Source organism: Canis aureus, chromosome 4 (genome assembly GCF_053574225.1).
Source record: "Canis aureus isolate CA01 chromosome 4, VMU_Caureus_v.1.0, whole genome shotgun sequence".
NCBI classification, from domain to species: Eukaryota; Metazoa; Chordata; class Mammalia; order Carnivora; family Canidae; genus Canis; species Canis aureus.
The window spans coordinates 9,353,976-9,426,064 of record NC_135614.1 but is presented as its reverse complement, the minus strand read 5'-3'; the positions used below and the strand labels follow the sequence as shown (position 1 = coordinate 9,426,064).

The 72,089-nt window shown below is 37.3% G+C and overlaps 1 protein-coding gene and 1 long non-coding RNA gene across 2 annotated transcripts; one reads left to right on the top strand and one right to left on the bottom strand.

Annotated features, from left to right (window-relative positions):
- Positions 1-35,722: 35,722 nt before the first annotated feature.
- Positions 35,723-41,275, bottom strand: LOC144312148 (uncharacterized). Its single transcript, XR_013377590.1, has 2 exons — positions 40,778-41,275; positions 35,723-38,916 (listed from the first exon to the last, which is right to left on the bottom strand). It is a non-coding gene; the product is annotated as an uncharacterized LOC144312148 (long non-coding RNA).
- A 23-nt stretch (positions 41,276-41,298) lies between these two features.
- Positions 41,299-71,039, top strand: TSNAX (translin associated factor X). Its single transcript, XM_077894509.1, has 6 exons — positions 41,299-41,484; positions 41,974-42,078; positions 45,077-45,191; positions 47,622-47,752; positions 65,272-65,399; positions 69,186-71,039. The coding sequence occupies exons 1-6, from the start codon at positions 41,469-41,471 to the stop codon at positions 69,561-69,563; spliced, it is 873 nt and encodes a 290-aa protein (XP_077750635.1). The 5' UTR covers positions 41,299-41,468; the 3' UTR covers positions 69,564-71,039.
- The last annotated feature ends 1,050 nt before the right edge of the window (positions 71,040-72,089 follow it).

Here is a 72,089-nt window from a genome sequence, read left to right as displayed (position 1 = left end):
CCCACATCAGGCTCCCTGCATGGAGCCTGTTTCTCTCTCTGCCTGTGTCTCTGCCTCTCTCTGTGTGTCTCTCATGAATAAGTAAATAAAATCTTTAAAAAAAAAAAAAAAGACCAAATGTGAGACCTGAAACCATAAAAATCCTAAAAGAGAGCAGAGGTAGTGATTTTTCTGACATTGGCTATTGCAACATTTTTCTAGATATGTCTCCTAAGTGAAGGGAAACAAAAGCAAATATAAATGATTGGGACTACATAATAGAAAACTTCTGCACAGCAAAAGAAACAATCAAGAAAACAGACAACCTATTGAATGAGAGAAGATATTTCCAAATTATATATCTAATAAAGACTTAGTACCCAAACTATATAAAGAACTCATACAACTCAACACTAAAAAACACAAATAATCTAATTAAAAATGGGTAGAAGACATGAACACACATTTCTCCAGAGAAGACAAACAGATGGCCAATAGACACATGTAAAGATGTTCAACATCATTAATCACAGGGAAATGCGAATCAAAACCACAATAAGATATCACCTCACAACTGTCAAAATGAGTTAAATAAAAACACAGGAAACAACAAGTGTTGGCAAAGATGTGCAGAAAAAAAAAAAAGGTATCTTTGTGTACTGTTGGTGGGAATGCAAACTGGTTCAGCTACTGTGGAAAACAATATGGAAATTCTTCAAAAAATTAAAAATAGAATTACCATATGATCCAGTAATTCCACTACTAGGTATTTATCCAAGGAATATGAAAACAGTAATTCAAAAAGCTATGTGCACCCCAATGTTTATTGCAGGATTATTTACAATAGTCAAATTATGGAAACAGTCCAAGTATCCATTGATACATGAATGGATGAAGAAGTAGTATAGACATATATACAATGGAATATTAGCCATAAAGAACAAAATCTTGCTCTTTGCAAACAACATGGATTGATCTAGAGAGTATAATGCTAAGTGTTATACTACTTTCAGGTATATAGTTGTCAGTCAGAGAAAGACAAATACCATATGATTTCAGTCATATGTGGAATTTAAGAAGCAAAACAAACAATTAAAAAAAAAAAGACAAAAAACCTCCTCAGACTCTTAACAATAGAGGACAAATTGGTGGTCACCAGAGGCAAAGTGGGTGGGGAGATGGGTAAAATAGGTGGAAGGGATTAAGAGTACATTTATTGTGATGAGCACTGAGTAACGTATAGAATTGCTGAATTGTTGAATCATTAAACTATATACCTGAAAGTAGTATAACACTATGTTAACGATACCGGAATTAAGAAAATAAAAAAATAAATAATTCTTAGAGTAGTCCAACACAGGAATAATTTTATAGATTAATAATATAAATTAATGTAATATAAAATAATAATATAGATCAATAAATTTAATAATTTAGGGCGAATTTTCTAATCCTGTCAAATTTTATCACACTGGAGATGGCTGGGTTGCTCAGTGGTTAAGTGTCTGCCTTCGCTCAGGGCGTGATCCTGGAGCCCCGGGATTGAGTCCCACGTTGGGCTCCCTACAGGGAGTCTTCTTCTCTCTCTGCCTATGTCTCTGCGTCTCTCATGAATAAATAAATTTTTAAAATCTTTAAAAAATTTTATCACACTAGTAAAACCAAGAAACTAGACACTCTGATATTCCTTCTACTTATAAAACTAGTGAGAAGTGTCACAGCAGAAATCAAACTCTATAAATTCCATGTAGCTATTATGCTACATTGGTAACTCTATGGACAAAGCTATGGGAGCTGCCATCTCTGTTACAGGGTCAGAGAAGTTTCCAGAACACGCACTCTATAAATAAAGTGGAAATGGATCTTTTCCAGTGGAAAAATTGCACTAGGATTATGACTTACACACATTGTGCTAGCTCTTTCCAAAACTATGATTTGATTCCTTATCAAGGTGGCTAGTTTAAAATGGTTAAATATTTGTATCAAATAGTTAGATTCAGTTACTCCAGCAATTGAGCTGTTCAAACAAGAGCAAGCAGTAAGTGTTCTTGATTTTTTTTTTAACCACATTCCAAAATTAGTATCTACATTCTGTAACTGCTCATAGTCTGATATAGCTAAATGTGGTGGAGGTGGAAAAGAGACAGGCTAGAAACTGGACTTAACTTCATGCCCTGAGCTATGCATTTGCTACAGTTCAACAAGCTCCCAGCCTGGCGAAGCAACAGAGTCGGGGACAACGTGTTTGGGAGGCCATATAACAGGGTAGGAAGACTATAATAAACCCTGAAACATCCAAGTTCAAATCCTGACTTGATCAATTGCTTGGAATATGAACTTGGGCAAGTTACTGAGCCTTTCTAAACATAGTTTCTCATAAGTAAAATGAGGATTCGTTGTTTCCTTAGCCAACACAACAGAGGTTTACTGTGAACAGGAAGATCTTGGGTAAATTCACTTTTCCTCAGACAAATTTGTGTCTAGAGTCCCACTCCCAGGATGGATACCTGGCCAATCTGTATTTTAAATATTCCAAGGACAGTACATTTAAGTTAAATATGAAACCTGGTGCTATATAATCTTTCTGTTTAAGTGATTCATGGACATTTTTTCCAAACCTTTTACTGTGGGTTTTTAATGTTGAAAAGAGTGTAGAATATTAGCTTCTCTAATGGACTTTTGAGTCCATCTGACACAGCTTCAAGTACCAATACCAGTGTATTAAATAAAGTGAGTTGCCTTCACCTGATTTGAGATCAATTTTAATTTCTAGTGCCTTAATGCAATAAAAGCACCAGCATCTTTGCTGGGCCCTGGGTACATGTAATACCAAGATACATATGGCCCCTAGTCTCCTGTGGAATAATAATAACACTTACCACACAGGCCTCACTACAAAAATGAAAATAATGGTAATAATTGTTACCAGTATTGAGTGCTCCCTGATTTTGTTTTATTTTTGTATATTTTTTATTGGAGTTTGATTTGCCAACATATAGCATAACACCCAGTGCTCATTCTGTCAAGTGTCCCCCTCAGTGCCCATCACCCAGTCACCCCAACCCCTCGCCCACCTCCCCTTCCACCACCCCTTGTTCGTTTCTCAGAGTTAGGAGTCTCTCATGTTCTGTCACCCTCACTGATATTTTCCACTCATTTTCTCTCCTTTCCCCTTTATTCCCTTTCACTATTTTTTATATTCCCCAAATGAATGAGTCCATATAATGTTTGTCCTTCTCCGATTGACTTACTTCACTCACCATAATACCCTCCAGTTCTGTCCACGTTGAAGCAAATGGTGGGTATTTGTTGTTTCTAATGGCTGAGTAATATTCCATTGTATGCATAGACCACATCTTCTTTATCCATTCATCTTTCGATGGACACCGAGGCTCCTTCCACAGTTTGGCTATTGTGGACATTGCCACTATAAACATTGGGGTGCAGGTGTCCTGCCGTTTTCAATGTGCTGATTTTAATAATTTTATGAAAATAATTCATTTAACCTCACAATAACCTTATGAATTGGATATTCTAATTACCTTCCTTTAGCAGATGGGGAAACTGAGGCAGCGTGTGGTTAAGTCACTTGTATAAGATCATGTTTCTAAAAAGCAGGAGAGCTAGGATTTGAACCCGAGAAATCTAACTTCAGAGTCTGTTCTTTTGATTACCTTTAGAGCCCCCTCCAGAGGCCTGGAATCTTTTCAGCTACCCCAGTGCCACACTTAGAAGCATCATCACTTAGTTACGTGTGCTGCTGTTGCCGTCTTAAAAAAAAAAGGTTTTTTTAAGAATTTACTTATATATTCATGAGAGACACAGATTGAGGCAGAGACATAGGCAGAGGGAGAAGCAGGCTTCCTATGGGGAGCCCGATGCGGTACTCGATCCCAGAACCATGGGATCTCACGCCCTGAGTCAAAGGCACAGCTCAACCACTGAGCCACTCAGGTGCCCCGCCATCTTAACATTTTTAATAATTTTTGAACAAGGGACCCTGCCTGCATTTCCATTTTGCACCAGGCTTTACAAATCACTTAGCTGGTTCCTTACTACATTATATTATCACAGTCAGAGAAGCTAGGCATTTAAACAAGTTAGATCACACCAGTCATCAACTCCGAAAACACTCTGTAAATTGATATTTTTATTTAGTCAAATGTTTTCTAATCTGCCCTGTGCCGTGAATAATGATGGGCATGGCAACCAAATGAGATTTACCTACCCTTGTGTAGGCCCCAGGTCAACGTGGTGTGCTTTATGACTTCTCAGAATCTCTCATTTCATCTTCCATACAACATTAAAGAGAACTCATTTAGTATCCTTTTACAGATGACAAATTTGCAGCTTAAATGATTTTCCCAAGGTTACCTCACTGTTGAAGCAAAAGCAGGATTAGGTTGCAGGTTTGACTCCTGGATGATGCCTTTCCCAGAACTTTGTATGGCTTCCAATTCTTGGAATGTCAGAGTTAATGCAAATTTCTGAACAAGAGAACTATGGGGAAAATGGATTTGCTGGAAATTATATGTTATACTAATTCTCGTTATCAAGATCCAGGTTTTACTTTTAACTCAGTAACTAGGTCAAAGCCAGAAAGGTTTTTAATGTTGTAAGATATCTACACAAGGAAAATCTCTTATAGTTTATTGAGTAAAATGCATTGAACAGGCTTATTTTCTTAATGAAACAGTCCCTGTTATAGCATCTGAAAGAGCAGATTTGTAGAGAATGGTTCCTAAGTGTGTCTCAAGAAATATCATTATCCTGGAATTGGTAAACAATTATTACCTGGGTGGTTGCTTGTAGGGGTTGGGTGAAAAGGGAGCAGGAGCTTGAGTGTCTCAGAGCACCTTCTCCATGGATTCTTGTCCAGAATGTCTGAAGATGGTGTGAAACGGGAGTCTTGGAGTTAAATTGGAGCCTGTGTCCAAGGACCAAATGTAAGCAGCAGGGTCTTGGGTGAAGTCACTGTTCAGGCAAACTAAGGGACCTATAGTTCCCACTCCAGGATATAGAAAATGGTGGGCAATACATACATGTGCAGAGTACAGGTAACAGCATATAGGTAAATGCAGAACCTGTTGCTCCATAATCTTATCACCTAAGTGAATCAGATAAGGTTTTTTTTTTTTTTTCTCACAAACTTTTCTTGGGGTTTTTATTGTGGGAAACAGCACAATAGCTCGAGGTATGGACCTTGGCATCAGTCTGACACAGCCTCAAGGACCAGTAGCAGGATTTAATTAAGGTGATGTTAGTGGTCATTGCAGATAAATCTCAATTTCTGATTCTCAACTTACAATAATAAAACTCGTTGGTTACTCATTCCCTGGTCTGACCTTCCTGGTTAGGCAGGTTTCCACGTATGCGGTCATCAGGCCTCATACTCCTGCGTCCCGGTCTCACCCTCCTCTCTAGAGGAGGAGGAAGTCTCTCCACTCAGCCAGCAGATTACAAAAGACAGAGTACGTGGAGGATCATGAGGGAGTTTTTTATGGGTTAGTTCTGGCAGAAGTGTGCATCACTATTCCATAACGTTAGGCAGAACTTTGTTACAAGGCTCCACTGACACACAGAGGAACCTGGCTGAGGCAGTTTCCAGAGAGGCAGCCACTTCCCAGCAGCAGCTCCACACTGTGGACAGGAAGCATGGGTCTTTGGTGAACAGCTTGGCATCTTGGCCACAATTATCTTGGCTACTTAACAGCTATGCAGCCTAAGCTAAGTTTATCATTTTCCCTAAGCCTGTTTTCGATCTATGAAATGGGAATAAAAATCCAACCTTTTCTGCTACATGTCTGTTTCTGTAAGGAAAATTAGCCCATATGTAATTGGTAAACCAGGTAATGTTACCCCTGAGAGCAGAAGTACCATTGGTAACATTGTGTGCCACCACATGATAGCAACTGAATGCAAAATCCACAAGTGCAGTTTGTGGTCAGCCACATATCTTCAGCCCACATTCTTTCTCCAGGCTCATCCCAACACATGCACTGTCTTGGAATTACTTACTGCAGAATTTTCCCTGATTTCTGTGCATTTTTACCTTGTCTCCATAAATCAGCAAACTCAACTTTTCTTTACATCCCCTTCCATAAAGCTGCCTTCATTCTTTCAAATTCTTATTTTGAAATAATTTCAGACTGACAGAGAAGTTTCAATAATAATACAGAAGTTCCTATATATCCTTTACCCAAATTCCCTAAATGTTAACATTCACCACCTTTGTTTCATCCATCCATCCATCCATCCATCCATCCATCCATCCATCCTGTTTTTTTTTTTTCTGAGTTGTACACATACTACTCCAGGAATCTCTAAATCCTAACTGTGTATTTCCTAAAAACAAGGACATTCTCTTACACAACTAACTCAATGATCAAAATCAGGAACTGTACATTCGAGACAATCATTTTTTTCCCTAAGTTTTTATTTAAATTCCAGTTAGTTAACATACAGTGTAAGTTTAGTTTCAGGTGTAGAATTTAGTGATTCAACACATACAACATTTGGTTCATCACAAGTGTCCTCATTAATCCCCATCACTTATTTAATCCATCCCCTACCCACCTCCCCTCTGGTGACCATCAGTGTGTTCTCTATAGTTGAGTCTATTTCTTAGTTTCCCTCTTTATTTCCCCCCTTTATGTTGTTTGTTTTGTTTCTTAAATGCCACATATGAGTGAAATCATATGATATTTGTCTTTCTCAGACTGACTTATTTTGCTCAACATAATATTCCCTAGTTCCAACCACATCAGTGTGGCAAGATTTCGTTCTTCTTTGTGGCTGGGTAATATTTTTTTACATTATATGTACATGTATATATTATATACATTATATATAATATATATTATATATGTATATACACAAACACCACATTTTTTTCAGACAGAGAGACAGCATGTGAGGAGGGACTTGCTCATTCTTTCTGGCTGAGTAATATTACATTACATATATATGTTATATACACATTATATATATTATATACTACATATATATTTTTATACTATATGTATACTATATATATATATATATATATATATATACACGCATGCACACACATACCATATTTTTTTCAGACAGAGAGAGTATGTGAGGAGGCGCAGAGGGAGAGGAGGGGAGAGAAAATCCTAAGCAGGCTCCATGCTCAGTGCAGAGCCTGATGCAGTGCTTGAACTCAAATCCCCAAGATCATGATCTGAGCCAAATCAAGAGTTAGATGCTCAACTGACTGAGCCACCCAGGCACCCCACTATACCACATCTTCTTTATCCAATCAACAGTCGATGGACATTTTGATTCTTTCCGTAAGTTGGCTATTGCTGATAATGCTGCTATAGACATAAGGGTGCATGTATCCCTTTGAGTCAGTTTTCTGTATCTTTTGGGTAAATAGCTAGTAGTAAAATTTCTGGATCATAGGGTAGTTCTAATTTAACTTTTTGAGGAACCTCCATACTGTTTTCCACAGTGGCTGCACCAGTTTGCATTCCCACCAACAGTATAAGAGGGTTCTCCTTTCTCTGCATCTTTGCCTACATTTGCTGTTTCCTGTGCTATTAATTTTAGGCATTCTGACTGGTGTGAGGTGATATCTCATTGTAGTTTTGATTCACATTTCCCTGAGGATGAGTAATGTTGAACATATTTTCACGTATCTGTTGTCTATCTGAATGTTGTCTTTGGAAAATATTTATGTCTTCTGCCCATTTTTAAACTGGATTATTTGTTTTCTGGATGTTGAGTTTTATGAGTTCTTTATATATTTTGGATACTAACCCTTTATCAGATGTGTCGTTTGCAAATATCTTCTCCCTTTCTGTAGGCTGCCTTTCAGTTTTGTTGATTTTTTTCTTCACTGTGCAGAAGATTTTTATTTTGATGAAGTCCTAAAAGTTTATTTTTGCTTTTGTTTCCCTTGCCTCAGGAGACATATCTAGTTAAGAAGTTACTATGACCAGTGTCAAGACATTACTGCCTGTGTTGTCCTCTAGGATTTTGATGGTTTCCTGTCTCACATTTAGGTCTTTTATCCATTTGGAATTTATTTTTGTGCACGGTATAAGAAAGTCGTCCAGTTTCATTCTCTTGCATGTTGCTGTCCACTTTTCCCAACACTATTTATTGAAGAGACTGTCTTTTTTCCATTGGATATTCTTTCCTGCTTTGTCAAAGATTAATTGTTCATATAGTTGTGGGTTCATTTCTGGGTTTTTCTATCCTGTTCCACTGAATGATGTGTCTATTTTTGTGCCAGTACCATATTGTCTTGATCACTACAGCTTTGTAATATAATGTGAAGTTCAGAATTGGGATGCCTCTGGCTTTGGTTTTCATTTTTGACATTTCTTTGGCTATTTGGGGTCTTTTGTGGTTCCACTCAAATTTTACGATTGTTTGTTCTAGCTCTGTGAAAGATGCTGTTGGTATTTTGACAGGGATTACATTCAACGTGTAGATTGCTTTGGGTAATATAGACTTCTTCCAGTCCATCAGCATGGAATGTTTTTCTATTTTTTTGTGTCATCTTCAATTTCTTTCATAAGTGTTTTATCATTTTCAGCGTATAGATCTTTCATTTCTTTGGTTAGGTTTATTCTTAGATATCTTATGGGCTTTGGTGCTATTATAAGAGGGATTGATTCCTTTCTTTCTCTTTCTGCTACTTCGTTATTGGCATTTAGGAATGTAACAGATTTCTGTTGGTTAATTTTGTATCCCGTGACTTTATTGAATTCATGTATCAGTTCTAGCAATTTTTGGTGGAATCTTTTGGGTTTTCTATATAGAGTATCATGTGATCTGCAAACAGTGAAAGTTTGACTTCTTCCTTGCTGATTTGGATGCCTTTTATTTCTTTTTGTTGTCTAATTGCTGTGGCTAGGACTTCCAGTACTGTGCTAAATAACAGTGGGGAGAGTGTACATCCCTGTGTTATTCCTGACTGTACAGGAAAAGCTCTCAATTTTTCCTCAGTGAACATGATATTAGCTGTTGGTTTTTTATACATGGCCTTTATTATGTTGAGATATGTTCCCTCTAACCCTACTCTCTTGAAGGTTTTTTATCATGAATGAATTCTGCACTTTGTCAAATGCTTTTTCTTCATCTATTGAAAGGATTACATGTTTTTTTTTATCCTTTCTTTTATTAATGTGGTATATTACATTGATTCACTTGCAAATATTGAACCACCCCTGCAGCCCAGAAATAAATTCCACTTGATCATGATGAATGACTCTTTTAATATACTATCGGTTTCAATTTGCTAGTATTTTATTGATAATTATTCATCAAATTATTTCTGCTACTTCATTATTGGTATTTAGGAATGTAATAGATTTATATTGGTTAATTTTTGTATCCTCTGACTTTATTGAATTAATGTATCATGAATATAGTATGATCTCGATTAAATTAAAATTTTCTCTTTTCAGTGGAATCTTTGTCTGGATTTGGTATCAGGGTAATGTTGGCCTTGTTGAATGAATTTGGAAATTTTCCTTCTTTTTCTACTTTTTGGAATAGTTTGAGAAGAATAGGTATTAATTCTTCTTTAAATATTTGGTAGGATTCACCGGTGAAGCCATCTGGCCCTGGACTTTTGTTTTTTTGGGAGATTTTTAAATTTTATTTTATTTTTTTTTAAAGATTTATTTATTTATTCATTCAGAGAGAGCACGCGAGAGAGGCAGAGACACAGGCAGAGGGAGAAGCAGGCTCCACACAAAGAGCCCGACATGGGACTCGATACAGGGTCTCCAGGATCACGCCCTGGGCTGCAGGCGGCGCTAAACCGCTGCGCCACCGGGGCTGCCCTAAATTTTATTTTAAAGATTTTATTTATTTATTCATGAAAGACACAGAGAAGAGGCAGAGATATAGGCAGAGGGAGAAACAGGCTCCCTGCGGGGAGCCCAATGTGGGACTTGATTCCAGGACCCTGGGATCACGCCCTGAGCCGAAGGCAGACGCTCAATCGCTGAAGTGCACTGTTGGGAGATTTTTGATTACCGATTCAATTTCTTTGCTGGTTATTGGTCTGTTCAAGTTTTCTAATTTTTCCTGTTTCAGTTTTGGTAGTTTATATATTTCTAGGAATTTACTCATTTCTTCCAGGTTGTCCAATTTGTTGGCATATAATTTTTCATAATATTCTCTTATCATTGTTTTTATTTCTCTGGTATTGGTTGTTATTTCTCCTCTCTCATTTGTGATTTGATTAATTTGGGTCCTTTCTCGTCTCTTTTTAATAAGTCCGGCTAGGGGTTTATCAATTTTATTAAGTTTTTCAAAGCAGCAGCTCCTGGTTTCATTGATCTATTCTAATTTTTTTTAAGTTGTTATATCATTTATTTTTGCTTGCTCTAATCTTTATCATTTCCCTTCTTCTGCTGGCTTTAGGTTTCATTTGTTGTTGTTGTTGTTGTTGTTGTTGTTGTTGTTGTTTTTTAAGTAATCTCTACACCCAGTGTGGGACTTGAACCCACAAACCTGACATCAAGACTTGCATGCTCCATCAAATGATCCAGCCAGGTGCCCATATTTTTCTTTTTCTAGCTGCTTTAGGTATACGTTTAGATTGTTTTTTGAGATTTTTCTTGCTTCTTGAGGTAGGCCTGTGTTGCTATGTACTTCCCTCTTCTGACCCTTTTTGCTGCATCCCAAAGGTTTTGGACCATTGTGTTTTCATATTCATTTGTTTCCATGTATTTTTTAATCTCTTCTTTGATTTCCTGGTTGAACCATTCATTGTTTAGTAGCATATTGTTTAACTTCCATGTATTTGTAGTCTTCCCCAATTTTTTCTTGTGGTTGACTTCAAGTTTCATAATGTTGTGGTCAGAAAACATGCATGGTATGATCTCAATCTCTTTGTACTTGTCGAGAGCTGATGTGTGACCTAGTTTAGTACGTGATCTGTTCCGGAGAATGTCCCATGTGCACATGAAAAGAATGTATATTCTGCTGCTTTAGGATGTATGCACCCTCCCAAGGGTGTTGGGTAGCTCTGTTACATCCATCTGGTCCAGGTGTCATTCAAAGCCATTGTTTCCTTGTGATTTTCTGCCTAAATGATCTGGCCATTGCTGTGAGTGGAGTGTTAAAAATCCCCTAGTATTATTCTATTATTTCCTATTAGTTTCTTTGTGTTTGTTATTAATTGTTTTATATATTTGGGGGCTCCTATGTTGAGGGCATAAATATTTACAATGGTGAGATCTTGTTGGATAGTCTCCTTCATTGTGTTATAGTGCTCTTCTCCATCCTTGTTACAGTCTTTGGTTCAAAATCTAGTTTATCTGGGGTGCCTGGGTGGCTCAGTCGGTTAAGTATCTGCCTTTGGATCAGGACATGATCCCAGGATCCTGGGAGCAGGGAGCCCTCTTCTCCCTTTCTCTCTGCCCCTCCCCTTGCTTATGCTCTCTTGCTGTCTCTCAAATATGTAAATAAAAAACCTTTAAAAAATAAATAAAATCTAGTTTGTCTGATATAAGTATTGCTACTCCAGCTTTCTTTTGACAACAATTTGCATGATAAATGTTTCTCCATTCCCTCACTTTCAATCTGCAGGTGTCTTTATGTCTAAAATGAGTCTCTTGGAGGCAGCATTTAGATGGGTCTTGTTTTTCTATCCATTCTGACACTCTATGTTTTTTGATTGGAGCATTTAGTCCATTTACATTCAGAAAAATTTTTCAAACATATCTATTTAGTGACATTTTATTACTTGTTTTGTTGTTATTTCTGGAGATTTTCTCTGTTCTTGTCTTTGTCACTTTTGGTCTTCCCTTTTCACTCAAAGAATCCCCTTCAATATTTCTTGCAGGGCAAGTTTAGTGGTTATGAACTCCTTTAGTTTTTATTTGTCTGGAAAACTCTTTATCTCTCCTATTCTGAATGACAGCCTCAGTGAATAGAGCATTCTTGGTTGCAGATTTTTCTCATTCAGCATGTTGAATGTATCATGCCACTCTCTGCTGACTTGCCAAGTTTCTTTGGAGAGATCTGCAGCTAGCCTTATGGGTCTTCCCTTGTATGTTAGGGACTTGTCTTTCTGCTTTTAGTATTTTTTTCATCACTGCTATATTGTGCAAACTTAATTACAACATATCTTGGTATTGGCTTGCTTTTTTTTACTTTGATGGGAGTTCTCTGTGCCTTCTGGACCTGGATGTCTCTTTCTTCTCCAGATTAGGGAAGTTTTCAGCTATAATTTCCTCAAATAAAATTTTCTGCCTCCTTTTCTCTTCTTCTGGGACTTGTACAATATAAATGTTACTATGTTTGGTGGATTTACTGAATTCCTTAAGTCTATTCTCATATTTCATAATTGTTCTTTATCTTTTTTGTACAGCTTCATTATTTTCCATTATTTTATCTTCTTTTTTTAAAAAAAAGATTTTATTTATTTATTTAGAGAGAAAGCAAGCATGTGCACATTCATGTGTGCAGGGTGAAGGGCAGAGAGAGAGAGGGAGAAAGAGAATCTCAAGCAGACTCTGCACTGAGTGTGGAGCCCAACACAGGGCTTGATTTCAGGATGCTGAGATCATGACCTGAGCTGAAATCAAGAATTAGATGCTTAACTTACTGAGCCACCCAGGAGCCCTCCATTATTTCATCTTTTTTTTTTTAAGATTTTTATTTATTTGTGAGAGACAGAGACAGAGACAGAGAAAGAAGCAGAGACATAGGCAGACAGAGAAACAGGCTCCATGCGGGGAGCCTGATGCAGGACCCCAGGATCACACCCTGGGCTGAAGACAGATGCTCAACCTCTGAGCCATCAAGGTGTCCCTATTTTATCTTATATAGCACTTATTCATTCCTCTGCTTCCTCTCTACTTGTGTTCATTGCATCTAGTCTGTTTCAAATCTCAATTATTAATTTTTCATTTCTGATTATTTTTTAAACCCATTTATCTGTACAGTAAGGGCCTCCCTGAAGTCTTCCATTCTGTTTTCAAGCCCAGTGAATTTCCTTATATTGTTGCTTTAAATTCTCCATCAGGCAAGGGTGTTGGGTAGCTCAGTCAGTTGAACATCCCATTCGTGATTTGGTCATGATCTCAGGGGTTGTGGGATTGAGCCCCACTTTGGGCTCCCTGCTTAGTGAAAGTCTGCTTGAGATTCTCTCTCTCCCTCTGTCCCTCCTCCTGCTCTCTCTCTCTCAAATAAATAAACAAATCTTTAAAAAAATTCTCCATCAGGCATATTGCTTACATGTTTCAATTATGATACTTAATCTAAAGTTTTTATTCAAATTTAACAAATTATCTCAGTAATTTCTTCTATAGCAAAGGGAGAAAAATGTTTTTCCTGGTTCAGGATCATGTGTTCCATTTAGCTGCCATGTCCATTTAAAAAAATTATTATTGATAGACTTTATTTTTAGCATAGTTTCAGGTTTAATGGGAGTTCCCATATACCTTGTCTTTCCTCCTCTTGTTCAGTTTCCCCCTTTATTAGCATCTTACATTGGTGTGGTACATTTGCTACAATTGATGAGCCAATACTGACATGTTACCCTTAATCAACATCCATAGTTTACATTAAGGTTTATGTTTTGTGTTATACATTCTACAGGTTTTGACAAATATACAATGACAGGTATCTGCCACTATAGTATCATACAGAAGAGTTCCACTCCCTAAAAATCCATTATGTTCCATTTATTCATCCCTTTATCCCACATAGCATGTAACCTTTCCAGACTTAGCAAAGGTTTGTACTTTATTGTTAAAATTTACACTTAGCAATATGTGTTAAAGGTTCACCCACATCTTTTGTGATTTCTTTTGTCATGTCTTTTTTGTCTCCCCTAATCTGGATCAGTTCCTCAGCCTTCCTTTGTCTTTCATTAACCAAATATTTTTCAAGACTAGATGCCAGCAATTTCATAAAATATCCTCCTCTCCCTATCTTCACTTTTCTTTGTTTAAGGTAGTGTCCTATGTTTATTGAATTATTTACTTTAAGGAATTCAAAATGTCTTTTAAATTGTGGTAATATTTTTATTATAATTATTTATTATAATTACCAGTTCTAATTGATAAGGTTGCATTGGTTTTAAGTGATTTTACTTAATCCAATTTTCCCTGTAAATCTATTACTTTTAGTGTGCAATTATACAGAAGGCAAATTTTTCTGTAAAAAGGATCAAAGACAAAATAGAGAACTGGAACTGGAAGACATGCAGAAAAGTTTTAATATTTGTATTATCAGAGTCCCCGAGGAAGAAACAAAATGATGGAAAGAGCTAGTATTTAAATCCATAATCCAAGAAAATTTTGTGGAAATACAAACACAACGGACTCTACACTGAAAGTGCTCACTGGATTCCTAAGAAAATGAACCCAGAATGATTAACTCTGAGACATATCCTAATAAAGTAATTAGATTCAAAGATAAAGTAAAATTTTTAATTTTAATTTTTAGTTTTACTACTTTTTCACTTTGCTATGCACTGATAACTGATATTAGAGTGTTTTTAATGTTTTTTTTTTAATTTTTTTATTTATTTATGATAGTTACAGAGAGAGAGAGAGAGAGGGAGGCAGAGACACAGGCAGAGGGAGAAGCAGGCTCCATGCACCGGAAGCCCGATGTGGGATTCGATCCCGGGTCTCCGGGATCACGCCCTGGGCCAAAGGCAGGCGCCAAACCGCTGCGCCACCCAGGGATCCCTGTTTTTAATGTTTTGACAAAAAATTTTGATGGTCATGGAACAACTGTAACTTTTCCTATACATTATTAAGAATGTTTTGCCTGAGGGTGCCTATGTGGCTCAGTTGGTTAAGCAACTGCCTCTTGATTTTGGCTCAAGTCATGATCTCAGGGTCGTGAGATTGAGCCCTGCATTGGGTTCCACACTCAGCATGAAGTCTGCTTGTTTCTCTCCCTCTGCTCCTCCCTCTGCTTGCACATGCATGGGATCTCTCTCTCTCAAATAAATAAGTAAATAAAATGTTTACCCCCCACCAAAAAAAGCAGTAGGGGGTACCTGGGTGGCTCAGTTGGTTAAGCAGCTGCCTTTGGCTTGGATCATAATCCCATTTCTCTGACTTCGGCTGTAGCAACATTTTTCTAGATATGTCTCCTGAGGCAAGGGAAACAAAAGCAAAAATAAGCTATTGGGACTACAGCAAAAATAAAAAGCTTCTGCATAGCAACGGAAACAACCAACAAAACAGGGTCTGAAGGACTGAATAATGTACAGAATTGTTAGATCACTATATTTACCCCTGAAACTAATACAACACTGTAAATTAATTATACTGGATTGTTTTTTAATTCTGAAAGTTAAAAAAGAAAGAAGGGTTCAGTTCTGTGGAGATATTGAGAGATAAAAGTATAAACCCAAATACCAGTATATTAACTTATGAAAACTATAATTGGCAAAGTGACCAGATCTCATGCCCTATAGACAGTGAATTTTTAAATTTTGATTTCCGGTCAGAAGGTTGCTCAAGGAGTACAAGCAACATAATCTGCTAGCTGTGCACCTGGCATCCATTCTCCATCCAGCTCCCAAGATATCCTTCCTAACAGAGTGCCAATTTTGTTCATATGCAGCTTGTGTGATTACAGGGAATCTGATTCCATCCTCAGATTGGGAGAAAGGCTCTGTCTGGTCCACGCCCATAACATTAATTCTATATCCTCTTGTCAAATAAGTGACTGAGGGATGAAGTAAGCCAATCAATGAATGGCATGTCCATGTTAATAAGAACCAATGCAGTAGTGAGCATATGACCTTTATTAGCTTAATCAGACTGATGGGTCTGGTTCTCTCTCCACTCCTCTTCTCTTCTCTCTTTCCTTCCCCTCCTTTCCCCTCCTCTAGTAATAATAGTAGGAGATATCCAGAGGACAAAACTCATTCCCAAAGGTCAGAGCAGGGCAGCCCCGGTGGTGCAGCGGTTTAGCACTGCCTGCAGCCTGGGGTGTGATCCTGGAGACCCGGGATTGAGTCCCGAGTTGGGCTCCCTGCATGGAGCCTGCTTCTCCCTCTGCCTGTGTTTCTACCTCTCTCTCTCTCTAAATAAATAAATCTTAAAAAATAAAATAAAAACAAAAGTCAGAATAATAAAATTAAACACAGCCAGAGCCTTTGTTATGCTGTATCTGGAGCCTATCTTACACTTAGACTTACTGTTTGGTGAAAGAATACCTTTCCTTTTTTTTTTTAATAAAAGATTTTATTTATTTATTCATGAGAGACACACAGAGAAAGGCAGAGACATAGCCAGAGGGAGAAACAGGGAGCCTGATGTGGGACTCGATTCCAGGACCCCAGGATCATGACCTGAGCTAAAGGCAGATGCTCAACCACTAAGCCACCCAGGTGCCCTACAGTACCTTTCCTTCGACAGTTTGAGTTCTATTACTTGCAGCCAAGAGCATCTTCCAAATACAACATACAATCAGTGCAAAAGATGTTTGTTTATGGCCCTTTAATTACTCTAGACAGTGTTGGATGCGCCCCCTCTCATGCCAATGTTCCTCCATTCAGGTATATTAATATCATTTTTTCTTTTTTTTTAACATCATTTTTTCCAGAGCAGTTTTTGTTTTATTAACTCAGCAATAATTAACTTTCTCTTTCTGCCTGAAGCCTAGAAGATGTTCTATAATTAAGATGACTTCATAGGGACGCCTGGGTGGCTCAGTGGTTGGGCGTCTGCCTTCAGCTCAGGGTGTGATCCCAGGGTCCTGGGATCGAGTCCTGCATTGGGCTCCCTGCAGGGAGCCTGCTTCTCCCTCTGCCTGTGTCTGCTTCTATCTCTCTGTGTCTCTCATGAGTAGATAAATAAAATCTTTAAAAAAAAGATGACTTCATATAATTAATACAATATATGTGTCTATAATTTAGGTCTCACTCACCCCATAATAGGACATACTCACATATCAGTTGATATGGACACATTCCAGGGTAAACATCATTTCATGTTCAACTATTTGGCTCAAATTAAGGTCTTCATACAGTCCATTCAAATATCCACTCTTTATATCTGAATCCGGCCCTGGTATGTCAGGTTCTCTTATTTCAAAGCAAGATACAACTACATTTTGAATAAATAAAACTTCACTGTAGTTGATTTTGACCTGGAGTTTTTCCAAGTCCAAAAAAATTGTAAGTGACTTTTTCTCAGATAATCTCCCAAACACAAATGTAATGTCACCCACGGGACTGTTATGAATAGATGCTACTAGAGTTCCAAGTACAGATTCCAATACCAGCAAATTTTAACATTCCTTGGGATTAGCTGTCCCTTCTGTCAACTTGGCTCCTACAAAGCAGTTGAACCACCATGAAATGCAGAATATTTTTGCATATGGCTGCCCTGACCTAAAGTTATCGTCAGACAACAGAGGCCTGGAACATTACCTGAATTTTTTTTTCAAAGATTTAATTTATTTATTCATAAGAGGCACAGAGAGAAAAGCAGAGTCATTGCCAGAGGGAGAAGCAGGCTCCCTGTGGGGAGTCCGATGCGGGACTCAATTCCAGGACCCAGGGATCATGACTTGAGCCGAAGGCAGATGGTCAACCACTGAGCCACCCAGGCGTCCCAGTACCTGAGTGTTGACTAAAGATATGAGGTGAGTACTTTATGGCAAGAATTGAAACAAAAACAACAAATGGCAGGCACATGGATGTCTACAACAAGAAAGGCATAATAGATGAAGCACTGAATTCCAATGCCTTCATTTTATCCAGAACCCTATTAAATTAAGCAGAAGAAAAGCATTTTAAATGAATCAACAGCCAAGATTGTGAGGTAATAATAAAATAATGGTATTTATTGTGTACATACTGTGTATTAGGTGACATCATAGAAAGCTTAGATGTGTTATCTCATTCTATCCTCACCACAATTTTGTGAAATAGATATTGTTTTTCCTACTTTCCAAGTCTTAATGAAAATGTCCTAACCAAGTCCCACAGCAAGTAAATGCTAGAAATGAGAGCTGCTCCAAGGTCTGTCTGGCTCCAAGCTCTGTGGTGTCTTCACATTTCCAAGCAGCATTTATAGGCACTGCTTTTCATGGCAGGCAGAACCCCGTATGTAAGGACTTACATGGAGTTATGAATAGAAATTTTAAAAACCCTGAAGTATATAGATTTATAGTAACCTGCAACCCCAGCTTTTTAATTCTCTACAACAAATCCCAAGGCCTAGATGTTGTCTAGATTAATTTCATTACAAAAACATGATTGGGTGCCTGGATGGCTCAGTCAGTTAAGAGTCTGCCTTCAGGTCAGGTCATGATCCCAGGGTCCTGGGATCAAGTCCCACATTTGGCTACTTGCTGACAGCAAGTCTGCTTCTCCCTCTCCCTGCCACTACCCCCCTACTTGTGCTCTCTCTCTCTCTGTCAAATAAATAAAATCTAAAACAAAACACACACACATAATTGACAAATTTGAATTTAAGTGTTCTCTTTTAGAGGATTTTATAAATTATTAACATCAATTAATTTCTATAAAACTGAGAACACATTTTATTTTATTTAAATTCAATTAATTTGAGAACACATTTTAAAATTTGACATACCATAACAATTTGTCTCAAAAAAAGATGTGCCATTTATACTTCCACCAATAACACTGTACGAATATTTGCTTCCTCCTTACCCTTAGCTATGCTTTATCATACTTGAAAATTTTTGACAATCTGATAAGTATAAATAGTATTTTGTTTTAATTTGCATTTCTATAATTAAGGGTGAAGCTGAGTACACTGTCATTGACTTATTGTCCATTCATATCTGTTTTGCAGAGATCTGGTTATGTCTTTTGCTCATTATTCTTCAATATCAATCATTTTATTGTTAGTTATAAGCATTCTTTTTATAGAAAGGTAATGAACCTTTTGTAATGTTTCCCCCTTGTTATGTTTTTAAAATAACTGTTCCAAAACAATTTTTTTCTGACTTGTCATTTGTCTTATGTCCTATGTTTTCATTTTGTTAAAGAGAAATGTTTTAGGATTGTCAAATATATTAATTGTAATGAATAATCCCATCTTTTCCTCAACAATTTGAAATGTCATATGCAATATTTCATTAATTATTAAATGCAGGTCTTTTTGACATTTAAAAACCTCTAAAATCAGAATATGTCTTAAAATTGGTAACCTCTTATTACTGCCGTGATCAGGTGAAGGTATTGTCATTGCTTGTGTATGCACAAATTATTCATGGTTGTTAATATTGCCATCATCTCAACTGACTTGCTTTATAATTAAGGGAAGAGAATTCAGTGGAACTTGGGTAGGCCTAGCCATGTCGACACATTACAAAGCCACCACCAGACCATACACTTTTTATATACATTAATAGAGTGAGCTGCGTTTATAGAATTCTTTTTTTTAAAAAAAATATTTTATTTATTTATTCATGAGAGAGAGAGAGAGAGGCAGAGACACAGGCAGAGGGAGAAGCAGGCTCCATGCAGGGAGCCCGACGTGGGACTCTATCCCGGGACTCTATCCCGCTGAGCCACCTGGGCTGCCCCTAGAATTCTTAATATTGCACTGTTCTCACGTTTCTCTAATGAATTCTACCTGATATTTACTGAGTTCCACTGAACATGATTTTATCTACAATTTTTGCAGTGACATTTATTGGTGAGATTGGGCTGTGTTTTTTTTTTTCTTTTTGGTGCTATCTTTATAAAATTTTGATGTAACAATATTGTGCTAATTTTATTAAAATACTGAAAGTACTCTTTCTTATGCAAAAACTTAAAAACAAGTGTAAAGGAATTTATTTCATTTATCTCTAAAATTTGTAATAAGAAGTGCTGAAACTAAGATCATGAATAAAAGTAATGAAATAAGATGTTATAACATTTACTGTGTTCCCAAACATGTGAATATAATAAATGATTATACTTCAATTTATATTCAGTTGGTATTGTGGTCATTTCAAAGATCTGGGACAATTTAAAGTCTGATGAAAAGAAGTGGCAATTTTCTTTGACCCTCCAATTTTAGTTTTTATTTTTCAATTTTTTAAAAAAGATTTTATTTACTTATTTGAGAGACCCAGGGTGAGAGAGAGAGAGCGAATGAGCAGGGTGAGGGACGGAGGGAGAAGCAGACTCCCACTGAGCAGAGAGCCCAATGAGGGATTTGATCCTGGAACTCCGGATCATGACCTGAGCCAAAGGCAGACGCTTAATCAAGTGAGCCACCCAGGCACTTGACTCTCCAATTTTTAATTTTCAGAGTTATATGGGAAGTATGCAATATTTTCTTATATGTATGAATCTAGTATACATATATGTAACATAAATTTCAAAATATTGAGAAATCCATGTTTGAAAACCAGAATATTTGTGTTTTACCCTTTCCTGGAAGTTGGCACACAATATTAATAAATAAGTGAATGTTATAATTGTAATGGCTCTTAAATGCTGGAGCATCTCTTATGTATCACTTTGTATACATCATCTCACTTATTTACCATCGTATACAGATGAGGAGACTGAGACCCAGAGATATGAAGTGACATGCCTAAAAGCATGAAGCTTTAGCTCAGAGTTGGGAGAGCCAAGCTCAAACCAATGTTCATCTAATCCTCAAAACTATGTTATTTGGCTCCACTCTGCTACTTGTCAATATGAATCCTACTGCAATCCAAGAACATACTTTGGCTGCCAGTTCTTATCTCAAATATCTATAAATGAGTAGGGAATGTCTGAGGCTGAATGTGAACTGTGAAGAGCCACGCATTTTCTTGTTATATAGGTACCTACTCATCACTGAGAAGCAAGACAATTCATTATGAAATACTAAGTGTGAGAAACTATATTTTTACTAGACTTGAAAGCAACATGTGTATGGCAGAAACTCCTACTTTTATGGACTCATTTATGCCTTTCAAAGAGTGCTGTTGAAAATTAAATGTACACAGTTCATTTATCTCTCACGTGCCAGATAAGAGAGCATTTCTGTTTTCTCAGAGTTCTTAACAGTCTCACCAAAACCAGAGGCAGATTTGAGATTAAGACTGGATATTCTCCAGGTAGCATTAATCTGTCCATCACCTAGTTCTCAGTCAAAGCAACAGCATGACACACACTTGTAAAGTTGTGTAAACTTCAATGTGCTCTGAGGCAGGTACGACTCGGCTCCCTGCAATAGTGGGCGAAACCCTTAGACACCAAACATGTGTCATATTCATAGGGAAGTTGCAGAGGAAGTTTCTGCTTGGCTCATGTCATAATAGATTTGCTTATGTTGCCCAAACAGGCTGATTTATTCAGGGATTTACTAATTTACCCTTGCTAAACATGTTGATCAAACTTGATCTGAGCCAAGGAGAAGTAGGCCAAGTGGTTTACCACTAATATAGATAAAAATAAAATTTGTTTGAAGTCAGCTTGACTAATCACATAAGGAATTTGTTTTACACTTGTACACACCCTTCAACAGAATTTTCAGTTACTCAGACTTAAAATTAAGAAAGGCAGATACTTTCTATTGTAGATGGTTTAATGCATTTGAAAACATTGCATGACAAGAGTTAGATATAGATCCAAATCAAGTCAACATAGATTTATCACGTGGCCATTATATGCAAGGTACTGTGCTTGAAGAAGAAGAAGAGAAGGGGGAGGAGGGGATAAGTGAAAGAGAAGGAGAAGAAGCAAAAAGTAAAGAAAGAAAAAAATTATCTCCTTTGGGGTGGGGAGTGCCAAGTGTTTGATCTTTCTTAAACCTCTATTTCAAAGAGCCCAAGTCAGTGGTGCCCTTGTAAGAGTGAGTGAAGTTGGCCTGAGCTTCCAAATGACTGCATCTTTTAAAGTACCTTTCATCCAAGAAACTCACAATGTTTGACAGTCAAGTATATGTTTGAAACTGAGGGAAATGAGACAATTTCTTCGAAGAGGAGACTCTTGGCTCCTGATATGGAGTATTGATTGCTGACTCTATCTCCTCAAAGCAGAAGTGACAGTGAAGCAAAGCTCTGATGATCCCACCTAAAAATTGTAAGAAACTCCAGTAGAGGTAGGTGTATTCATAAACTGGTGTTGAGTGTGGAGATGGCGAGCAGGGGCTGCAGCCTGGGGAGAACAGCCTCGGCCCAGAAAGCCAGACCAGAACTTTTCTTTTCTTTTCTTTTTTTAAAGATTTATTTATTTATTTATTTATTTATTTATGATAGACAGAGAGAGGCAGAGATACAGGAGGAGGGAGAAGCAGGCTCCATGCCAGGAGCCCGACGTGGGACTTGATCCCAGGACTCCAGGATCGCGCCCTGGGCCAAAGGCAGGCGCTAAACTGCTGAGCCACCCAGGGATCCCCCAGACCAGAACTTTTCGATTCTATGCTTGCTTCTCCTCCAGTCTGCCTTGGGAAGATCACAGGGAAGTGACAGTTAGGCCCTCTGGTGTCTCAGAATACCATCAGGGCAGCCTAAAAGTTTGCTGGGGTGAGATGAGGTGCTGCAGAAGACAGGTCCTGTCTGACCAGACTTCCCTAAATGCTCACACCTGCACCCATTCCCACTCGAAACACTGGGATTGGTATGTCAAATTCCAAGAAGATTGTTTCTTCCCAGCACAGGAGTGTATCGCTGTGACTTAAGAGCAAATGCCTGACTAACCAGGAGTTTCCAGTGTGGTGGCAGAAGACAGGGTTGCAAACTGTTGCTTCTTGGTACCTGGGCTTCTCTGCCCTGAGGCTCATTTCCTCTATTATCTTAAAGTCACCCAGAGGAAGATAGACTGGGCCTGGGCATTGGCTCTTCTTTAATATATAGTCACCTAGAAAAAAAACAAAACTGGATAGCACATACCACATGAATTCGGAAAGCAGAATTATTGGTACAGATAGATCATGAATTTCAAATAAAGAACAAATATTCTCACAGAAGATATTAGTAATATGAAGCTGGTACAAGAAGTAAAAAAAGAAAGAACAAGTAGAAATAACAGTGATGAAAATATAACAGGGCACACAATAATGATAATAATAATAGTAACAGATAGACTGTAGGTATTTTTTTACTTTGTACCAGGCAATACTCTATGCTCACATATTAAGTTCTCACAACAACTCTATGAGGTAGGTACTACTGTTATTTCTACTTTACAGATGAAGAAACAGGCACCAAGAGGTTAAGAAAATTGCTCAGGTTGGGGCTAGGATTTAAATACAGATACTCTGTGGGTGCTTGGCTGGCTCAATCGATAGTGCATTCAACTTTTGATTTCAGGATTGTATGTTTGAGTCCCATGCTGGGTGTAGAGATTGCTTAAAAATAAAATCTTAAAAAAAATAAACACAGATATTCTGCCTCCAATAAAACAAATATCAGATGGATATAGCCCAAGCAAGAATTTATGAACAAGATCAATGGATGTGGTAGAGATGAAGTTTCATTCTTGCGTGGACAAGATTTAAGAATGGAGAATGGAAGTGATTCATAGCAAGTGGTAGACTGCTGAGCCGGGTGGTACTCAACCTCTGCTGTTTCCCTCTGCACAGACATTGCTACATGGAGGAACGCACTCCACCAGCCACTGCTAAGATCCTAAATGAAAGTTCAATGAGATGTGTGAAACAACAGGAAATACAATTAAAGCTGAAGTTAATCAAATGCTAGTGGAAATTTGAGAACCTAAGAAAGAACAGAATGTTAAGATATAGCTATTCAAGACAAAGTTGGGACAATTTGTGAACTAAGATAACTGGAAGAGATTGAAACACGCAAAGTATATTTAGATCTACAGACTCATAATTATACTCTTCCCTCCCCCCCCAATTAAGCTCCTCATAGGTCACTGTTAGAGGACATAGTAAGGCAATTCATCATTTAGAAAACTGGTAAATAAAGGGAAAGAATCAGGCATTTATTCTGCCTTTCCTAAACACACTCTGAACTAGTAGATGAGAGAAAGTTGTTTTTTAGAGAAGTATTCCACCTAATAAGCAGAGGAAACAACTGAATTGAACATTATTCATTTGCAGTAAATTAAAGGATCTTACCATTGCTCATCAATAGCTGTTAACATTACACAAAAAGAAAAAAACTTTATGTGCTTCCTCATAGAAGATAATACCATCTTTGAAATAGTTTTGCCAAAAAATTTAATCTGAAGCTCAGAAATTACCAATACACAGAACATTGCGTATGAAGAGAGGGGAGCATGTTAAACCACACCATGGAAGTGCAATCAGCAAAATCTACTGCATATGTAATCTAGTTTTTCAATAAACAATTCTACAGTGCATTTTGTGGTTAAAAAAATAAGATGCACAAATAAAACTTGTCATAGCTCTTCAGTCACGACAAGTAGAGATATTTCGGCTTGACTAGTTTTACTGATTGTATATAATTTGAAGATGATTTCAAATAACAAGAAATAAGCAGTACATTTAAATATCAGCTCTTAACAGTTTAAAAAAGTGTTTTCCTTGCCTCCTTTTCTAAAAGTCTATTATTAGCATAGACCAGTGGCTTACATAGGGACCGGTAAATAAGTAAACATGCTTGTTGTTCTATATTTCTATCACCTGTTCCAAAAGATCAAAACAAAAGTAAAAATACTCTAAAAATATTTATTAATAAAAGTAATAAAGAGCCACAATTTGATTGGCCTACAACTAGCCTAAAAGCAATGCAAGTCAGAATGTAAAGCAGTGATATTTTAAATAGCTGAAAAAAATAACTACCAGCTTAGAATTCTATATTCAGAGAAAAAATACTTCAACAAGAGCAAAAAAAATTTTTTTAGACCAACAAAAATTGATAGAATTGGCCACGAACAGATCTGTACTCAACACCAAAAAGCCATATAATCTGATTAAAAGATGGGCCAATGGGGGTGCCTGGGTAGCTCAGACAGTTAAGCATTCAACTATGGATTTCAGCTCAGGTGTTGATCTCAGGGTTGTGAGTTGGGATCCACAATGGGCATGGAGCCTACTTAAAAAAAAAAAATGAAAAAAAGAAAAAAAGCTGAGCAGAGGACCTGAATAGATGTTTCTCCAAAAAAAGACAAAAAGGTGACCAACAGATACATGAAAAGATGCTCAATATCACTAATCATCAGGAAAATGCAAATGAGATATCATTTTACACCTGTCAGAATGGCTAGAATCAAAAAGACAAAATACAACAAGTGTTGGTAAGGATATAGACCCACACTAAAGGAAATACTAAATGTTATTATTCAGGCAAGAGAAAATATAATCCCAGATAGAAAACTGGAAGTGCAAGAAGAAATAAGAGCAGTGAATATGGTAAATATTTGAGCTAATCCAATCAATACTAATTACCTAAACTAATAATAATAATATTAATCAATACGAATTACCTAAACTAATAATAATATTAACATTATATAATTAATAATTATGGAATTTAAAATATATAAAGCAATTATGGTATGACAGCAGCATATAAATCAAAAGGAGGAAAATGGTACTTGGTCAAGAAGATGATAAAAATAACAACAGTAGGTTTTGATAAATCTAAGGTTTATGCTGCAATCTTTTTTTTTTTTTTAAGATTTTATTTATTTATTTGAGAGAGAGAGAGGGAGAGCAAGCATGAGTGGCAAGGAGGACCAGAGAGAGAGGGAGAAACAGACTCTCTGCTGAATAGGGAACCTGACACAGGGCTCCATCCCAGGATCCTGAGATCCTGACCTGAGCGGAAGGCAGCCGTGTAACTGACTGAGCCACCCAGGCACCCCTATGCTACAATCTTTAGGGAACCACTAACAGAAGAGTAAAATATATAACTTCAAGACTAAGGAATGGAAGAGGGCTGGGGGAAAATAATTTTTTAAAATTAAGTCATTCCAAAAGAACGCACCAATTAGATGACACGGATTAGATGAAACTAATAAAGAGCAAACAGAGAGGAGGTAGATTTAAAGTGAATGTGTCAGGGGTGCCTGGATGGCTCAGTCAGTGGAGCACGAAACTGTATCTTGGGTCGTGAGTTTGAGCCCCATGATGGGCGTAGAGATTATTTTAAAAAAAAGTTAATTCAAAGTGAATATGTCAAGGGGTGCCTGGGTGGCTCAGTCAGTTAAGCAACTGACTCTTGATTTCAGCTCAGGTCATGATCTCGAGGTCCTGGGATGAGCCCCATGTCAGGCTCCCTGCTCACCAGGGAGTCTTCTTAAGGATGCTCCCTTTCCCTCTCTCTCTGCCCCTCCCACCGCTTGTTCTCTCTCTCTCTCTCTCTCTCTCTCTCTCTCTCTCCCTCTCTCCCTCTCTCTCCTTGTCTCTATAAAATAAATAAATATTAAAAATATAAAGTATGTTAGTAACTACATTAAATGCAATTATATTAACTTGTCCAATTAAAATACAAGGATATATGCATGAATAAAAGAAGAAAACCCAGCTATATGCTGTTTATAAGTAAAATAAAATAAAATATTAGGGTACAGAAAAGCTAAGAGATGGAAAGAGATAATGCAAACCCTGATCCGAAGAAAACTTGTTTACTGCTATATTAATATATAAAGTTGATTTTATAGCTAAAACTGCTACTGAAGATGAAGATGTTCACTTCTTGATGAAAAATCGTTCAATTTAATAGGAATACACACATACATCTATGTGTGTGTATAATCCGCATATAAATATATATACTTTGTATGGAACTAACTTGAATATGTAGATTGTTTCATTGCTCATTGGGTGATCAGGCTTTGCTGCAATAACCAATATAAGGAACAAAAGAGGAGACACTACTAAATATCCTACAGACATGAAAAAAGACAATCAGGAAGAATTTTGTGCTAAAGAGTTGGAAATTTGGATAAATGGGCAAACTGCTGGCAAAAAGTTACAAAAACAGACACAAGATAAAGCACAAATATGAATAGTACCATAATTATCAAAGAAATTCATAATATAAAAACCTTCACACACACTCACAAACACACACAACTAACAGACTATTTATTTTAGTGATAAAGCAAAGCCCACTGACATTTAAGGAACCAATAATGCCAGTATTACAGAAATTCTTCCAGAAAAATAAGAAAAAAAGAACCATCCCCCAATTTTGTTTTATGAGGCTAGCATCATTTTGATTCCAAAACCCAGTAAGCAAAAATAAAGGACAATCTCTCTCATAAAAGTAGATACAAAAATCCTAAACAAGGGATGCCCGGGTGGCTCAGTGATTGCGTGCCTGTCTTTGGCTTGGGGCATAATCCCGGAGTCCTGGGATCGAGTCCCACACTGGGCTCCCTGCATGGAGCCTACTTTTCCTCCCTCTCCCTATGTCTTTGCCTCTTTTTGTGTCTCTCATGAGTAAATAAAAAAAATCTTAAAAAAAAAAAAAACCCTAAACAAAACAATAGTAATGCAAATTCAGCTTTGTTTAAAAGGTTAATGGATCTCAACAAATGAGTTTGTTCCTGTAGTGAAAGCCTGGTTTAACATTTGCTATACTGAATACTGAGACTTAATACAAAATTATGATAAGTTTAACAGTGTAGTATATGGAGACAATTTATGACAAACTATATACAATAATCAATTCCAAGTGGATTGTAGCTTTAGGTGTGAAAGACAAAACAGCAAGGCTTCTAGAAATTGATACAGGAAAATATCTTCATTACTTTGACATAGGGAAACACTTTTTAAAAAAGATTATTTATTTAGGAGAGAGAGCATGCATGCAAGTGTGTACAGGGAAGAGGGACAGAGGGAGAGAGAGAAGCAGACTCCACACTGAGCAGGGAGCCTGAGGTGGGGCTCGATCCCAGGACTCTGAGATCATGACTTGAGATGAAGACGTTTAACTGACTGAGCCACCCAGGTGCCCTGGGAATCACTTCTTAAAAGAGAAATAAAAAACCCTAGGCATAAAGGAATAGATCATTAAATTTACCTATAATAAAAAATAAAGACTTCTATTCCTCAAAAAGACACCAGTGGAAGAGTAAAAAATATCCCAAAGAGTTGAAGAAGATACTTTCAATACATATAACTGGCAAAGAACTTGTGTGCAGAATAAGCAAAACAAAAATCTACAGAGCAATTTTTTTTTAAATATCGAGCATGATTTAAAAATGGTCAAGAGACTTCAATAGGTCTTTCATATGAGAAAGACCAAATGACCACTGAACATATGAAAATACACTTCATCAGTAGTCATCCAAAAGATGCAGGTTGAAGTCACAATGAAATTTAAGATATATTAATTATAAAATAAATCTCAACAAATTTTAGAGTTGGTCTCATAAAACAGGAAATTAAAAATGCTGCCTCCAGAATTCAAAGACCCAGCAGGTATTGTACCAACCTCTCTGATATTGTAGGCAAAAGGTAAAATATTTTTTTTTGTGACATGGGTGAAAATACCATGACCTAGTCTCTATCTACTAAAGGCATAATTTCTGGGATGTGGTAGGGTCTTGTATCTTCACAGATTTTTATTTTCATGCAGTAAATATGTGTCATACATGGCATCTGTGGGCCTGCTGTTTCTGGATCCCACTGGCATGCCATCATCAAGGTAGTAAATTAATGTGCTGTCCTGAAGAATAACAAGCCAGGCAATCATGTGTGGCTAAGAACAAAAGCTAAGTATCCTGAGCCAGGATCATAAATGTGTACTGCTGTCCCTATCAAATGCAAGCAAATGCTTCTGCTATTTTCTTAAATGATTTATATCTATTAAAAACAACAATATTACCCTTTATAACTCACATTATCTACATTTCCTTTAAAATGGCTTGTTGTAGGGCGTCTGGCTGGCTCCGTCAATAGACCATGCAACTCTTGATCTTGGGGTCATGAGTTTGAGGCCCGTGTTGGGCATAGAGATTATTTTAAAAAATGAAAAAATAAAATGGCTTGTTGCACTACCTACTTGTTTCCTCTAGAACAACTCTCAGAGCACTCATGGTCCCAGATGGCCATATGTAATAACATTTTGCCATTATGTATTGTGGGCTGCTCTCTTCCCATCCTGGATTATAAAATGATTCCCTTTTGTTTCTTTTACTTATAACCAATACTGTATTCTCTACAAATCCTGCAATCCACTCTGTGGTTATGATTTCTAAATCAAAGTTGTTATGTGGCAAGCAATAGACACTAATTTAAACAAAATTAAAGAATTTATTTGAGGGATGCCTGGATGGCTCAGCAGTTGAGCAGGGTGTGATCTCACAGTCCCAGGATTTGAGTCCCACATCGGGTTCCCTGCGGGGAGTCTGCTTCTCCCTCTGCCTATGTCTCTTGCCTTCTCTCTATGTCTCTCATGAATAAATAAATAAAAATGTTTTAAAAAGGAATTTATTTGAGATTCTGATAAGCAGCCAGCATCAAAATAAGAAATGAACAATGGGGCACCCGGCTGGCTCAGTGGGTTGAGGGTTCAAGCCCCACATTGGGCAAAGAGTTTACTTTAAAAAAAATAAATAGGGGATCCCTGGGTGGCTCAGCGGTTTAGTGCCTGCCTTTGGCCCAGGGCGTGATCCTAGAGACCTGGGATCGAGTCCTGCGTCGGGCTCCCTGCATGGAGCCTGCTTCTTCCTCTGCCTGTGTCTCTGCCTCTCTGTGTGTGTGTCTCTCATGAATAAATAAATACAATCTTAAAAACAAACAAACAAATAAATAAATAAATAAATAAATAAATAAATAAATAAATAAATACAGGATGAACAATGAATCCTTGGGGAGGATAGGAACCAGTGCAGTTTCAGGGAAGTCATGGGCCTGCAAATGACTCATCTAAAACTACCTTTCCTCCCAGGGTGTGTCTGTTTCAGAGTTAATTCTAGAAAAGAGAAAAGATTAATTTAGGATTATATGGCGTAAGAACAGGTGCCTAAAGGAAGTGATATTAGCAGGTAGGGCAAAACAACATATTATGTAACACAATAATATAATAACATAATAATACATTCAATTACAAGCCAATTTTTGGACATATGAAAAATTAAAAGTTTGTGTGTGTGAGAGAGTGAGCTAGTGAGTGCATATGCATGCCAGGGAGCAGCAGAGGGAGTGAGAATCTTAGGATCCAGGTCCAGTGCAGAGCCATGGGTCTCCATCTCAAGAACCTGAGATCATGACTTGAGCTGAAATCAAGAGTCGGATGCTTAACTGACTGAGCCACCCAGGCACCCCTTAACATATGAAAAATTTAGAAAATGTAGGGATGGGAACACACCATGCTCCACTAACCAAAGATATTCACTGTTATTCTTTCTCTAAGTAATATTTTTCTCAGTAGATTAGGAAAAATTTTGTAGATAAATTGAAACAATCCAAATGTATATGCAGATTAAAATTACCAATAAACATGCAAATAGACATAAAAAACCTGATATTTTAGCAGTATTCATGCTTTCATTAAAATTTTTAAAGTGAAAATGTTTTTTTTCTGATTACAAACATATACATGTGGGTTACAGTGCAGAAATATATGCAACATAAGCCAAATGTTTCCTATAATTCTGACTGGAATCTGATCTAGATACTCAACTGAAGCTTGTATTTGCTAGGAACTTAGTGGGCAGTCTGGTCCTCAAGTCTATGTGATCTAGAACCATTCTGATTATTACTCCTATTCTATGGTTTGTCATAATAATTATGCTTAGTTTGGTCTTTAGATGTTTCTTCTGGCTATTACCTAGGATCCTATTAACCTAATTTCAACGGCAGAATCACCTACCTGCATCCTTTGATTACCGAACACAGTCACTATAACACTTTGAAAATTCTGATCCATCTCTCACCATTGTACTTTACTTTTATTTTAATATTTTATTTTTTATTTACTTATTTACTTACTTATTTAGAGTGAGCAGGGGAGGGGCTGAAAGAGAGAGAGAGAGAGAATCTTAAGCAGGCTCCATGCCCAGTGCAGAGCCTGACACTGGGCTCCATCCCATGACCCATGAGATCAAGACCTGAGCCAAAACCAAGGGCTGGACACTCAACTGACGGAGCCACCCAGGTGCCCCCATTGTACTTTCCAATGCTGTAATGGGGAAAATGTATTTAGAGTTCTCTTACTGAACATTAAAGGATGAGTGAGTAGATGGATTTGATAAATCCAATCTAGCATTCCCATCTCCCTCTCTTTATTTTATAAAAAGGAATTATTGCAACTTCATTCCATTTAGTGTTGGTTGCCACTGGGTCAGGTTTCAGATAACTGAGTAAGCAAACTATTAAAATCACTCCCATCTGCTTGAGCACCTATTAGCAAATTTGATTCTATCTAAAATTCTTCCCTATTCCCTAGTTTAACACTCTCACAATGCATTACTTGGCTATTCTTCAGAGGTTAGGCATAGAAATAACAAGTCTTTTGTTTTATGAGCTTTCTCCATTAGGGAGTCTTCTCCCATTAGGGTTTGACTTTGTAATTGACTCCAGGTGCCTGCTAGGATGTGATCATAATAGTAGACACAGAGGCAAAGGGAAGTGATGGGAAGGAGGCATAAAGCAATTTGGCCACCTCTTATGAGGTAATCATCTGAGGCAAGGTCATTCATTATAAGATCTCCAAGCCATGCAGGAACATCTTTATCAGATGTGTGGATGAGAGATTACATTTCTGCTTGCAAGGAATGCTGAGTGGAATGCGGTGCAATCTAAATCATCTAAATTCTTCTCTATGCCAATTCTTGGGATCTTCCATTGTATTCCATTTAGCGTCCTAATTTTGCATGAGGTCTGGTGATTCTGTAAAAATCATCTTTTTTTGTTTTAAAGATTTATTTATTCATTTTAGAGAGAGAGTGTGTGTGTGCACATGGTGGGGAGAGGCAGAGAGAGAGAGACTCTCAAGCAGACTCCCTACTATACTGAGCACAGAGTCTGACATCAGGCTTAATCTCAGGACCATGAGATCACGACCTGAGCCAAATTTAAGAGTCGGATGCTTAACCAACTGAGCCACCCATGTGCCCCTGTAAAAAGCAACTTAACCTTGAAATTTGCAATCCACAGGATCAGAATTTGAGTTTGAATATTTGTGACCTCAGTTCCGAGGTGGTTAATCTAAAAGTTCTTTTAGCACAGTTAAAGATAGCTTCCGATTCTCTACGCTGAGCCAAGAATTTTTGTCTCAAGTCTGTTACTAGCTTTCTTTAAAGTTCTTCAGAACTGAAAGAAGGAACAATACACCTGTCACCCAGTCTTCCTTCAGCAGGCACTTCATTACAGTTGGCCTAGGTAGTAATTTGAGCAACTCTTGACTCTGTGTGCCAGAGACTACCCATGAAACACTAATCCTCATGCCTTCAGATCCCTCTAAGATCAATAACCATTTCCTTGAGGATCTGTGCCCTGAAACTGTTCCTTGTAGCAATTTCTGTGCCAATCATAGTTTTTCTTTGTAACTATACAACCCTTTTTAACTAGTTTATCAGAAAAGGAATTTGTTCAGGGATTTTGGACTGGTCTCCTAAATTGAAGGAGTAATTTTAATAAGAAGAAGGTACTTTAAATTCAAGCACAACCCTTGAAATCTAGTCATATGATTTCATACTTAGAGATTATCCTAAGAGTGCAGTTGTTAGCCCCACCTGCTCCCTCAAACACTGGAAAACACATTTAAAAAGTAAACTCTGGTCTTCACTAATAATTTCCTAAAAGGGCAGCATACTCCCACCTGACTCTGATTATGTTCACATTTACAATAAAATAAAAGTATTTTATAAATATATATATTTGAGTATAGGTGACACACAATGTTACATTAGTTTCAGGTGTACAACATAACGATTCAACAAGTTTATATATTATGCTGTGCTCACCATTTGTGTAGCTACCATCTGTCACCATACAAGGCTATTACAATATTATTGACTATGTTCCTTACACTGTGCCTTTATTCCCATGACTTATTCATTCCAAAACTAGAAGCCTGTATCACTCACTCGCATTCATCTGTTTTGGTTACACTAGCGTTTAAAAAATGCTTTCTGTGATAGCAATCAGTGAGATTCGTTTTCTTTTTTAGAGAGGGAGAGAAAAGGAGGTGAGGGGCAGAGAGAAAGGGAGAGAATCTTATGTGGGCTCCATGCTCAGTGTGGAGCCCAATGTGAGGCTCCATCTCATGTCCCTGAGATCATGACCTGAGACAAACAAGAGTCTGACGCTTACCCTACTGAGCCACCCAATTACCTTCATCCATGAGATTCTTAATTCTCTGGGTAAATTAGTTATCTACATGCAGATATCCTTTTTTTGGGTCTTCTGTGCTATCCAAAGTTTGAGATTTCAAGTGACTTAAATAATTTATATGTAAGATCTTACTCTAAATATTGTGTTGCAACTTGCCTTTTTCTTCCAATGATATATCTTGGATATCTTTTAACATAAATGCATTAATCTTATTCTTTTAAAAGTCAATACAGTATTTCAATGTATGAATACAACCAAATTTAGTTAACTCAATATGGAAGACGTTAAAATAACAAATAATTTCTAAATTTTAAATATGATAAACAGAGATAGCAGTAGTGTGTGTGTGTGTGTGTGGTACATACATTTGCACAAATCGCAATGTTTTTAAACCATTCTTTATAAATATACAAATACGTATTACATCAGTGGTCCATTTCTCAAGATTGTGAGAAGAGAGGTACATCTCTCTAAGAAAAAGCAAGCTTGCTTACTGCTTATCTATAAAAGCAGCAGCTTCTCCAATTCACTGTTCCTCTGCTATGATACAAACTCCACTATGTGCATAGAATCCATCTGGGCTGCTCTGCATTGCTCTTGTGGAACTCTGGGAGCAAGAGAAAGAAATACAACATGATCTATTGCTTGCTGTAATAAAGTTCTTTATCTCTGACCCAGGAGTCTCACATCCTCTGCCAGCATCCATGACATAGTAACAGGCTAACTTACTAGCTTCTGAATAGGGTAAACTTTCAGACCTTGACAAAAGTAGTATATGCTACTCTGTGAGATAAACACTAAAATATTTTTGTAAAACATGTTTATAATGGTTATACAATTATCCTTTGGATGGGTGAATCATAATTTACACAACCTAACTTTACCTATTAATATACATTAAATTGTTTCCAAATTTTGCTAGTCTTCTGTTGAATTTGTACCTAAGTCTTGGCCTACATTTTTAAATAGCTTCCTAGAATAAATTTCAAAAAGTACAATTGCTACTAGGTCAACTGGTATAAACATTTTTAAATCTTAATACAAACTGCCAAACTGCTGTCTAGAAGAGTAGCTGCATTAGCTTTACAGTCCCCAATTCACTGCACACATCAACAATATGTTAAAAATGTTTTTGTTTATTCTTCTATATCTATTTGTGATCAAACTACATTCACCTTTTTTCACTTAAATGGTGATACACTGGGACGCCTGGGTGGCTCAGCAGTTGAGCATCTGCCCTCGGCTCAGGGCATGATCCTGGAGTCCTGGGATCGAGTCCCACATAGGGCTCCCTGCATGGAACCTGCTTCTCCCTCTTCCTGTGTCTCTGCCTCTCTCTGTGTCTCTCATGAATAAATAAATAAAATCTTAAAAAAATAGTCATACACTTCTTTGTATGACTATATCTTAATATCATTTCCAAATACCTTAGTCATTTATTGTTCAAATAAAATTCATATTTTCCCTGTTATAATGCAGCTCTAAATATCTTAAATATCTTAAAAGTGAATCTTTTGTACATAATGCTATCCTTGACACAGACTTAGTAGGCAGGCTTTTCTGGCTCAAATAATATTATCTATCTACTAGTTAGATAGCCAATTGGATACATAAAAAATAAAGATCCCACCCACACTATTTACAAAAAGTGTAAAATTCATAGCATAAAGCTAACAAAAACTATAAGGAACCTAGGAATGAATCTAACCAAAGTTAACAAAATTCTATTCATGGAAAGCACAATAAAAGTAATAAATCAAGAGATACAGTATATCCATAGTTTATAGAATGCATAGAAAACTCATTGCTGGGCAGCCTGGGTGGCTCAGTGGTTGAGCGCTGCCTTCGGCCCAGGGCATGATCCTGGAGACCTGGGATCGAGTCCCACCTCAGGCTCCCTGCATGGAGACTGCTTCTCCCTCTGCCTGTGTCTCTGCTTCTCTCTGTCTCAAATACATACATACATACATACATACATAAATAAATAAAATCTTAAAAAAACCCTCATTGCCATACATTTTCCGCAATTAATATATATATAATTCAGTGCTTTTTAAAAACAAGGTTTTTCATAGAACTTAGTAAGCCAATTAAAAATGGAGAGGAACCCTATGACCTATATACATTCTGCTCCTAGGAGTATGTTCAAGAAAGCTGAAAGCATATATTCACAGAGACTTGTAGGCAAATGTTCATTGTTCATAATAGCCAAAAGTAGAAACTCAGATATTCATCAACTGATGGCTATACAAAATGTATTATACCTTTACAATGGAATATTATTCAGACATGTGAAGGAATGAAGAACTGATACGTGCTATGAGGTAGGTGAATCATGAAAACACTATGCTATGTGAAAGAAGCTAGACACAAAAGGCCACACACTGCATGATTCCATGTTTAAGAAATATCTAGAATCCACAGAGGCATAAAATAGATCAGTGGTTGCCAAGGGCTGAGGAAGGAGGATGGGAAGTGGCTGCTAAGGCATGGGTTTCTTTTTTGGGGTGATGAAAATGTGGAATTAGGTGGTGATGATGGTTGTACCATCTTGTGAATACACGAAAAAATCACCGAATTAACACTTTTTTAAAAAAAGATTTTATTTATTCATGAGAGACACAGCGAGAGAGGCAGAGATATAGGCAGAGGGAGAAGCAGGTTCCCCGTGGGGAACCTGATGCGGGACTCGATTCCAGGACCCCAGGATCATGACCTGAGCCAAAAGCAGATGCTCAACCACTGTCCCACTCAGGTGTCCCTACAGATAGATTCTATTACTGATATAACAAATGATCACAAACTCATGGCTTAAAGCAACACAAATTTATTATCTTACAGTTCTAGATGTCAGATGTCAGAAATGGGTCAAACATTTTATTGGATTAAAATATAGTGTTTGCAATGCTTTATTCCTTTCTGGAACTCTAGGGAAGAATCTGCTTCCTTGCCACTTTTCAGTTTCTTGACCTTTTTTTCACATTTGTTGGCTCATGGCCTCCAGCCAACAATCTTATCATTGTTACTTCTTCTATAGTCAATATCTCCTTTTCTGACTCTCCTGCCTCCACCATTCACTTATAAGTACACTTGTGATTACATTGGGCCCACTTGGATAATCCAGGATAATTTCCCTATTTCAAGACTCTTCATTTTAACTACATTTGCAAAGTCACTTTTGCCATTAAGGTAACATATTTACCAGTTCCAGTGATTAGGATGTGGACTTTTTTTTTTTAATTTAAATTTTAGTTAGTTAACATACAGTTCAATATTGGTTTGAATTCAGCAATTCATCACTTAATACAACACCCAGTGCTCATTGCACCAAGTGTCCTCTTTAATACCCATCCCCCACCCACCTTTTTCCATCAACCCTCAGTTTGTTCTCTATTGTTAAGAGTCTGTTATGCTTTATTTCCCTCTCTCCTTTTCTCCCCTTCCCATATGTTCATCTGTTTTCTTTCCTAAATTCCACATAGGAGTGAGGATTATATGGTATTTGTCTTTCCCTGGCTGACTTATTCCACTTAGCATAATACACTAGCTACACCTATGTCTTTGTGAAGGGCAAGATTTCATTCATTTTGATGGCTGAGTAATATTCAATTGTATATGTATATAGCACATCTTTTTTCATTTACCAGTTGAACATTTGAGCTCTTTCCATAGTTTGGCTATTGTTGATAATGCTGCCATAAACATTGAGGTGCATATACCCTTTCAAATATGTATTTTTCTATCCTTTGGGTAAATATCTAATAGTTCAGTTGCTAGGTCATAGGGTAGTTCTATTTTTAACTTTTTGAGGAACCTCCAGATTGTTCTCTAGATTGGGTACACCAGCTTGCATTCCTACCAACAATGCAAGAGGTTTCCCCTTTCTAGGATATGGACATCTTTGGAAGGCCATTATTTGGGCTACCACAGAAGGCCTCAATGAGAAGGTGCCATTTTCAGTGGGGACATGAAATGAGAAAAGAAAAAGTCTTAAAGAAATCTGTGGAAAAAGCCATCCATTCTAAAAGAATAGTAGGTGCTAAGGCTTTGAGGCAGAACCATGTCTAGCTTGTTTGAGAACAGAAGGTCAAAGAGGATGGAGCAGAGTTAGCAAACAGTAGATGAGGACAAGGTAATGAGGTGGCGGTTGGGGCCAATTATATAGGGTCTTGTAATAATTTTGATTTTTACTCTGAGAAAGAGGAGTATACTTGCAATTTTAAGTAGAGGAGTAACACCATCTCTATATTTTTTAAATGGAATCATTGACTGCTATGTGGAAAAATGACTGAAAGTTGGGCAAAATTGAAAACAGGACACCAGTGTCTATCAGTTAGCTGCACAACAAACTACCCTGAAACTAAAGGGATTTAAAATGACTGATTGTTTCTCATGATTTTGTGGTTTGTATGGCTGGTTCTTTTGCTCCATGGAGGTGATGGCTGGTATCATCATTCTGTTGCATTCAGAAAGGAGTTCAGCTGGGACTGCAATGTCAAGGCAGAGTCACTCACGTGGCTGGCAGCTCAGCTGGGTTGGTTGTAAGGAACATGGGTTGGTCAGGCCTCTCTCTCCAATAGAATAGTCAGACATCTTACACCGTGGCTAATGGTTCCGAGAGAGCTAAAAGGGAAGCTGTTGGGTCTTTTAAGGTCTAGGCTCGCAATTGATGCAACACTGCTTCCTCCACATTCTGTTAGTAAAAACAAGCCAAAGGCTAAATCAACTTTAAGGGGAGAGAAAACTGACTCCACTTCTTGATGAGAAGGACTGACATCTATATTCAGTTAGGAGATTATTGGAGTATTTCAGATGAGAGATGATGGTAGCTTGGGTAAGCGGAAGATAGTAGAATTTGGAGAGACTGGTTGTAATCTAAGTATATGGTGAAGGTAGAACAAATAGGATTTGGTAATGAATAGTGGCATAGTCTGCTTGGGGTGTCATAAGAAAAGTACCATAACCTGGGTTGCTTAAACAACAGAAATTTATTTTTTCACACTCTGGGGAATGGAAGTCTAAGATCAGTGTTCTAAGACGGTAGGTTCTAGTCCTCTCTTCCTGGCTTGCAGATGGTGTCTGGCGGTATCCTCATATGGCTTTTCCTTGATGAATGCATATGGGGAAAGAGATTGTTCTCTCCCTCTTTTTGTAAGGCCACCACCAGTCCTACCAGATTAGTACCCCACCACATGACCTTACTTAATCTCACTTATCTCCTAAAAGCCCTATATCCAAAGATAGTCACATTGAGTGTTAGGGCTTCCACATAGTAATTTTGGGGGATGCAGTTCAGTCCAGAGTAAATAGGATGTAGAATGTGAAAGAGGGAGGAGTTAACGATGACTCTAGTTTTTTAGTCTGATCAATTGGAAAAAGATTATTTACATGAACTTAAATAGGGAATAATGCTGAAGAGATGGGTTTTGGGGGACTGGTGTGTTCAATTTTGGATATGTTAATTTTGAGATAAATATTAAACACTCAAGAAATAGGTGAATAAGGTACTGGGATATGGGTTTGGACTGGATATGAATTTTTTGGAGCAGAAGCATAATGTGGGGTTTTATTAGATTACTAACGACATTTAAAATCATCCGAATGAGATCAACATGAGACTAAGTGTAACAGAGAGGAAGTCTTTTGAGCAATTAATTGATTGTTGAGTTTGGGGAGATGAGGAGGAACAACAAAGGTTTGAGAATTGGCTAGTAAGGGAGAAGTAAGGTCTCACCGAAAATGTTTACCTTCCGCTTCCCAACTTGGGTGGTAGCTTTCCCTTAAAAACAAAAGAAAATATGTTTTGCCAAATAGTAAAACTCTGTGTATGCATATGAAGCAACAAACAAAGAGACAACGTGGAGATGACTTCTGCAGGTTACCAGAGGTGGTATTTCCTGACAAAGGAGCAGTTACAGATGGGACACCTGGTGAAACTGCATATGCAAATAAGTTCTGGAGAAGTGTTCCCGGGATTCACCTTTCAGTACTTTGAGAAGTCATTACAAGTTATGAAACTTTGCATTCTAATTGTAACAATTATGGGAAGCCTGAAAAACTGTTCAAGCAACATAGCTGTAGTTAAACAGCTGAACAGGAGTGGTGGCTGGGGAAAGAAAATAAACATGGCTGATCTAAATTTTGGGTAGTTGAGGTCTTCAGAGCTGCTATTCCAGTAGAATTAGGAAAAAATACTCTTCTTCTAAGACTGTGCTAAATAAATATTGACTCTAAAAATGTTCGTAAGTTATTGGCTTCCTTATATCGAAGGGAGTCACATCTAAATTACTATATTTATAGCAGAAGGTTTTTTTTTTTTTTTTCCTCCATGGTCAATTATTCTCTCATTAAAAAAAGGGGAGATACTGGTGAACATCACCAGGGTCAGATCTCCTACAAACTCAGAATTAATTTGCCCCAAATCTACAAAGCAAGAGTCATGAGCAGCCTATTTTATCTGCAAGGAATTTGGTTGATTAATTCATGTAGTCCAAGAGCTGCAAAGGTATGGACAGGAGGTACCTTCTTGCTTCAGAGTGGGGAGAGACTCTAGAGATTAGCTAGAGCAGGAAACCTTCCTACCACACACCCCTGTCCTGGGCTTGAAAATTCGGCCATACTCTAGTCAAGTCGTTTCATTTACTATTCTTTCGTATTAGGAGGAATTAAGGACTGTGTGTGCAGCACGTGCCCACAACATGGAGATATTCAGAGAAAGTGTAATAAAACATACTTGTGTTTTCCCCACTCGGCCTACGCCACCCAATTTGCCAAAGCCCTACCCTGAGTTTATACCTAGAAGATGCTGGATTGCTACTTCGTTACCCATCTTGGCGATGGGAACCTCATCCTTGAACAAACACTTATAGCGGCTTTACAAGAGCTGTGGATCCCGGAGGCGCGGGTGGGAGGTTATAAAAGGTTGGAAGGCCTACACCTGGGTGGCTCAGTGGTTGAGCGCCTGCCTTTGGCTCAGGTCACCTCTCTCTCTCTCTCACGAATAAATAAAATCATATATATATGTATATATATATATATATAAATATATAATCTAATAAGATATGGCAGTACCTGCCCCAAATAAAAAGCTCACAACTTAGTTGTGCGCACCTGTTAGCCTGTTATTACCAACCTCTCTCTCTTTTTTGGAGCGTGAGGTTGGGAGAAGGGTATGAAAGCTAATATTCTCTTTTTTAAAAAAAGATTTTATTTATTCACGAAAGACACAGGGAGAGAGGCAGAGACAGGCAGAGGGAGAAGCAGCTCCCTGCGGGAAGCTGGATGCGGGACTCCATCCCAGGACTCTGGGATCCCAACCTGAGCCGAAGACAGACGCTGAACCGCTGCCCCACCCAGGTGCCCCTGAAAGCTAACATTTAATCGAGCAGGTACTATGCGAAAGGACACTCTTCTATGAGCTTTAGTATTAACTCATTTGGCCCTCGACTAAGCGTATGACGCAGGTAGTATTCCATCCCTGTTTCACAGGTAAAGAAACTGAGGACAGTGGCTAACTGCCCTCGAGGTCACCCAGCCCCGCGGGGCCAGGGGACGCCGAGCGCAGCGAGCGCGCGGAGGCTGCGGTGCAGAAGGCGATGACAGGCGAGGGCCCGGGGGGGAGCACAGAGGGCGGGCTTTACCTTCGTCCGAAGGCCAAGGCCGCCTGCTCACTGATTCGTGTCTCCCCATCACTTTGCCTGCTGGCCCCACAGCCAGGAATGGAAAGTTTAAACTCCCAGCTCCGTAAGATTCGGCCTGGATCCTGAGAAGACCCTCCCGTAGGCGATGGACGGCTCGCTCCCTCCTCACAGCCAGGTCGGGAGAGCAGCAAGGGGCTGACTCCGGCGGGCGAACTACAACCCCCATCACTCCCCGCGCGGAAGGCTGGGTCCACGCGAAGGGAACGCGGGGGTGTTCCCAAAGTGCCTTGAGGAAAAACAAAAACAAAAAATCACGAACACACCTCCCGCCGTTTTTCCATCTTCACACAGGCCTCGCTTCCATCATCCGTTTTGATGGAAGCGCAGTGAGGCCTGTAGAGTTCGCTTTGTCTTCAGGCACAGCAGAGGGCAGCCGGGACGACGGCGCGCGGGCGCGAGAGCCCCGGGGCGCGCGGGGCGGAGCCTGCGGCGGCGGGGCCGGGGCGCAGGCCGGAAGTGTGCGAGGACGGAGGGAGAGGCGTGAGTGGCTGCGGGCGTGCGCTTCCGGCCAGTGCGTCGACGTCGGCCGGCCGCGGAGGGCTCCTCGGCAGGCTCTTCGGCCAGCACCTTACGCACCCCGCTGGCTCGCAGGCCTTGGGTCTCCGCTCATCTCGCCGTAGGCCGTGACGACATGAGCAGCAAAGAAGGTGGCGTCCTCGGCGGCCCCGGGCGTTCTTTATTCAAAGGGGGAGGATCTCCCTCCTTTTTGTCGGATTTTCCACTTCGCTTCCCGCTTGAGGGATTGCCCTCTCCCCGTGCAGGCTCGGGGGCGGGGTGGGGGGGAGGGGCGGCCCCGGAGATTTCCTGGCCACCTCGGGCCTATGCACACCTGGCCATTTCTTAAATCCTCGAGCTGTGTTTTTGATTTTAGTTTGGTCATTGCTCCACCTTGTGCCAGATCAGGAAAGCCACTGGTGGAGGCCCCGGGTGAGGTGAGCTTAGGATTGGGGGGTGGGGGCGGGGGTGGGGGTGGGGGGAATAAAAAGGCAGGGCTGCTGCTGCGTGAGTCAGCCGAGCAAGCAAGCAAGCGAGCAAGCGTCTCGGGCCAGGGCCCCTGGGCGCGGGTGTGAGAGCGAGGCAGGGGCCAGCTCTGGTGCAAAAGCCCTACCCAACTGTTTTCTCCTTCTCTACGTAAGGATCAGGAGGGTTCAGGAAAAGGAAGCACGACAATTTCCCACATAACCAGAGAAGAGAAGGGAAGGATGTTAATTCATCTTCACCTGTGATGTTGGCCTTCAAATGTAAGTTTTCTGTCATGGAGGTTGGCGAAGGGAAGAGAGCGAGAGAGGTGGTAGCAAGGAGCGTTTAGGCATGTTGTGCTGCACACACCGTTAGGACGTGAGCTGTGCCGGTGTGACCCTTGTACCTTCTTCCCCCAGAGGTTAGCTGTGGTGCTGGGTCTGCCATTAAAGTCGAGGGTACTCAGGTGTTGGCTTTTTTTTTTTTTTTTCCTGTAAGGGTTCTACAGGTAAATATTAGCATCAGAAATGCCACATCACTAAAAATTACTGCGTCCCCGACATACAAATATGTATCAGCGATATAGATCTGTCAGCTGTATGTATACATATAGATTTAATTGGTTCACTTTGTGTTTTTTTTTTTTTAATTATTTATTTATTTATGATAGTCACAGAGAGAGAGAGAGAGAGAGAGGGGCAGAGACACAGGCAGAGGGAGAAGCAGGCTCCATGCACCGGGAGCCCGACGTGGGATTCGATCCCGGGTCTCCAGGATCGCGCCCTGGGCCAAAGGCAGGCGCCAAACCGCTGCGCCACCCAGGGATCCCTAATTAGTTCACTTTGAAGCGTATATTTTGGTTTTGGCTCCTAAGCTAGAATCTTGAAGACCAGGATTAAGTTTTTTGTTGTGACTGTCACACCTCGCACAGAGCGGGACCTTTTCTATTAATAAGTCATATACATGCCACAGATATACGGCACATACATAATGTCTGTGTGTGTATGTGTTATTCACAGGCCTCCTTTTATTTTTTTATTTTATTTTATTTTTTAAAGATTTTATTTGTTTATTCATGAGAGAGAGGCAGAGACATAGAGGGGGAAGCAGGCTCTCTGTGGGGAGTCTGATGTGGAACTCCATCCCAGGACCCCGGGATCACGACCCGAGCTGAAGCATATGGGATGCTCAATCACTGGGCCACCCAGGTGTTCCTCACAATCCTCTTATTAACTTGATTGAGTTGCTCCTCATTTCAAAAGAAAGCATAAAACAAAAATCTCCTTCCTGTCATCCTGTATCCACCCTCCTACACCTTACAGTTAGAGCCTGAGAGTGCCTGAGCTGTTGATTCTCACTCTCGGTCATCTGAAGACCTGAGTGGGCCTGGAGGATCCACCTCAGTTGACCAGTCGGGCCTTCTGCCAACAACCAGCTCTCCGTCCTCACAGGAAGCTACTTGAGTGGCCTAATGTTATGGCAGCTGGCTTCCTCGATCAAAGCAAGGAGGAAACCAGTCTTCTTAGGTCCTGATCTCAGACACAATACGCTGTTGCTTTTGCTACATTCTGTTTGTTAGAGATGAGGCAGTTTAAATAACTCTGCTTCATTTTTATTTTTTTATTTAAAATTTTTTTTTTTAAGGTTTTATTTATTTATGAGAGACAGAGAGAGAGAGGCAGAGACACAGGCAGAGGGAGATGCAGGCTCCATGAAGGAAGCCCGACATGGGACTCGATCCCGGGTCTCCAGGATCACAACCTGGACTGAAGGCGGCGCTAAACTGCTTAGCCATCCAGGCTGCCCTCTGCTTCATTTTTAAAGGGAACAAATTAGGTTCCACCTTTTGAAGGGAGTCCTAAATAATTTGTGGGCATATTTTAAAATCATGGCACCTACATTGATCTTTAGATGTATAAAACAACTTGTAATTGCTTAGAGAGTGTATTGATACAATGAATGGTATACACAGTGCAAAAACTGCAGTGGGCCAGGGTTTCCCCATCATTGTACTCTGACACACCATATACAGAGCTGCTTGTTTCCAAGCATATGTTGCTTTTGTATGTTTCTGTCTGCGTTTTCACACATAGTTCTTTAAGCTCAAACTTTCTTCTAATTTGCTACTTCCATTGTCCATCTGGTGAACCATGGTTTCCTTCATAACCTAGTTCACATATCTTCTTGGAAGTCTTTCTGACTTTTTTTGTCAAGCAAATTTATTGACAGACATTGCATTTATTCATTATCCATTCATCCATTTGGTCATTAAATATTTATTGAGCATCTACTGTGTTCTAGCATATGTTAGCAGGAACAAGAAAAATGTGGTTCCTGCTTTCCTGAACCTTTACACATGGTTATTATTAATTTTAATTGTTTACATTTTTGTCTTTAACTGGACTAAACTCCTTGAGGATAAGAATTGTCTTGTTTAACTTTGTATTCATAGTATCTGATTCACAGTTGTCATTAATATTTATAATAATGAAAGCTTTTCATTGTCTTGAAATACTAGGCAAAATCCCTTCTTAGTTGTTATCTCAATAATAGAAGCAAATGTATTTGGTCCTTGTCAACCTGTTAATTTGGTTAATAGTTTATTCAAGTTCTGGGGTTTTTTAAATCATGCAAAATACATCCCTGTGCTCCCTGTGGGACAGGATATTTGCTAGGTCTTTGTTGTGACAATGCTTCTGAAATAAAGTGGTGATTAAGAGTTAAGTGGCTTATGGGTATTTCAGTGACTAGGGCTTGGAAATTCAGAAAGTTGTCCTTAAAAGTTATGAACTTTTTTTTTTTTTTTTGAACTTTTAATAAAAAAAAAAAGTCCAGGTTTTTGTGGGGGGAGATAACATTGCATGTGATACGATTTAAAAAACATTATGAAAGTTAGGTAGTTGAAGTAATTTTTATAAAAGTCTCATGTGATAATTCTGCGATAATTCATGTTTACTAGATGAGGTTTGTTTTTTTAAAATTCTATATAAATATATATGTTTATATACATTTATATATATATATATATATATATATATATATATATATATATACATTTTACTATGAGGCTATGAGTGGTAAAATCCAGTTAAAGCATACCTGTTTAAAGAAAGAATATTTTGGTTACTACCAGTCTTTGATTTCCATCATTTAAATGAGATGATGTGTTCCTCATTTTTATAGAGTAAATAATAGTTCCTTTATAGTGCATAATAACAGTGTTGTTTGATAGGCTTGAAGCATGGAATATGCATGCTTATGGTTGTAATAATGTGTTAGCATTTCAGCAGGAACTTGATGCAAGACATGATAAATATGAGAGACTTGTGAAACTTAGTCGGGATATAACTGTTGAAAGTAAAAGGACAATTTTTCTTCTCCATAGGATTACAAGGTGAGTAAATATCTTTAAAATTTGTTATAGTTGCATACAGTTTGATATGTATTATATATATTTTGTAATGTTTTATACGTCAATGAACAGTAACTAGCTGTTAGAATATTCTGTGATTTGTTATATGAACATTGGGATCAGAAGACATTAGCAGCAAGTAGTTTTTTTTAGTTAATTTTTTTTAGAGTGAGCAAGCATGAGCTGAGGGGAGGGGAGAAGGCAGAGGGAGAGAGAGAATCTTAAGCAGGCTCCATGACCACTCTGAAGCTAATGTGGGGCTCTGTCCCACAACCCTGAGATCATGACCTCAGCCAAACTCAAAGAGTCAGATACTCAACAGACTGAGCCATCCAGGCACCCCAGTAGCAAGTAGATTTTAAGAACAAATGTTTTAATCAACACAGGAAGGGAAAGTTCTTATTTTCAGAGCAGCTAGGGATTTGTGTTAAGATCACTCAGTGAAAAGCTGTTGTTTGTGAAAATATTAAATTTCTAATGGCTTCATTAGAGCCTGTTGCATAAAAGCTTTACTTGGATGATACATGTAAAATTTTAATGGTAGATCAATGTTGAAATCTAGTTATTTATCTTCCCATTCATTGATCAACTCATTGCAATCTGCTTTTCTGCCTCATAACTATTGAAATTGTCCTATTACCTTCATAATTGCTAAATCTAGTGCATACTCTTCTTATTTTACATTTTTGTAGCATATGATAGTATTGACTGCTTAATTCTCCTTTGGAAGTTCCCTTTTCTTCAGCTCTGAGGCATCTTTTCTTTGAAATTTCTTTCTGTAAGAATATTTTATTTTTCTAGATATATCCTAGATTCCTCAGTTGCAAATAAAAGAAACCAGATTATGAGGCGCCTAGGGCTCAGTTGGTTAAGCGTCCAACTCCTAGTTTCAGCTCAGGTCATGATCTCAGGGTCAAGAGATTGAACCCCATGTGCAGCTCCACACTGAATGAGGAGTCTGCCTGAGATCCTCTCCCTCTCCTTCTTTACCCCCCTACCACCTGCCCACCCTGCTCACGTGCGCATGTGCTCACTCTCAAATACATACGTACATACATACATACATATAAACCAGCTTAAACTACCCTAAGCAGAACAGGGAAATGAATTATAAAGATTCAGGAGTATTCTATGAATGCAGCTAGGTATCTCTATCTTCCATCTTTGCTTCTTTGTTTGCTTCCTATTTCATTTAATTGGCTCTTTGCCTCTCTGTTGTACATGAGGTTAAAAAGTGCCCACCTGTAACTAATTCCGATAGAGAAATTCTTGTTACAAAGTACAAATACCTCTAGAAGGACTTACAGTGTATATATCTTTTTAAGGGTTTAAGTTAATTATATCTTCCAGATACAATTTTTTTTTTTTTAAGATTTTTTTATTTGAGAGAAAGCAAGCACACAGAGGGAGAGGGAGAAGCAGAAGCAGACTCCCTGCTGAGCAGGAAGCCCAACACAGGGCTTGATCCCACAACCCTGAGATCATGACCTGAGTCAAAGGCAGACACTCTTGACTGAGCCATCCAGTCACCCCAAAAGTCCAGATATAATTTATCATCTTTTCAGTATTCTCTCATTTACAACTTTCTTTCATTTACACTTTTAAGGTAACTTATTAATAGTTTAATTTTTACTCTATTAAGTGGAAGTGAATTTGCCATATATAGGTTTATTGGAATGTGACACTGTTAATTTTTATCTTCCCTGACCCTAAAATTAGTTTTTGTTTATTTTTTAAATGAGTTCTCAGCTTGTATTATGGAAAGATTTTTAAGCTATTCTTGAACTTGACGTTCTATTATGGAAAGAAGAAACACTGTTTTGACTAATTATGAATACTTCCAGTACAGATTGTAATTTTAAAAGGACTGACATCAGTATTTAGCAGTTTAGAGAAATAATAGAATTGTGACGGGGGGGGGGGGGGGCCTTAATATTTTAGAAAAAGCCATGTTGTTGTGTCAAGTCATCTTGTGTGTGTTTCTCCACTAAAAATAATTAATGCATTGTTATTATAGTAAACTTAGAAAGTAGTAATCTTTAGAAAAATAATACATTGTAGCAAAGTAAAGATACTCAATGAAAGAATTCAGTCACAGTACCCAAAGATAGCTATTGTTTTTGAGCAGATTTCATATTTTAAGGCTTTTTCTTTTCTTTTTAAGCTTCGTGCCTAATGTGGGGCTTGAACTCATGACTCTGAGATCAAGAGTCACATGCTCTTGGTAGAGCCAGCCAGGCACCCCCCCCCCCCCGATTTTATGTATTTTTAATAAAATATAATTGTAGTTTTCATTAGAAGCATCCAGATACAATATTTAGCCCTGTGTTCATTGATACTTAGATTATTTTAGTTTTTCACTAACAAAGCATCTGGCTGATACTGTAAAAGTTCCCAATATCTTGATTATAGTGCTCCTGATATGGAAGAGATATTGACTGAATCAGAAATTAAGTTGGATGGTGTTAGACAAAAGATATTGCAAGTAGCCCAAGAGCTCTCAGGAGAAGACATGCATCAGTTTCATAGAGCCATTACTACAGGTAAGTGTAGGTTCACTTCAGTGGTAACATTAAAAAAAAACAACAGTGTGTTACGTGATTTATATGTGAGTTGCATGAATTTTAATTGACACAGTGAAATTTTATTGGCTTTAAGAATTGGGACTTCTGAATAGTAATATAAAGATAATCCAAAAACATTTAATTTGTATTATTTTTCCAATTATGTAGAATAGTCATTGATAGATTTTAATAAAGTTACTGAAAAAAAAACAGGCCTTACAGAATGAACTTTTATTCTTTGAGTGTATAGGGTGTATTCAGACAAGGCACATCTCATTTCCCAGTACAGGTATATCTTACTGATGGCCCTAAGTTTCAGGTTAGTGGGTTCATAAAAGAGAATGTATCGCCTAGCCAGATAGACCCAACATCTCATCGTGTGACTCCATACTGGAATTTTAAGATTATACTGGGCTTTATATAAACACAAATCGCTTTATATATACACACAAATCAGTCATGTAAATATTTGAAGCCCTCGGTTCTTTTATCTTCATGCTTTTCTTAATGTGAATTCACTGACAGGAGAGATGCTATATAATTGAGGAAGACAAAGTCAGAGGTTGGTTCATATGTATGAGAGTTCTCTGTTTCTTTTAAATAGCTGATTCCACTGAACTCAGGGCATTTCATAATGAAAAATGAGCTGCTCAGTGGGTCTAGCTTAGTGTGAACATTTATAATTTCAGCTTGTTCTTCAGAAATGTCAACCTGTAGTATGTATGTTCATGTGTCTTTTGTTGTTGTTGCTCAATAATTATACATACAGTTGATCCTTGAACAATGGGTCAGGATTAGGGGTGCCAACTCCTTGTACAGCCAAAAATCTACATAAAACTTTTGACTCCCCCAAAACTAAACTACCAATAGCCTACTATTGACTGGAAGTCATACCGATAACATAAGTTTGTTAACAGGTATTTTGTATATTATGTGTATTGGCTGTATTCTTAGAATAAAGTAGAAAAGAAAATCATGAGGAGAAGAAAATACATTTATAGTACTGTACTATATTTATTGAAAAAATCCACATAGGCATGTACTATTGCAGTGTTCAAGGGTAACCTGTTATTTTGTGTATTTTTTTTTACTGAGGTATAACTGACATATAACATATTAGTTATATAATATATTAGTTCTAGGTGTACATTGTATATGTTGTGAAATGATCAGAAGAAGTCTAGTTAACATCCATAACTATATGTAGTTAACAATTATGTTTTCATATGACGAACTTTTAAGGTTTATTATTATTGGGCAGCCCTGGTGGCGCAGCGGTTTAGCGCCGCCTGCAGCCCGGGGTGTGATCCTGGAGACTTGGGATGGAGTCTCATGTCAGGCTCCCTGCATGGAGCCTGCTTCTCCCTCTTCCTGTGTCTCTGCCTCTCTCTCTCTCTCTCTCTCTCTCATAAATAAATAAATAAATAAATAAATAAATAAATAAATAAAATCTTTAAAAAACAAAAAAAAGGTCTATTATTATTAACTGTAGTTATCATGCTGTACATTTCCATTTTGCCCACCTCCCACCTCTGGCAACTACTTAAAATGTCTTTTTATACGAATAAAGAAAGTACCTGCTTATCTCACTTAAAGATGAGTTTTGTTACTCAAAATTGAAGTGATAACTCAAACAGTTGTATGAAGAGTCATTCTAGTACATTCCCAAAGGAGATCATTCCCGTTGTCATTTATTATTTATCAGAGATTTGTTTTTTTAAGTAATAGCACACATAATAAAAAGATTTGATGAACTCAGTTTGTGCTGTCATGTGGCAAAACCTTGAATGTGACAGGTTTGGCAGGGTTGGGAGAGAAGATCTAATTACTGGTGAGGAGAAGGGTGAAGTGAAAGCTAAAACAAGTCTCTTGAAGACATGAGAATATCTTCATGATCTTATAGTAGAAAAGATTTTTTTTTGAAATAACACGAGCATTAACTACTAAAGGAAAAATGGATCAGTTGGATTTCATTAAAATTAAGACATTTATTAGAAGACATCATTAACAAAGTGAAAAGGCAAGCTGAAGTCTGAGAGGAGACATACATACCCTGGATAAAGGACTCACATAGGGAATATATGAAGAATTCCTACAAATCAAGAAGACAGGCAATTTTAAAAATTGGACAAGGGTGCGTGGCTGGCTCAGTGAGTGGGTAGAGCTTCCTGATCTCTGGGTCATGACTTCAAGCCCCATGTTGGGTGTAGAGATTACTTTAGAAAAAATGAACAAAAAACTTCAGGGGTTTCAAAATGAATATTCACATGGCTAATAAGCATATGAAAAGGTGCTGAACATTATTCTCTAGAGTCATGCAAACTAAAGCCAAATGGTACTGTTTACTTACCTGCATGATTAAATTATAAAGACTGACAATACACTTTAAGAAACTTTGGCTAAAAATATGTGCCTACTGTATGATCCCTTTTGGATATGTACCCAATAAAAGTAAGGCTCATGTCACCAAAAGACATATGCAAGAAAGCTCATAACAGCTGTAGTGATAATATCCTAAAACTGAAAAATGACCCAAGATGTTCATTAGCAGGAGGATGGATAAATGAATTACGGTGTAGTTGTACAGCATAACAAATACATAGCAAAAATGATAAACATGCATACTAGTGAATATGAATCTCACAATCTATTGGGCAAAATAAGCAGACTCAAAGCAATACTATTGTGTAGTTCCATTTAAGTGAAGTTCAAAAAGAGGCAAAATTAATCTAGGGAGTTAAAAGGCAGGACAGTGGTTACTTGGTAAAGGTTAGGGGCAGAGATTACTGACTAGAGGCATGAGGGAACCCTCTGGAGTGATAGAAATGTTTTGTATTTATAGCTGGGTGGTGGTAGGTACATAGTGTGCACAAATTAAAAATTGAGTTGTACACAATATAAATTATAAGTCTTTTTTTTTTTTCAAAGTCACTATTGACAAATTTTTAGTTCCTTTTTCCAGAGCAGTTCTTTGTATCAGGAGATCATATCAATAATCTCTTTCAGAGATTGGTGGAGGGGTGCCTGTCTGGCTTAGAAGAGAGTGTGACTCTTTTTTTTTAAGATTTTATTTATCATGAGAGACACAGAGAGGCAGAGACACAGGGAGAGGGAGAAGCAGGCTCCATGCAGGGAGCCTGATGTGGGACTTGATCGTGGGACTTGATCGCTGGTCGTCCAGAATCAGGCCCTGGGCCGAAAGGAGCGCTAAACTGCTGAGCCTCCCAGGTGTCCCAAGTGTGTGACTCTTGATCTTGGGGTCATGAGTTTGAGCCCCAGGTTGGGTGTAGAGATGACTTAAATTTAAAAACAAAAATGTCTTCATGGCAGTCTTTGGTGAAAATATGTGCCAAAGTTTAGTAAAAACAGCTATGCCATTCATATTGATGATATTCTTCATCAAAATCCCTTTGGTGAGGTTTTTCTCGTGTACCCTGACATTTCTAGTTGTTAGGCAGGGCAGATGATGTTTGTGGCAATGTTTGCCTTGTTCTATTTGATCTCCTGAAATTTTTATCTCAGTTTCCAGAAAGTCCTTGATCTGAAGAAGCAGTTACAGTCTAAATGTCTTACTGTAGCAAAGTGAACAAATCACATTCTACAGCTTCTAAGTATCCTGTTAGCTTGGATAACTAAAGGCAAGAGTTTGAATAAATTCCATAAGTGCAATCATTTTTCTGTCACTTCATGCAGTAAGTTTATCTTATATAAAAATTTGTGGCAATATAATGCATATAATAAAAGCTGGCTGCAGTAGTCTTCACTTTTGAATTCAGTCCATGCTTAGAACTTTAATACTTCTGCAAAAACTGGTATATTTTCCTCACAATGTTGATTCTTCATCATATAATGATGTGTTAGGTTAGACTTCTCAATTCTGTATTAGTTCAAGGTTAAACCTACTAATCTTAGGACATCGTAGATTTGTTTTATTTGTCCCAGTAATCTATTTTTGTATATTCTTTAATTGTCAGTGAGTAAAGTGTAAGGAAAGACTTTAAATAAAAGTGAGGATCATATGGATAGTGACATGAAAAGAAACCTAATTTGGCTTTTAGAACGAAATAGATAAATGGAGAAGAAAAGACAAAATGGACATTTCATGGAGTCAGTAGAATGTTTCTTAAGTCAGGAAGGAAGCACTGCATTCTTGAAAAGAGGGCATTAATAAAATGGAAGCAATCTTCAGGTTTTCTCCCTTCAGTGTATCATTGAGGATTATTTGAAGCACCAAGTCCATTTTAGGCCTTTATCTTTTCTTTGTAAATTTTTTTGTAGACTACCTACTCTTGGTTTAAAAATGTAAGGTTTCCCTATATCTCACTTTTCTGTAGCTAAGTCCTTAAAATAAAATGAGATTCTTTAAGTCAAAGCAATAAAGTTTTTTTCTTAAAGTTAAGGAATAAAGCAGTTAAATAAAGAGCTATCTGGGACTTAAAATTTTGCTGACAGATACTTTATTTGATAAAATAAGGTTATTTATAATTAGAGTAGCATTAACAATATGATGCTTATGAATAGCTTGCTGCTTGTAATTGTTAAATGCTTGTTTTGGTGTTACTCCAAATAGTTGTTCTTTTGACTTGAAGATAAAACAATTCTGGCATTGAACTAAAGGAGTTCTGTGCTTTTCCTCATTAAGAATAGTGCTAATGGCACGCAGAGCATTTCCCTAAGGGATACTTGTGTGAGCTCAAACATTGAGTATCCTCCTAATAATTGAACAACAACAAAAAGTTAGGTCTGTTTTCTACACATTTCTTATCAGAGTAGATTACAGATTGTCCCAAGGGATGGTTAAACAAATGAACGAATACTTAGTTGCTTGAAATAAGTCACATAAAAAAATGTTGGGCTCTATCATGTTTTTATTTTGTGTTTTTCTTTTGTTGAAAAATTAACAGTTGGGGGAAAATGTTCTCCATCTCAAAAAAAATTTTTTTTTTAGCTTCTATCACTCTGATAATGATAAAGATTGTCATTTAATTTTAAGACATTTTGGTGCACATAACTAAGTTTAGACCACAACTAATATTTTAATTCTCTTATTCAGGAATGTTAATGATGAGTTAAGTGGGTGTTTTAGGCCAGTTAGAGATTGTTTTTTAAGCTGTTGTTCTCTATGACCTTTGCAATATCCCTAAGTTATAGATGTTATCCTTACTGCTAAATAAGTGGGAAAATTGAGTTATACAGAAGTTAAGCAACTTGCCCAATATAAGTTAGTAAATGGTATCATTGGTTTCTTACCATATGGATTTAATTTATCTTTTGACTTAAGAACCTGACTCCTACCTAGTAAAGGCTTAATCTTGCTTTAAGTCCCCTTCCCTCAAATATTAGGGTTTTCCTTAACCCAGCACATGTTATAGCTTTTATGTTGCTCTTTTGTTCATAGCACTTAAAACCTTCACATTTATGTACCATGTAGTTTCTTTCTATTGTCTCTTTTTCCTGTATTAGAATGTAGATTCCACAAGTCTCTGCAGATTTTGTTGTTGTTTCCTCATATATCCCAGACACTTAACAGGTGTTTGATAAGTGTTGACAGAATGAAGAACAAACTATTTTAAAAGGGTTATTCTCTTTTTGTTCAACCAAATCCTTTATCTGATAGTTTGCTTTGCAAATTTTTTTGACTTTTTTTTTCCTTCCAAAAAAGGAATGTGTTTCCAGAAGCTGTTACTTCAATGTGATAGTAGAAATAGGATCAGTATTAATATTTAAGAATTTTTAAGTGTCATTTTATCAGTACAGAGAAATTTGATACAGTTTCAGCATATTAGCAAAATTCCAAAGGCTCACTGAAAAAAGTGAACTAAGATAGAAAGAGTTTGGAATAATAGAAAAATTTAGTGAAGGGAAAGATACAGCTGAAAATTGAAGTTATCTGTTTATGCATGAGATTCAGTATGTCAGAGATGTTAGTTAAGCTAAAGCTAAGGACTAAAACAGATGAAAAAACCATGACATTTTGGTGGCTTAACAAAACAGGAATTGTTTCTTTCTCACTTTAAAGTCCAGGCTTTCTAATGGTAGTTTGCATGTGCTTTACCAGCTTAGTCATTCAGGGACCCAGGATCTTGGGGTTCTGGTATAATCAATACATGGTTTCCAAGATGAGCTAGGGCATCAAAATAAAACCAGTGGATTTTGGGAAAGAATAGTATGCAGTGATACCCGAGGTTTTAATGGTCCAGCCCTGCAAAAGATAGATCATGTCTGCCCAGATTTTATTGGCCAGTCACACGGCCACATCTAACAGCAAGGGAGAATGAGAAATGCAGTCTCTTCCTGTGCCAAGGATAATGAAATATATTTGGTGAATAGTCAGTTTTTCTCTGCCCAATATGATAATTTGATGTCCATTTGATTTAGTGGAAAATCCAGATATATACATGATGATTTTAAATTTTTTCATGAATATATTTTAATTTTGTTTGAAATCATTCATTTACCTAATTTGAGAATAATTTTATAACTGAAAGAATGATTAGAGGATAACTAGTTCTGCTACCCCATTTTCTAAATGAGCTTAGTGATGGTAGTGGAATTGAAATCTGTTTTATCTGTTCTGATAGATCTTCTAGTAGACTATCTTCTCTCTGATAGCTAGTATTTAGTGCTTTATCCTCCTTTAAGTGTTTTTTCCAAAGCCAAAAGCTTTTTACTTGACAGTATCAGATCCTCAGATCATGTATCTTGTTAAAGACACTTGTCCTTCCTTTAATTTTACTTATACATGCAAGTAAAATAGGTATAGTTTAAATTTCCATTTAAATGTGAGATGGTTCGATAACCATTTTTCCTATTTTAATCACAATTTAATATGTGTATGTATCATAGTGCAAAAACCCTGTGGTGAGTAGTAGGACCATGAGTTTTCTGGGTTACAAGAACTCAGTTTATAAACAATCTTTTAGATAAATGTCTGGTTCATGTAACTTAGACTGTCCATGTATGAGATCTTTTAGCCCAGTTTCTCTTTTCACCTTTAAATACTCCTATTGCTTTTCTGAAATCCTATTTCAGAAAACTACTTTTTTGAGCTGAGGTCTGTTGGTTGGTAAGAATGGAGCTAAGTGGGGAACGTGGAAGAGACGGCTTCTTATTTAGTTTTGTACGTGACAAACTACTTCAAACTGAATACACCTTTGTAGGAATAAACATCAGTGTTCGTTAACATCATTTGCCATTACTTAGAATTACAGTGCATGTTGGGCTAGGGTAACATTTTAAAAGAACGGCCTCTTTTAAAGTGAGTTAGTATATTGCAAAGACAATAAAAAGTAAGAGAAAAACCACTGATTTCTTTGAAGAAGTTAGAAAATGTTGTCTGACAAAAATTAATCACCTTCATTCCTTTTCTTTAAAGACAAATGATGGAAAATGCATTGTGAGCTTCATTTTTCCAAAGATAGTACCCTTCATTCTTATTTTAATTATTCTCACTTCAGTTTAATTCAGCAGTTATAGAGGCTCCCTGTCCAGACACTGATAAATTATTCCATATAAATCCTGCAGTGTAGGTAGAGGTCTGCTTTTCACAAATGAGGAAATTGAAGTGCCATAAAGTTAGAAAATGACCTTAGTTCACACAGCTAATGAGACTGAGTTAGCTTTTGAACCTCATTTCAGGTCTGTGCCTTTTTTTTTTTTTTTTTATGCCATTCTCCTATTTGGAGGAAGGCTAGAGGCAGGGAGGTGAGGAGGCCATGGTTGTCATTATAGGTGTGAAGTGAATAGGGCCTCCAGGTTGGTGTTAGCAGTGGGGATGGAAGGCAAAGAGCATACTTTTAGGGTATGTTTTTTTAAAATGTGCAAGAGAAAGGAAATAGTCTCAGGACAACCTTTAGGTTTCTGGTTTGGCCAGCTGGTTGAATGGGGATATTATTTAAGAGAAGAAAACCAGAAGATGGAAGGGGTTTTAGATGATTAATTGGAAATTGTGGGGCATCCAAGTAACTGCCTAATAAGCAGTTGGATATATGGGTCTAGAGAACTGATAATACAATATAGGACTGATTTTCAGTTACAGGCTTAGAATTATCAGCTTATAAGTTGTTGTTGGGTTCATAGACATGAATAAAATTGTTCAGGGAGAGTATAGGGTGAGAAGAAAGTCAAAGACTGAGTCCTGTGGAACTAAAGGGAATAGAGTATTTGATGGAATAGACTCCCAGAAGAACCAGGAGAGAGTGGAACCCAGAGCTTATTAGATGGATTGGACAAGCCTTATAGGAGAGGAGATGGGCAGTTAAGGATTGGTATGGAGGTAGTGGAGGAAGTTTGTACTCAATACCTCTTTTTCTGTTGTGTGCTAATAAGAAAGAGAGGATGGGAGGTGGGCAGTGGCTTGGAATTGATGGGAGACTGGAGATACAAGGATGGCTGTGAAGGGAATGGGGGTGAGAACTTAACCAGGGACATTTAATAGTTATGGTTTACTATTTTTAAAAGTTACCTGATCAATAAATTTGTTTTTTTCTACATAGGAATAGGAGTGAAGGAGGTAGAAAGTTAGAATAATTTGTGGTTAGGAATTTTTTTTTTAAAGATTTTATTTATTTATTCATGAGAGACACAGAGACATAGGCAGAGGGAGAAGAAGCAGGCTCCATGCAGGGAGCCCAATGTGGGACCCGATCCCGGGATTCCAGGATCACACCCTGAGCCAAAGTAGGCGCTCAACTGCTGAGCCTCTGAGGCATCCCATGTGGTTAGGATTAGTTGCAGCAGGATGGCAGTGGGAGAAGTAGGACAAGATGCTCAGCTTAATAAACTACTGTGGTCATTTTGGTTAAAAGAATACTTCTGTATCTTTCGGTAAGTAGTGTATTAACTGATGAGTAGCAAAATTAGTAAATAATATGAATTTCGGCATGTCTAGTTTATCTCATAAGCCAAACAGGCTCTATGATTCCAAGATACTGTATTAGTTTGTTGGGGCTGCCATAGTAAAATACCACAGACTGGGTGGCTTAAACAACAGGAATTTATTTTTCCACAGTTCTTGAGCCTTAAAGTCCAATATCAAGGTGTTGGCAAGTTTGGTTTTTTTTCTGAGGCCTCTCTCTGGTTTAAAGGTGGCCCCTTTCTTTCTGTGACATCACATGGTCTTTCCTCTTTGCACAGGCATCCCTAGTGTTTGTTCTGTGTGCCGATCTCCTCTTCTTACAAGAACACCAGTCACGTTGAATTAATCGTCTGAGTTACTTGGGTTAGAGCTTCCACATATAAATTTGGGGGAGGTGCATAGTTTAGCCCATAACCTACTTTATGGTTTTATGCAGTGCAGCTAGGGGATAAGCTGCAAAATTAATGTTACTTTGGGTTTGGGAGACCAGGGAGTTGCTTTAAGTCTAGAGGTATGGTTGGGGGGACTTGTGTTGTGCGGCTGAGTTGTGGCTCCCTTCTGTAAACCTTCAAAGAAATGCTCTAAGGAGACAAGCAGATAGCATTTGGGAAGTCTACCAGGAACCAGGGATATTAACAGGTGTTTCATGCACAGCATATTTCCTCAGGTTGCAGTAGTAGTCTTTGAGGTAGGTTCAGGGGAGCTTTGCTTTATTTGAGACATACTCCCTGATGGTGAGGGGAGCGGAGCGCCTCTGCACATAGGGGAGACGTCTTAGGGGAAGGGATCTGTCCTGCATCTTATCAAATGATCAAAGGATGCTCACCTCTCCTACCCAGTAAGTGCCAGCCAAACCTTGCTTTTTTTTTTTCTTCTACTCCCTTTATTTATATCTCAATGGTTAGAGCGAGGATGATGAGAAAGGAATAGAGATTTGATGAGTAGTGGAGAGAGTAGAGGTAGAGGCAGGCCTGTGAATCTCCACATAGGTAGGATCCCTAGTCACTGAATGACTGTCATTCTAATGGAGGAAGTCATGAGTTCAGTGATGTTCCGAATATCAAATCATGTCTCAGTGGCTTCATTTAGCTAGGGAAAGACAGACAAATTAAACAAAAGATCTTTCTACCAGCATCTAAAAATCAAGAAATGATTTGATAAATAGCTTATGCTTATATTTTACAGCACTTGATAAGCAATTTTTTAGTAAATATAGTTTAACATAGTAAGACAATGAAAGAATATATTTAGAGTTTGAAGTTTATATTGATTTATATAATAATTTATGTTCCTGTTAAAATATTTTGAATTTCATTGAAAGGGAAAAGGGAGTTGGAAATGCTGACAGGAGATGTTTAAGGGATTAGTATAGTGACTAAGTGAGATAGGAAGAGAGAGTGTGATCCTTTGGTATTTAGCAGTCATGTTGGAGGGATTTAGAAGATCCCCAGATTACTATTAACTTTTCTACTCATTCACGTTTGCTTTTTAAACATAAAATTTACTCACTGAGGTGAAGTAGAAAGAGAGCCTTTTCTGTCAGACAGACCTGGGTTTGTTTGCTCTGATAGTCCTTAGATCTGTAACCTTGGAACATAATATACAACCTGTTTGAATTTTAGCTTTCTCACCTGTTATGTGGGATTGGGAATAACTGCCTCATGGGTTGCTTTGAAAACTAGATGAAGTATGTTTATGAAAGGCATTTCTTACTTTGGCACATAACTGTTAACAAATGTTTGTCCTCTTCCCTTCTGGAATTTAGCAGAATTAATCTGTAGTAATGTGCTAAATTTTAAAATTTATTTTTATTTTGGGTTAAAAAATCAGTAATACTTATTTTCTCAGCATACACTCTTCAGTGCTAAAGTAAAAGCCCTGCTCAGTGGACAATTCAAATTAAACAAAATCCGAATTAGTGAAACTGTGTTTAAGTTTTACTATTGGTAGTATAATTGCATATACTTTACAAAGCTAAGGCTCATGGATATATTTTCAATGTATAATTTATGTGTTTGCGTATAAGACTTTTTAGCAGAATGGCATGTGAATCAGACCTGGATCTGATTTTACTCTAATATTTTAGTGATCTAATAAAGCTAACTTGAAAAAATTCAGATAGTATTCTTAAAAATAGCTAAAAATGCAGTTTTAAAAATTTAGTTACAATTTATACACCATAAAATTAACCCTTTTAAATTGTCTAATTCAGTGGTTTTTACTGTAACAAGTCGTATAGCTGTCACCACTAATTCCAGAATGTTTTCATCATCCCAGAAGGACACCCCTTACACATTCGCAGTCATTCCTCATTCTTCCTTCCCCCACGCCAATATACCCATAGCTAGGCAACCACTAATTTACTTTGTCTCCATTGGATTTGCCTCTTTTGGATATTTCATGTAGATAGAATCATATGATTTGTGGCCTTTTGTGTCTGGCTTTTGTCACTTAGCATAATGTTTTCAAGGCTCTTGTATGTGTCATAGCATGTATCAGAATTCTATCCTTTTTTTAGGGCTGAGTAATATTCCACACTATGTGTATGTATATACCACATTTTGTTTATCCATTCATCAATGATGGACATTTGGGTTGTTTCTACTCTTTGGTTATTGTGAACAGTACTGCTATGAACATTTGTAAGTTTGTGTGAACCTCTGCTTTTAGTTTCTTGTGTATATACCTAGGGGTGGAATTGCTGGGTCATAAGGCAAGCAATTTTTTAAAAACACTAAAAGCCTGGAGAGAGAGTTGAGAGATGCAAAATTTGAATTTAGAGTGAGACCTCTGTCTTGTTTGTTTACCTTTATATATGGTTTTTGATGGAGATTTGGATTGGATGTATATTGCTTAAGTATTATTAAGAATAAGTAAAAATCAGGAGTCTTTAATTGGGTTTCCTTCTATATGTTCTAAAAGAGGAACAAGGAGAAAAATAACAAATTACATAAAAGCAACCTACAGACTTCTCTCTTACTGGCAGCTGATTCTGTAAATAATTCTAATTGGATTTCATCCAAGGTAAAAGCAGAAGGGAAAGGCATTGTTTGATGGAATATGGCAGTAGGTTGAAATTTTTCACCTTGGGGATTATTCACTGAAAATAACGGATGTCCTTTTCATCAAGTTGAAACATAACTTGTTTAAACATCCTTTTACCTAGATGTGACCAGAACTGCTTTTCAGTGTTTTGGGCCAGATGTCCTTGAACTTTCTTTGTGGTATATCATGAAACCTAACTACCATGGAGCAGAAATGGACACCTCATCTCAGGATTAACTTTAATCAAACACATTCCAAGGACAACTTAAGTAATGACTTTAGATATATTTGAAAATGCAGTGTTTGATGGCCATCCATGTTGACATAGATTGACACCACAGATAAATTTTGAAGGCTGTTGTTCTGTATCTTTTTTTTTCCTATAAAAAATAAATCAGGTAACTTTAAGACCTCTAATTCTGAACTTCCATCAGTTTGAACTTTTAATCTTGTAGGAATATTTCTTTCTTAATGGACTTAAATCCAAAGTACTATAAATTAAGTATAATTAGGTTATTTTTGAACGTTTGAATACTAGATTTTAAAATATTTTTGTCAAAGCACGTATCATCTCATAAAACTAGTGAGGAAGAACAGGGAGAGATTATTTTAAAGAATTTACTAAACATTTGAGTCTCTTCTCAAGGTCCCTTTGGGAGTGGGGAAAAGAGAAAGTTGTAAAGGCATTGTTCTTTCCCTCAAAACTCTGTAGTGAAAAAAATAGGTATTCATAAATCAGAGCTGGCTGAAACATTTAGCCGAAGTATAAGTTTTATGTAATGGGTATGGAGAAATGAGTGCTGCCTTGACTGGGCATATCAGAACATTTAAACTTCTCCTACAGGTAGAAAAGGATTTAGAGAAGTCAGCTTAGGCACAGAATAGCATGGAATCATGAAAGTTTATGGTAGGAGAGACTAGAGAATAAAGTTAAACAAAAGCACAAAGCATAGAGAATAGCTGAACTGGATTTAGTAGGAGAAAAAGTGATTATGCTTTATATGGAATTGAATGTAAAGAAGCAGGTAAGGGGAAGGACATGAACTTTTGAATTAGAAATATTTTTTTATGGGACCCCTGGGTGACTCAGCAGTTGAGCATCTGCCTTTAGCTCAGGGCGTAATCCCAGTCCAAAGATTAAGTCCTGCATCGGGCTCCCTGTGAGGGGCCTGCTTCTCCCTCTGCTTGTGTCTCTGCCTCTCTCTCTGTGTCTCTTATGAATAAATGAAAATCTTAAAAAAAATTTTTTTTACTTTGATATGGGTGAATTCTTTAACTTCTATGAGCCTCAGTTCATCTATAAAGGAAGGTCAGTAATACAGTCCATGTAAGCTTATAATGAATATGAAAAAGATGGATGTAAAGTACCAGATACATTATCTTAACATCTAACTGACACTCAGAACTTAGTAAGCTACTACTCATACTTTATATTTTTAAAATGTCTTGTTGGAGGCTTCTGGTGCATACACAAAAACAATTAAAAGCAGAGACTCGCAGATATTTGTATACACATGTTCACGGCAGCATTATTCGCAATACCCAAAAGGTGGAAGCAACCTAAATGTCCGTTGATGGATGAATGGATAAGCAAAATGTCATATGTCTATACAGTGGAATACCAGCCCTAAGAAGGAGGGAAATTCTGCCACATGCTACAGCATGGATGAACCCTGAAGGCATTGTGCTAAAGTAAGCCGGTCACAAAAGGATAAATTCTGTACAAATTCTATTCTGTGAGGTATGTAGAATAGTCAAATCCAGAGACTGAAAATAGAATGCTGGTTGTTAGGGGCATGAGGGAAAGAGGAATGAGTGTGTATTTAGTAGAGTTTCAGTTTTGTAAGATAACAGTTCTGGAAATAGTTGGTGGTGATGGTTGTACCACAGGTGTGAATGAGTGCCACAGAACTATACACTTAAAATATCAGCTTAAAAAAATCAATTTAAAATGTTAAGTTTAAACCTTGTTTGGTGAGTTTAGTACTATTTCAAATGCATTTATTTGTAAGACTGCAAACATTTTAGCAACAGCATACTATTAATTTTTGTGTCATTTAGGAGTGCTTTGTTCAAAGTGAGAGATGTCCTCTTTAGTTGTCATACCGTTTAGTTTCATCAAGCGGATTTTTTTTGACATTTCAATAGGAAGAGAATAGTTCCTACCATTCTGAATTTGAAAATTACCATAGAGATCATTGTGTTTAGCACTTCTTCAGCTGAGGGGCAGGCGTGAAAGTTGGTTGTACTTAGTTAATTTTATTAACTACAAATAATTTTAAGAATGTATTCATTGGAACTGTTTTCCATGTTTTGGATTGGCTCATGTGTATAAAACAACTGGCTAACTCATGAATTCAGCCAAATATTTTTTGCCACTCAAAGAATGTTGTTTTACCATATGTTCTCCTGTAGATAACATCTTGGTTAAGACACAGAGGCAGAGATGTAGGTGGAGGGAGAGCCTGCTGCGGGACTCCATCTCAGAGCCCCCAAATCACGACCTGAGCCAAAGGCAGATAGGTGCTCAACCTTTGAGCCACCCAGGTGCCCTGGAAACTTGCTTAAAGAATTTCTCCTGAGTCGTTTGGATGGCTCAGTTGGTTAAACATCTGCCTTCAGCTCAGGTCATAATCCTGGGTTCCTGGGATCAGGGCCCCCCATGTGAGACTCCCTACTCAGTGGGGAGTCTGCTTCACCCTCTTTCTCTGCCTCTCCCCCCTGCTCATAACATGTGTTCTCTGTCTCTGAAACAAATAAAATCTTAAAAACCCCAAAGAATTCCTCCTTTAAAGTGGTCAAAATTCTGACTACTGCCAAGATGGAAAATGAAAAAATGTCCCTTAACCTTGTTAAAGGTCATATTATATTATAATCTTCGTGAGAGCTGTTTTGGTGTAGAGAGGGGCTCAAGGTAGAATGAAGTAGGTTGAGAAGTATGCGGTGAGGTTATTAAGGAATGTTGTAGCCAGCTACTTCAATAAATTTAGTTCTGAAGGGGAGAAGAGAGGTGGGGCAATAGTTGGGAAGAAAGAGGACCAATAGATGGGAGAGATCTGAGCATGTTTGAATATTGACCATTAGAATCCAATAGAGAACATAAGGTGGAACATTGAAGGGAAAATCTGTGTTAAGCTTCCTGCTCGGATTGCATCTTTATCCTGATCCTAGGTACAGTGTCTGGCCTCAGAAGATAGAATACCTCCTCTATGGTAATAGGGGTAAAGGAAAAATAATACCGTTATTCATTTTCATAATTCCCTGTTGTATTTATCAGGGTCCAAATAGGAAAAAAAGCTGCATGGTAATTTGAACAGGGTAAGTTTAATATAAAGAATTAGCTGTGTAGGTGATTACCTGATAAGAGGAAAAGTATATTCTAAAAAGTATAGGAATCTCAGAGAGGGCAGCCACTACCCCAGGGCTAAAAAGAAGCAAATCCGGAAGAGTACATCCCTCATTCCCACCCTCCCTCACCTCCTTGAAGGCATGGCCCATTGGATGGCAGAGAAGTTTGCTGAGGTGCTGAGCTAATAGAATTCTATGGGAAGCTGTCCATGGAGAGGTGCCATACCATCAAACTCCTTGCCCGCGGTGGTAGCTCACTGGGAAGTTATTCCCAAGGAAATGCTGTGTGCTACTGGCTACCTCGAGCAGCTGGTTTCCTCACATGGAGAAGGCTGCTGGAAGAGACACACTACAACAAGGAAGAGAGCTTTTTCCTCCTTGCTTTCCCTTACAGCACTTTCTACCAACAAAGTTTAATACTGTACTAGCTGGCAAAGGAGAAATGTTTTAGAGTCCACCTCCGTTATCTGAAGTAGTGGAGCTAAATTGATCTTTTAAACTTTTTCTACTTCCTTGCTGTAATGATTATAATGACGAATACCCTTGCATGTAAATCTTTGTGCAATTATCTTCTGTCTGTTTAGCCCATTCATAAGAGTTGACCGCGGTAGAACATATTGAGAGATGTAATGAGTGGTCTTTAGGTTTTGTTCTTTCCTTTTGCGTGCATGAAGTTATTTCTGGAAGGGATTGAGACGTACAGATTGTCTTTGGGAAAGAGAACTTGGTGGTCACCTATTCATAAAACTAAAATTTTACACAAATGTTTTTTTTATAATAAATGTAAAAGATGTTATCTGTTCTGTTAAACTTTGTTTCATTTCTCAGCATGTTATAATTTATGAAACAATGTCCTATTCTATCATGTCCTGTTCTGTCAACTGAAGGCACCAGTTTCTGACTTTGCTTTAACATCACTTGTGGCTTAAAATGAGTCAGGATATTTTCATTTAGTAGCTTCCTCTTACTGCTATCAAAACCAGGTCATCCACTTCCCTTTGTTTCTTTGACCCTTACGTGGCATTTGATGTGATGATCCCACAGTGGGGTGAGTCTCAACACTGTTGATGCCAAACCTGATTTTTAGTGTCAGCACTGGGAGGACTCTTTGCAAGATGTGTTAGCTTGAATATGATGATTCTATTCAGTTCTGAGTTTTCTTTAGTCAGAATTCATTCTTCTCTTGTGTTTATAACAAAGCCTTTACAAAGAATACTAAAATAGTTTCTTAACAGTTAATGACATTCATTTTAAGAAATACTTTTTCTCTGTAAATATCATCTTATAGATTATACCATTAATAACATTGAAAATTGTGGCTAGAGAATTTAGTTGTTTTAAAACACTTTTGATCTTTACCAAAATTTGTTTTTATTTCAGTGCTAATTTTGTGGAACTTAGATCTGGTATAAAAATGTATTGCTCATTAGGTTTTTTGTTTCTTTTTTTAAACTTAAATTACTAACGCAGAAAAGGAGTTATCAATTCTTAGATCTATTTTGGAGTAGGAGCAGAAAGACCATATTGACACTTAATACTGTATTATTTAGTGTTTTCTACCTATTAAAATTTCAGGAAAGATCCAAATGTTATTTAATTTTATGTCTCATTTGATTAAATTATTACCTATTTGCTGCTTCAGGGAGCAAAAAATAATCCACTGTGTAGTTTCTGTTAAAGCCTAAAGAATTTTTATAATAGAATTTTCTTAAATTCTTTAAACCTTTTTTTCTATATGTCTTTGATGTTTCTCTGTAGAAAAGAAAGTAGATTTTTTAAGACCAATGACTCATGAAGTAGAAAGCTTGAATACATTTATATTTGAGTTGTCTATAAAGTTGAGTTGCAGAGATGTTTGCTGTGTTCAGTACTAATCCCCACCATCTATCCCCAAGTAATTCTTTGTAGTCTAAGTATTGAATCCAGTGCTACCATTATAGTCAGCATCCATTAAACTTTTTTTAAAGATTTTATTTATTTATTTGAGAGAGAGTGCAAGTGGGAGGGAGAGGAAGAGAGAATCTAAAGCAGACTCTACACTGAGTGCAGAGCCTGACACGGGGCTCGATCTCACAACCCTGAGATCATGACCTTAGCTGAAACCAAGAGGTGGACAGGTAACTGAGCCACCCAGGTGCCCCTCCATTAAACTTTTGTTGAGCTAGGTGATGAGCAGTTTGAAGTTCTATATTAATGACAGTCTAATTCAGTAGTTGTTCTTTAGTAATTTTCTTGGTTGGTGTTGCAGGACTACAGGAATATGTGGAGGCTGTCTCTTTTCAACACTTCATCAAAACACGATCACTTATCAGTATGGATGAAATTAATAAACAATTGATATTTACAACAGAAGAATGTGGAAAAGAAAATAAGACCGTAAGAATTTGAAATCATTTCACATTTATTACATAATTCATATAACAGTATAGTGAAGATAGGAGATTTCTTGGCTTACAATGTTAAGAATATCGAGATGGCAGTATTCTTTCTAAAGTGTGATTTCATAGATTCTCAACGAAGGAAATGGTCTTTTTAAAATATTTTTGTTAGTGGGTGGAACAAGAACAGCTGGTTATGTTGGGGGGATAGTAATACTATTTATCTAAAGCACTGCTAAGTGATTACTGTTAAGTCCACTTTTGGTTTTACTCTGTATTTACCATGTGCCCTTTGTAAGCACTATCTCATTTAAATTTTTTATTAACTGTATGAGGTAAGAATTCTCACCCTCATTTTACAAAGTAGGAAACAGGCTTTAGAGAGTTTAAATAACTTACCAGAAACTGCACAACAAATAAAGTGCGACAGAGCTAAATTTTGAAACCAGGTGTTTTGAAATCTAAGCCAGTGCCCTTCTGCACTCTGCCAGAATTTCTCAGAGTATGCACAGAAACCCCTGCACCAAGTATCTACCTCAAAGGAGTGTTTTACAGGATTTGATTTAAAGGTTTTAAATTAGCAGTGTGTAGTATATGACACGGAAGTGGTCCCTAGTTGTCATTAGAAAAGTTAATGTAAAATTGTTCCTATACAGGGAGAGCTGTTAATCACTTACTCAGTTCATAAAGCTTGTATCTGAAAATTATGCCGCTATTTCAGATTAAGAAAAAAGAAACTTTTGCAGTCTGACTTATAAATAAATATTGTTTTTTCCCTGGGTTTCAGTATATACAGGCAACGAAAGGTGAGATTTTCAATATTTGATACTTCCTGAGATACAAGTACACCTAAGGATAAAATTGGACAGTTTTTCCTGTCTTTAGTTTGGTAATTTTTTTATTATTTTTTAAAGCATTACTGAGATGATCAGGATGAGATTACTGATGATGATGATTACTGATGATTAGTACTGAGATTACTGGATGGTCAGGCAGAGGATGGAGGAAGATGTAGAAATAATGTTTTCTTGAATAGGAAGTAAAATGTTAACACTGAAAGGTCAGACTGAATTTGGCATGACAAATACAACTTTAAGGAAGCCATGTATATATTTTCTCAGTTTTTAAAACTGTAGGAAGTTCATTAAGGAGGGCATTTCATTTTTGAGAAGTAAAATTCCTTTATATTTTATTTATTTAGTGAAGATTGAATTATGGAAAGAAAGGAAGCCTCTTTGATATATATATTAGAGAAGTTGCTATACTCCCTTTCAAGTTCTTTCTGATTCAAAATTGGAAATATCAGGACATAAATATAGAGAAAAACTGAGAGTAAATGCACTGGATTTAGGTAGTAAATTATTCAGAGATTATAATATTAAAATAATTCATATACTTTTCAAATTAAGACCACATTCAGAAATAATTTTTCCTTCTAGTGCTGAAGATTCTTGGTGTGGAAAATTCTGGGAATTTGATAGGGAAGAAAGATATTTTGTTCTGACTTGCTTACTGAGAATATTGTCAAAACCACTTAAATTTTTAAAAATGTTTTAAAGTACAAACATGCAAGAAAGTAGAGAGAATACTAACATATGGACATCCATGTACTCATTACCTGGATAATTGTTAATATTTTGCCATATTTGCTTTATCGAAATACTTTTTGCTAAACCACTTTAAAGTCAATTACAGATGCCTTGATATTTCACCCCTAAATACTTCAGACGCATCTTGAAAAATTGCATTTCAAGTAATTTGCTTTTCTCTAGTTTCTAATACACATTACCAGTGAAGCAGGATTTATTTTCTTGACAATTTATTAGTTGAAATATGTTAAATTTTTAACATGCGTTATTCTCTAAAATCAACTTCTTAGTCATAATCAGGGAGCTCTTTCTCTCTAATGATAGAAACAAAGAACATTAATGTTTTCTTAAGCCAAAGTTATTTTTATAAACCACCTATAAAATGCAGTCCCCCTCCATTTCCCCCACAAGCTACCCTTTTTAAAAAGATGCCAATTCTACTAACAGTGAATAGAAACCAAACATAACAGGTAGTTTTATGTCATGATAATCAGGTATCAGAAAAATTGGGAAGTTGACTTTGGGTACTTACCTAGTTCTGTCATTAACTAGCTCTATTACCTACCACATTTCTTGGACCTCACTTTTTTATATCTATGTTGAAAGGATTGGACAATCTCTGAACAGTCCAACGATATTGAGTAGTATTAATAAAACTTAAATTTGACTTTTTCATTTCTTTAATTCTCAGTGACTATTGATTACCCATAGGTAAAGTTCACATTCCTTAATGTGACATTCTACCCCTGACCTCCTTTCTAGAATCATCCTATACTACTACTCACTTTAAACATTACCCAAGGAAATACCTCATGAGTTCCTCAAATACACAACATAATTTTGACCTGCACACCTTTGCAGTTCTGCCTAAAATGTCCTCCAGTATGATTATAGCCTCAGCCAGTTATATCTCATACAGACTTTTAATAACAGTGTAGGCCTGTCCGTCTTCCAGACAGGCTCCAATAGAGAGAGGGAAAAGTTGATGTGGAGAGAGGAGATGGACATGAGGGTGACGGTGATAGCAGCTAACATTTATTGAGTATTTACTTTGTGTTGGGCGTTATGCCAAGAACTTGGTAAATGTTAACTCATCCTTAAAATAAACCTCTGAGGTAGGTGCTGTTATCCCATTTTACAGATGAGGAAACTGAGGTTTAGAGAGATGAAATAACTTGCCCAAGGGCATACACCTTATGAAGCAAGGTCCTGGAAGAGGTGGGAGGAGATGGGTCAAGGTCATTTGGAAGAGTTAACCTCAAACAAGAGGAGGGGACAACCCATCATCTGAGACTGGAGGATAGAAGGTAAAGATGGATGTGGACATAAATAAGTTCTTTTTGTTTTGTTTTATTTTGTAGGATAAGGTCATTGAGAGAGCTTGTGCCAGTTAATCTGGCAAATGGCCAGGTCATTGTAAGTAGACAAGATTGTCTACTGAGAGTAGAGAGGTTTGGGATTGAGTAGGGGGCTGAGGAGAGTGGTAAGGGTTTGCAATAGTGTTTGAAGAGACAGGAAAGAGAACTATAGGAATAAGGAAGAAGGATTGGTGAGTAATTTGTAGCAGTACCAACTCTATAGTTGTGATTACTATTTTTTCAGCTTGGTACTCCGCTACTTGAATAAAACACTAGCATGAGTAGATTATAATATCGATTCAGGGTTTTGTCTTTGTTGGGCAGGTGCAGAAAAAGCAACAACAAAGGAGTCTGAGTCTAAGGGAACTGAAGAGAATGTAGCAAGAGAGTGATAAATTATGATAGTGTTGCTGAGTGGGGCTAGAAAAGGCCAGAAAGGGACTAAGTGACTTAGGAAAACGTGTGGATCACAAACCCTGGAGGGCTTTATGATTTGTCATTTAAATAAGTAAGTGACTGTCATGCAATAGTCATTAGGTTTATTAAGAATGTTTTAATTTTACTTTATATGTCAAGTGAAGTTGGGAATAGTTGATTTTAAAATGATACAATATTAGATTACAAAATTATCTTGAAGCCCTTTACTTCAGCTTTCTACCCAGGGCATGAATTCTTCTTGTAACATCCCAAATGGTCATTAAACAAAAAGATCCTCTTATTTAGAGATTAGTATGACTGACCTGCTTTTGATTTTGTACCTTATAATAAATGGCATACATGCATATTCACTCTTTTTCACGTTGTATTTTCTTTGTGTGTGTGTGTTTTCTTTACCAGCCCTCCTCTGATGGACAGGATAAGCAGTTTGGTACTTGGAGACTGAAAATCACACCTGTTGATTACCTCCTGGGAGTGGCTGATTTAACTGGAGAGTTGATGCGGATGTGTATTAACAGTGTGGGGAATGGGGACATTGACACCCCCTTTGAAGTGAGCCAGTTTTTACGTCAGGTTTATGATGGATTTTCATTCATTGGCAATACTGGACCTTATGAGGTTTCTAAGAAGTTGTATACCTTGAAACAAAGTCTGGCCAAAGTGGAGAATGCTTGTTATGCCTTGAAAGTCAGAGGTTCAGAAATTCCAAAACATATGCTGGCAGATGTCTTTTCAGTTAAAACAGAAATGATTGATCAAGAAGAAGGCATTTCTTAGAATACCATACTCCATTGTTACTCTCTTGAGAAACCAGTTCGTAAGACTGTTATTTTGTTATTTAGTATTTCGTTTGACTTTATTGTGGCTTTTACATAGAAACGTTTTCAGTTGTACTTGTTTTAAATTGTAAACAATTTGTACATAAAATTATCAAGACGAATCATTTCTTACATCTTACTCATGAAAGTTTGCATACAGATGTTTGCATATATGCCTATTTGAATTTTTGCTGGCTAAATTTCATCGTTTATCTTTGTGATGTGAACATGCTTCAGAGTGCACTTTCTGCCATACCTATTTTAATTTACATTGTGTGAAGTTTGGAGTGATAATATTAAGTGAAAGCCGTTTATAATTTAAGTTGGTGATTTTGTTATATATAGAGAAGATTTCTTAGTTATACATCTGGACTTGAGCTTCCTTTTTAAATTTCTTGGTAATATTTTGCCGAGCCTCCGTTATAGGCTTATTCCATAGAACAAGAATGAAAAATTATTAAGTTATCAATATACTTAATTTTATGAGGTATAATAGAATTCACATTGTATTCTGGCCAATTTTTAGGCCATTTTGAATCCATTTGAAAGAGCCTTCCAGAAAAATTGACGGACACCCAGATTTTAGTTTTTACATTTAGTTTTTATTCTTTATCACAGAAAGTCTGATAGTGAATTGGAGCTAACATTATAATATTTTCACTGGTTTTTGAGTTCAACTGTGTACTTGTACATATATCTGAAAAGCTTTTAGTAATGATTATTTAGCAATTCTTTTCTTGTTATATTACATTAGGCATGTTTCTTATAGATGCATCTATAAGAAATTACATTTAAATAATTACAATGAAGTTTGCAATTTTGAAATACTAAGTTAATTCAAACCTTTATAGTTGTCCAGTTGTGTTACTTGATAGCATAAAAAGTTGCCAAAGAAAATTTATCATGTACAATTCAGCAATAAGACAATTGTCACCACAGTTGGGAATAACAATAGTAGTCTCTAGTAATATTTAGAATTGGAATTTGCCTATGAAATTAGTTATAGATTATTCCCTGTGATGTGAAACGGACTTGAGCATGACCCTATTGGCTGACAACCAGACATTTCCATTTGGTATTGTGAGTTTTGAGAATCTAGATACTGGGTTTTATTTGTGGAAAGACTAGCTGCTCTGTTTGCAAGGGCTGATTCTTTGAAAGTGAATTTTTTCCAAAAAATAATTATCCTGTAAAGGAAAATAAAACATAGACATGCCTAATAAATTAGATTGGTTGGTTTGTTTTGGTGGTAGTAAGTTTTTTTGGTTTCCCTATTTTGAAGACACTGCTAAAATATAGTCTGATTACATATTTTTGGTTTTTTTGCCACTTGAAGTTAAATTTATAATGTTAAAAGTAAAATAATAAATGGATTGATGAATGTCTTACAGATGTTTAAAACTGAAGTCTTTAAATAAAATATTGAAAGATAAAAGTTAAGCTTATTTTTTTGATCATACTGAGAAATAGTTAATCAAACGCTTGTAGAATTTTTGGCCTAAATACGAAACCTAATGTAAACTAGCTTAATGCGGAGATTTATTTTTTCGTAAAATTAGTCCAGAGGTAGGGAGAGTTTCTGAAAGGATGCTCTTCACATCAACCATTGACCCAAACTGGGTATCATTCTCATCTTTCTAAACCAGTTGGTGGAAAGGAGAAGATCACCTTGATAGATCAAGGTACCTTTTTTCTAGAGGTGAAGTGCAAGCACAAGAAACCAAGTTAGGGCATTGTCATCATAGGAGGAAGGGAAATGGCCTTTTGAAGGGTAGGCAGTCAACAGTTACTTATTACAGGTGGATTGGTGCCATTGCTATTTGACGCATTTCCATATTGCATATCATACTAATATGGTGGGTGCTATACAATGATAGTAGAGGATCTCTGAGTATATCCTGAATGTTCCTCAGTTTTAAAATAGTGGGCTCTGATAGCATCATCTGTTGTAATGTTTTTCATCTTTATTATAAAAAGAAACTGGTTACATGGCAAGTTACTAACAGAATTCTGAAATAAAATTGGGTTATTTCCTTTACAAATAATTCCTGCATGTTATTAAATCAGTGGGTTTCAGAATCCACACTGCAGAACCTTAGGGGTTTTGAGGGTGCCTCAAAGAAAGATGCTACGTAAGTGGGTGATTGGCAGAATGTCCTTAAAAACTTGATTCAAACTCTTTGCTATCTAAAAGACTCAGATTCAAAGACACAAATAGATTTTAAAAGTAAAAGAACAGAATAAGATATTTCATGCAAACAGTAACCAAAAGAGGGCTGTATAACATAGACTTTAATGCTAATTTTTTGTTTTTGCTGGAGTCAAGAACAGCATGCAATGTTAAAAGGCTCATTCCACTGAGAATATATGACAGTTACAAACACACATTAACCACAGAGCCCCAGAACATGAAGCAAAATCTGACAGAACTGACAAGAGAAATAGATAATTCAGTGCAACAATTGGAGACTTCTGTTCCTCACTT

What these genes read in the sequence shown, in the direction of transcription:
- TSNAX (XM_077894509.1), top strand. An exon ending in TGTGATGTTGGCCTTCAAAT is followed by an intron (nt 42,079 to 45,076) that starts GTAAGTTTTCTG and finishes ATAATGTGTTAG; the next exon opens with CATTTCAGCAGGAACTTGAT. An exon ending in GTGGAAAAGAAAATAAGACC is followed by an intron (nt 65,400 to 69,185) that starts GTAAGAATTTGA and finishes TTTCTTTACCAG; the next exon opens with CCCTCCTCTGATGGACAGGA.